The 72,089-nt window shown below is 42.1% G+C and overlaps 1 protein-coding gene across 6 annotated transcripts; it reads right to left on the reverse strand.

Annotated features, from left to right (window-relative positions):
- Window positions 1-7,496: 7,496 nt before the first annotated feature.
- Window positions 7,497-57,245, reverse strand: LOC142197609 (uncharacterized). 6 transcript variants are annotated; one of them, XR_012715325.1, is made up of 14 exons: window positions 57,000-57,245; window positions 50,998-51,106; window positions 41,230-41,402; window positions 34,113-34,166; window positions 32,346-32,470; window positions 29,291-29,354; window positions 27,402-27,451; window positions 23,159-23,231; window positions 16,617-16,741; window positions 15,005-15,136; window positions 13,275-13,323; window positions 11,428-11,500; window positions 10,740-10,844; window positions 7,988-8,122 (listed from the first exon to the last, which is right to left on the reverse strand). XR_012715325.1 is itself a non-coding variant. In XM_075268064.1 (13 exons), exons 1-13 carry the CDS (start codon window positions 57,090-57,092, stop codon window positions 7,803-7,805), a joined length of 1,395 nt encoding a protein of 464 aa, XP_075124165.1. In that variant the 5' UTR covers window positions 57,093-57,245; the 3' UTR covers window positions 7,497-7,802. The 6 variants fall into 6 exon arrangements, 5 of the variants coding, with proteins under 5 accessions (XP_075124165.1, XP_075124163.1, XP_075124167.1 ...); XM_075268064.1 differs by lacking the exon at window positions 10,740-10,844 and having other exon boundaries at window positions 7,497-8,122; window positions 41,275-41,402; XM_075268062.1 differs by lacking the exon at window positions 10,740-10,844 and having other exon boundaries at window positions 7,498-8,122.
- Between the last annotated feature and the right edge of the window lie 14,844 nt (window positions 57,246-72,089).

Consider the following 72,089-nt stretch of genomic DNA (forward strand, 5'->3'; position numbering starts at 1 on the left):
CTATGACACTTTCACTTTTCATTTACCTTGTTGTTTATATTCACAATTGTCAATTGTTGACACTTTATATATGCAGCTTTTGTGTAAAACTTCTTCACATTTATATATACAAATCACTAGTTTGCAATTTACCTCTTTGTCTAGTTCACATTTCTTTTTGCACTTTTTTCATCATTTGAACCTGAGTCTTCAACATCTCCCTGGTACATGCGCAATGCATTTGTCCGGTACCACAAATTGGCTGGGATAGCGATGTGATGAGGCATCCTTATATTCCTACATTTGGTCCGCGCTGGTAGAATGTGCATATGAGTGCGCATGCTCCTGCTGGCTGGTTGCAGTCACGTGGTGGGGATGAAAGCGAGGCTTGGTTTTCTTACCACGCCTCGCTTTCGGTCTTTCACTTGCGTGGCTGTCCCAAGCATTGAACAGTGGGCATGCGCCGCAGTCAGTGTCACATGACTACCTATACCACTCGTACGTCTCTTTTCTTATCGGCACTACTCGTACCATTTTGACATGCTAATGCTGACGACGTGAAAATGGAATCAGTGACACCAGCGGTTCCATATACTGAGATTTGTGGATGCACGGACTATTTGTGTTTTCATTTGAAAATATTATTTTATTGTATGATAGTTTTTTGCATACATTGGGGTTTTTGGGATATATATTTATATTGAGCTTTTATATTTATTTATAACTTAATAAATATTTTATAGGTTTGTTTTGATATTTTCACTTGTTCAAGGTCCCCCCCCTTTTTTTATTTATCACAGTCCAATGATGATTTAATATATTCACCATGACACTATGTCACTTTCCTTTCACTTTGTTGTCCATATTCACAATTGTCAATTGTTGACACTTTATATATGCAGCTTTTGTGTAAAATTTCTTCACATGTATATATACAAATCACTAGTTTGTAATTTACCTCTTTGTCTAGTTCACATTTCTTTTTGCACTTTTTTCATCATTTGAACCTGAGTCTTCAACATCTCCCTGGTACATGCTCAATGCATTTGTCCGGTACCACAAATTGGCTGGGATAGCGATGACTACCTATACCACTCGTACGTCTCTTTCCTTATCGGCACTACTCGTACCATTTTGAATGGTGCACAGGTGTGCATCATTGTATACACCATGTGTTGAGATCAGGAGTCTTTGATTGGTTGGGTTAATTATTTCTAGGATATTTAAACCCTCTATGTCCCACATAAACTCCACCCCCGGAAGAAGGCTTAGCGTGCCGAAACGTACGTCGGGCTGACAAACAGACACTAGGTGTTCTTGCTTTACATCACAGTGATTCTATATGGGTAAGATGGCATATTTCCTCTTGATGTAGACCTATCCTTATTGTATTTTACATTATGTGTGCATTATACCTGCGGCTCTGCCTCCCTGATGATAATATGTTGTAAACATGGGTTTATCCCTGTTCCTGCTTTGGAAATACATATTATTGGTCATTTTCTGACTTTATGTGGAATTAAGGAGAGTGTTCTTTCTGCAATCAGGATATTTATGACTATATACATGCTTAGTCAATACCAGGAGAGTAGTTTAGCTGCATTCGGGTAGTGTGATTATTTAATAAATTGTTTGTGGAGGTTGCATCAGGTGTAGTTCATCTTACACTATATATATATATATATATATATATATATATATATATATATATATGTGCAATACTATTTCACTAAGATTCATCTATGTGTACTGTTTTATACGGTGTTTTGCATCTGTCCAGTATATGTGTATTTCTCTATATTGATGTACCGTATTTTCCGGACTATAAGCCGCACATAAAAACCTACGATTTCCTCAGAAATCGTAAGTGCGGCTTATAGTCTGGTGCGGCTTATATATGGATGGAAGCGGCGGCAAAGACTGCGTGCCGCTTCCATACATACATAAAAGGCACCGTAAGGGTGCATTCACACTACCGAACGCCGGCGTGTATCACAGCCGTACACGCCGGCGTTACAGCAGGGCTGCCGGACACTTCCTATTCATTTCTATGGGAGCCGGCATGCGAGCGCTCCCTATAGAAATGAATGGAAAAAAGCAGTCCATTCATTTCTATGGGGAGCGCTCGCATGCCTGCTCCCATAGAAATGAATAGGAAGTGTCCGGCAGCCCTGCTGTGACACCGCCGTCCTGAAAGAGAACGTGAAACTTACCCAACGGTGCAGGGCGGGCGGGCGGGCATTCTGGCCTCCTCTGCCTCCGATGTTCCGTCCTTCTCCTCCGGCGCTCGCTGATAATGGCCGGGGCGCATGCGCATAATGCTTCTACTGCGCATGTGCCCTGGCCATTATCAGCTTGCGAGCGCCGGAGGAGGACGGAACATCGGAGGAAGAGGAGGCCTGAATGCCCGCCCACCCTGCACCGCTCGGTAAGTTTCACGTTCTCTTTCAGGACGGCGGTGTCACAGCAGGGCTGCCGGACACTTCCTATTCATTTCTATGGGAGCAGGCATGCGAGCGCTCCCCATAGAAATGAATGGACTGCTTTTTTCCATTCATTTCTATAGGGAGCGCTCGCATGCCGGCTCCCATAGAAATGAATAGGAAGTGTCCGGCAGCCCTGCTGTAACGGGGGGGTGGGTGTGTGTGTGGGGGGGGGTGTAGTAGTTTAACCTAACGTTTACGGTTGGGCTCTATCAGCATGATTTTGCTGATAGAGCCCCTCCTCGCCTGCCGAGCGCTTCCAATAGAAGCGGCTGGCACGCGGGGGGTTAAGCGGCCGCTGGCAAAGTCTGCCTGCCGCCGCTTTCAATAAGATATAATGCGCACCGGACTGCGGCTTATAGTCCGGTGCGCCTTATATATGAACCGAGACGGACTATAAGGCGCTCATGGGCAATGCGGCTTATAGTCCAGTGCGCCTTATAGTCCGTAAAATACGGTATATAATTTTAACATTGTGTTAATAAAGGTATATATTTTTTATATTTGAACCTGTAGTTGGATATGTTGAGTGTCGATAACCATCTGGCCTGTTCCAGTTTTGTGTTTGTATATCCATATAGCTCTGACCTAATCTCCCACTACCTGCCCACACATAGCCTCCGATCCTCCCCAGACCTCCTACTCTGCTCTTATCCACTCTTCACACAACAGTCTCTAAAGAGTTCTCTCATGAATCACCCATACTCTGAAATTCACTACCACGACATATACTTTCACTCCCGCCCACAATCATAGGCTTCAAGAAGACCCAACTATATCAGTCCTATAGTTACGGTATGCGCAGGAGGCTGTATTCCTCCTGCAACTGGGGATTAATGTATCAGTCCCAGTTACAGGGGAAATCAGCCTCCCTAACCAAACAAATTAAAAAAAAAAAAAGTGATCAGATGTCCCCAATGGTCTATTATCACCTTATGGGGACACAGTTTATATATATGGGGGGTGGGGGGGGGGAGCCAATAAACCACCCTTTATTACAAGTTCAAACCCCATCCGCCAATGACACTATAAACAAATTAAAAATTGCCGTAACACAGAGAGGAAAAACTAATTTAAAAGTCTTTTTAGTATCACTTTGTGCTTATATATACACTATGCTATCAAAAGTATCCAGACATCCCCAAAAACATTAGTTTTTCATATTAGGTGCATTGTGCTGCCACCTACTCCAGATCAGCGACCTCAGTAGACATTGTGAGAGAGCAGAATAGGGCACTCCGCGGAACTCACGGACTTCGAACGTGGTCAGGTGATTGGGTGCCAGACATCACGCAGGTCAATGCCAAACGACGCCTCACTTGGTGTAAGGAGCGTAAACATTGGACGATTGAACAGTGGAAAAATGTGTGGAGTGACGAATCACGGTACACAATATGGTGACCCGATGACAGAATGTGGGTATGGCAAATGCCAGGTGAACGTCATCTGCCAGTGGGTAGTGCCAACAGTCAAATTCAGAGGCGGTGCTGTTATGGTGTGGTCGTGTTTTTCATGGAGGGAGCTCGCACCCCTTGTTGTTTTGCGTTGCACTATCACAGCACAGGCCTACATTGATGTTTTAAACACCTTCTTGCTTCCCACTGTTGAAGAGCAATTCAGGCACCTGTTCATACTGCACGGCCTGTGGCGGAGTGGTTACACGACAATAACATCTCTGTAATAGACTGGACTGCACAGAGTCCTGACTTGAATCCTATAGAACACCTTTGGGACGTTTTGGAACGCCGACTTCATGCCAGGCCTCACTGACCTACATCGATACCTCTCCTCAGTGCAGCACTCCGTGAAGAATGGGCTGCCATTCCCCAAGAAACCTTCCAGCACTTGATTGAATGTATGCCTTCAAGAGTGGAAGCTGTCATCAAGGCTAAGGGTGGGCCAACACCATACTGAATTCCAGCATTACCGATGGAGGGCGCCACAAACTTGTAAGTCATCTTCAGCTTGGTGTCCGGATACTTTTGATCACATAGAGTGTGTGAGTGTGTGTGTGTGAGTGTGTGTGTGTGAGTGTGTGAGTGTGTGTGTGTGTGAGTGTGTGTGTGTGTGAGTGTGTGTGTGTGAGTGTGTGAGTGTGTGAGTGTGTGTGTGAGTGTGTGTGTGAGTGTGTGTGTGTGAGTGTGAGTGTGTGTGTGTGAGTGTGTGTGTGTATAATGTATTTATTTTTTTTTCTTTATTGTTTTTAAAAGAAAGTGGAAAAAGATACAATTTTCCCACCTCTTTTGTTTACTTTCCCAGCTACAAAAAAATATAAAATTTAAAAACGTGCAAAAATAAAGCCTTTTGAGTCACCGAAAAAAAAAAACAACTGAAATTAGGCAAATGATAAAAATGTTATTGCCCTCAAAACCACACATACAAAAATCTGAAAAGATGTCTGGTCCTGGAACAGAAATTCCTTCCACTGCAAACATCAGAAGCTTTTCCTGGGATAGACACACATGGAAACTAAGAACTAAGGCACACAGCAGAAGAAAAGACATCCCTGATCCATATGCCCTAACACTTACCTTTTTTTAACCATCAGATTCAGCCTATGCAGGTATTACGATGACCATTCACTTGAATGAATATGATGAAATTTTCTCTGCATAGGTGGACTGGTAAGGAATGTGTTTCAACAGTTGATTTTATCAATTCTTCAGAGAAGGTGAAGTAGGGTCCCAACCTGTCAATGTAATGATAGAGAGACTTCAAACTCCAGCTGAAAATTAAATATTGTTTCTTTATTTATCACCGATTCAGTGTAACAGTAAAGATATGTACAAATAATATATCCAAATAGAGATATGTAAATGTTTTCAGCCCAAGTGGCTTTCCTCAGGCTCTGACTCCGTTATGATAAAGAAGAAGTCAACAGACCACAAAATATATAGCGGGAGAAACATATAGCAGGAATCCGAAGTGAACGGCAGCGCTGCATACCTCTACTCTGTTTGGATATCTTGTTTGTACATATCTTTTCCGTCACTGGATTTGTGATTGAAACCTATATTTAAATTTGCAACCAGAGCTTGAATTCTCTTGATCATTACATTTTCCCTGTCTAGTTCTTGGATGATTTAATAGCATGTGTTTTGTTGTGGAATAAAAGGCCACCCATAAAAGGTTTATTACAAGTTAGTTCTTACAGACTACACAAAGTATGCACAGTATTACAGACACAAAGTGAAGCGTGCTTGACTTGTACAAGGATGATAAACATCCAATGCCTTGCTTTCCCTAAAGGTCCTTTTAGATTTTGTGCCCTTACAGAGAACCCATTGATAATACAGTTGATTGACACTTGTTAGCTGACAATTTCCATGATACCATTATTGAAGTGAATGGGCATAACCAATCGTTCAGATAGCATTTGTCTGTTGCACATTCCCTGTTACACTGGGATACATGCTTGCTGACAAATGAGCATTGTCATGACCACATAAGTGATCAGTTGAAAAACCTAAAAACTGTTAAGCTGGGAGACTATACATGTTTTAACACGGAAAAACACCCCCCCCCCCACACACACACACAAAACAACACTTCCCTGCGCTTTGAGTTCCTTGTGTGAGAAAAATCACATTACAGATGTTTGTCAGTGTGTTGGATCTCTGACCCATATACACGAACCTTAAAGGAGTTGTCCAGGATAAAATGATCTTTCTAATCTAAGCTACAACTCCCCCCCACTTCTTCCCAACTACCTTCTAAATGACTTCATTAACAAAAAAAACAAACTGTATTTACCTAGATCGGCGGGGCAGTAGTGTGACAGACCCAAGCACATTTTCCAATTTTTTCAGTGACATTCCACTTCCATTTTCAGGAAGAGATCACCACCAATACGAACCCACATCACTATACTTACCTCTCTTGTCCAGATATTCTGGACACAGGACGTCACTCATTCTGGGTGGCTGACACCTCCTCTTTTTAATGTCTGCTGACCGCACACGCCTGTGCAGTAGAGCTGGAGTGCCAGCTACTGCACACACCAGCACTATGGCTGTATTGGGCTGGCAGACATCAAGAAGAGGAGGCGTCAGCCACCCAGAACAAGTTGAAGCGCAGCACATCATGTTTTTGCAGGAAAACATAACAGAAAACTGCCCATGTAAAATACAGAAGATGGCAACAGCTCACAAAAGAAACCCAGAAAAATCACAAAAAAACCCCACACAAACACTGCTAAAAGGTATTTGGTTGCACTTATTAACGCATTGCCATTAATCCATTTGGTTGCACTTATTACCTTGACAGCATAACAGACCTTTTAAAAAATGATTTTTTTTTGCCCAGATAACCTCTTTAATAGCAGTTAAAAATTTCACAGATTTTTTTTTCTCTCGATGCAGTATTCTATGTGAGAAACAGCAGATATACTGCACAGACACTTCCTAACATATTCAATCATCAGGAAGGCTGAAAAATCAGGCTACAAATGACCAGTGTAAAAGTTACAGCCACTTCCGAAACACAAGCTTGTCATACAAAAGAAAATAAAAAATACACTAACTGGATAATAAAACACTTTTATGGATGTAATGTCCAGAAAGCAGTCACAGAACCAATAGAGCTACAGAATATGCATCACATAAGCAGTGATAAACAATAGTACCACAAAGACATATAGTCCAGTGCATACTCTTATCTATTATGCAACTAATGCGATCTTCCAAGTCTAAGCTCTGCTGCAAACCTAGAAAGTCCTGAATAAACTAAGAAATTACTAAATTAAAAACATCACTACTGTGTAGTAAAGCATCATAAAACATCCACTAGGACAGTCTGATGTGACACATGGGAATACAGTAAAACTCTGATAATCATGCAAGAACAGGACCAGACAGGATCCAGATTATCAGAACATGGACAACAGGAAAGGAGGCCTCATGGGGAGAGAACTTCAGAAGACAAGTGCAGTCCAGTTTTCAGCCTTCAGGTAGATTTTTGGCTTCTTCCTTACACTTATGGTTACTTTGCATCCTGTGGATTGGCATTTCACTAAATAATATATATATATATATATATATATATATATATATATATATATATATATATATATATATATCCAGTTTAATGTATCTCTTCTGCACTTGGCCATCCTTCCACAGTGCTGACCGTAACACTGGATGTGTATATGTATGTAATGTAAATATCAATGTTCTTTCAGTTAAAAGTAACCGCTGCCTTTCAATATGCCAAACGCTGGCTCTCTGGCAAGTTTAAAATCACTACTACTAAATACAGCTAAAAGACTTACACAGTGCCTACCATGATACACATATTGATTATGTCCAATTCATGTATAGTCACGTATGTCTATAATGGAAGCTACGAGTCATACTCTTTCTTGGTTGCATCAGAAAACAGTCCATGGTTATGCCTCTGGGAGTTATACTTGTCATTCGGATGAATCCTTGTAGTTTCCAAAGAAACTGGATGCACAGGTCTTTGGGAATTCTGTACGTTCATCATGTAGTTAGCTAAACTGGTCAATACTGTTGAGATTTCAGAAAGTTTCTGGAAAGACTGTTGCTCCACAGCTAGCACCTTCTCATTCAGTAGAGTATTGTCCCGATGAATTCGTTTAAGCATTCGTCCCATTTTGGCACATGTTATTCTGCAGGTTTTATCTGTCTTCTTTGCAGGGCCTTTAAAATAAAACATACATACCGTATGAATATGAGGTACTGTTTCACAGGCAGATCAGAACAATTCTATAGCATTAGATGTCACTATGCAAGCGTAATCAATTATTCACCAACAACTGGGACAAAATAACAGGCTCTACTTAGAATCAGTAAAGGTGGTGGAGGGGGGGGGGGGGGTAAAAAGAATCTTCAGGAAGGTCCAATGAAAGTCATTAAAAGTAAGGCCCCATGGGACGATCCGCAGCTGCAGGAAAAACTGCGGTGGTAACGCATTGCTGTTCTTCCCGCAGCGCTTTAAACAGAAAGTTTGCAGAGTTTTCCGCCGTGGACTTTGTTACCATTATATCTACGGTGAAGCTGCCGGCGTTTCCCTAGATATAATTTACATGCTGTGATTTCCAAAACCACACCTGTTTTGGAAATTGCAGCGTGTCCACGCTGTGGTTTTTACCGCAAAGTGGGCATGGAATCGAATGAATCCCAACCACTATGCAGTTATTGTAAAATGCCGCAATTTTTCCTGCGGCGTTTCCGCAATGGGCAAATCGCAGTGTTTCCAACCCGTGGGGCTCCGGGCTTAAAAGAGGTTGTATCATCTGGACAATCCCTGATTTATTCTGCAGGAGCTTGTGAATGTAATCTATGCTGCCCTCCCTACTACTAGCTACAGACAATGCTGCTTTACTGTAAGGTTTACCCCTTGATGATTGCCAATACACATTTTTGAAAGCCACTAAGTGTTTTACACTTAGCGGTATGGGGTAATTGACAAAATTACATTTTTTTCCTCTGTAAGAATGTTACTGTAAAATATAATAAAGCTAAATAATACCAGAACAATCTCCATAAAATCTCTTCATTCACATACACCCGAATTGCAAGTACCCCCAAAGAAAGCAAATATAAACCAAAACTTATCCTCCCCAAAAAACAAAAACAAAACACAAGTCCTCATACAGCTCCATTAAACAGAAATTGAAAAAAAAAAAAAAAACCCACACATTATGGGCGTTAAAATGCAGCGAAAATAAAAATACATTTTTAGTACCAACTTTTTTTTTTTTCCTAAACTGCTTGCTAACCAACCACTGACTATATAGTACATGGAGTCAACAAAAAATTGTGCAATGAAGCATTAGTACCGCACTGCAAAGTTTTCAGGTGCATGAAATGACCACTATTTTGATTTCAAGGGGGCAGAACATGTAAAGACAATACTGAAAAGAAATACGATACAAAAAAACAAACAAAACAAAACCTTTTTAATCCACATTTTTATTATCTTGTATACTAACCACTTCAGTCCAAGACCAGACATTTGTTTGTTTTTTTAATTTTTTATTATGCATTTTATTATTTATTTATTTTTTCCCCATAAGACCATAATAGACCTCTGGGGAAAACTAATCACTGCTTCTTTTGTGGGGTAGGCTGATATTCCCTGTAACTGGGGCTGGTACATTTAGTCCCAGTTTCAGCAAGAACACAGCCTCTTGCACATAACTATAGGACTGATAGAGCTGATCTGGGACTCTAAGTGCTATGTACACAGCGATCAGGAAGGCAGGGAAGGTAAAACCTTCCCTGCCTTCTCTTTGGGATCTTCAGCTGAAATTACAGCCGGTTCCTTGTTTCAGTAGCTGCACGATTCTGCGCAGCTGCTGATAACTGCTTGGTCGTACCAATACGTCCCTGCAGAACAGGGAAGCCACTATCTGGACATATATACTCTATGGGCGGTCTGGAAGTGGTTAAAAATGCAAAAATAAAAATGACATAAAAACATAGCCATACATATTTATTCATCCCTATCTATAGCTGAACAAGGTCACTTTAAAAATTGCATGTACCAAAAGACATAAAAAGGTGAATTGGCCCAATCGTGACTGATACTGCTCTAACCCATGGACCTGCAGCAGGAGTAGGGTTCAGTCAGTGACATCATGGAGAGCTGGAGTAGCTGCAGGGGATGAAGTGTGCAAAAACGTCTGCAGCCTATCAACAGCGGAATCCACAGCAAGACTGAGCAGGACGCTTACTTTTTTTTTTTTGCGTCAGCTTCGATCTCTGACTCCCTTTGAGTACAATGGGAGACACGTTTAGGATACAATGTGACCATATCCTCATCATGAATCCGAAGGGTGAACCTGACTCCTAGGAGAGATGGTGACAATTTTGTTTACCCCACCCATAGTGATGGACTGTCTTGTACAAACACTGATACTAAGAAAGATAGCAATCACTTTGGAGAGTGAGACTGAAAAGCGTTCTGGTTACCCTGCTCACGCACAGAGTCCATTCAAGATTTACTCTGCCTTTTACTCACCTGACAGGTTTAATACACAAAATAATTTGGACACCAAGAGATTAATGCTTGCATAGAAAGAAACTTAATAACTAAAGTACTGCTATTCTTTTAATAAAATGCTAGAGCTGCTAGTTAGGGACATAAACAATGTTTTGATGGATGCTTGCTTCCTTTTTACTTATGTTAATATACCAAAACATATCTGCTACTGAACGTACTTTTCAGTATGAACACAATGATGCAATTAAAAATGTCCATGATTACATTCATACAAGTGTTACACCTTTCCTTAGAGTATGAGGTGTGTACCTTGCTATTTCTTTGCATCGTGGGCTTCTGTCCGTCACACTTGGTCCTTCACTTATTCAGGTTGCCTCCGCAACCCTCTTTTTGCCACCCTATAAGAAGCTGAACCTTAGGGGATGTTAGAAGTCTTGCGGAGCACTTGTGCTTCCCTGGAACCCCTCCACAGTTCTCTACTGAATTAGTGAGTGTCAATATAAGGATAGGAAAATGTGAGCCCTAGTGAGCCCTCCCAGGTATTCAACATAAGGGGTGAGCTTAGGAAAAATGACCACTGTAGTTTTTTATTTATTGGTGACCAATCTACTTAGGCAACTCTGTTACATATCCCACTACTTGCAAATGCTACTAGGAATATGAAAAAGGTTTTCAAGACTTGATATTAATGGCCTATATCCTTAGGTTAAGTCATCAATACCTCAAGGTCAGATAACCAGGCATCTCTACAACTGACTATGTCTGTCAAATCTGTACAGTGTGCCGAAACAGACAACTCTATACGCTGTACAGATCCAGCGGCAGGTAAGTGGCAGAGAATGCCTGGTGCCGAACCCCCAACCTGTTTAATATTGATGACCTATCCTAAGAATAGGCCATCTATATGAAACCTTTAACAACCCTACAAAAAAAAAAAAAAGAAAAAAAAAAGTTTCTAGGATAACAGTTTTGTTTAATAGTATAAGATGAGATTTACCAGATTCCCCATAGTAATTCTTGTGTTCCTCTTCATCCTCAGTGTCAGTGTATTCCACTCTGCGCTTAGTCACCTGAGAATTTAAGAGTTAACATTTCAGTTTTAATTATAGTAATTTCAATAAAGTATTTGAATTGTAGTGGCATATAAAGATCTACAATTACAGGCAGTAATAATAAGGGGAGGGGGGGGGGGGGGCAACACTGCAGCCTTGCAGCACCTGGGTCAGAAGTAATACTAAAGATTACCATTTAAACATGCATAGTTGCTAAAGATTTTAACCTTGGATTTCTGTAGGTAAAATCTGCAGTACCAGACAAGTGAATGACATGTTCTATGTGAAAAAAACAAACAAACATGCTTTAGATTTTTAATTTTAATCTGGTTTAGAAGACAAAGCACCGTAAAGTCGTGAGGAAAAATGCCGATAGGGTGCGCTTCTGGACAGAACCATGGCTTTAAATTTTAGTAGACATGCCTATCTTTCCTCCAGATCTTAAGGTGGCCACTCTTCTCCTTGAACGGAGAAAGATGACAATTAGGTGGCAGGTATGCCAGATTAGGGTTGCCAACTCCTGGACACCAGCCGTCAGAATAGACCAGGAAGTAAAGAGTAGGAAAATACAGCAGAATCTGAAGATTTCCACAAAAAAAAATAATCAGGGGGCTCACTCCTTGCAGAAATAAGGACTGGAACAAAATGGTAAAAATAATTTGAATTTTATTGGATTATGAGTTTTGGGGTATTTAGAGCGCACAAAAGACGCCATCCCTTCATCAGATCTCTTCCAGTTCAGGTAGGGTCCTTACAATACAAATTAATTCTGCAAGGAGTGTGCCCCCTGTTTTTTTTTTTTTGTGTGTGGAATTCTTCAGATTCTGCTGTACTTGCCTTAAGAGACAAAGCAATGCACACTCCGTTGCAGATTTTCATGGATCTCACCGCCTTCAAATGTAGCAAGGGTGGAATCCTCAGTTATTTCACATTAAAAATAGCATGTGGTGCACTTGCAGCTAAAAACTTTCCATCATGTGTGGATTTTTCAATAGTCACTTGCCACACAACTGGTACTTCCACATCACTTGGACATTGTGTATAAAATCTGTCACATTATCTATACATAGTCCTCAAGTTTCCGTTCTCAATACCTTGATGTAGATGGACAAGAGGGAGATCTGTAGGGCCCTAGGTAGAAATGCTACTAGCGCTAGTCACAGTCAATTACACTAACCAAAATAGAATAGTACTAAACAATTTCACCGATCCGCTTTCCGGCAATATCAGAACATTGCTGTGCAGGAGTGTGATAACATTTATATATCACAATGACATTTACAGGACAAAAATTACAGGACAATTTGGCTAAAATAAAGGCGTTTTCTCCTCTTCCTGTTTTAGCAGTTTGCCTGCTGTCTCTTCTTCTCACATTCTGTATTCCCACCCCCTCCCAGCTTGCTGAATGGGACACTATGAAGCATCAAAATACTTATGCAGATCAGATAATATGCACATGCTTGTAGAGAATGGACTCAGTTGCAAACTGAAATTAGCTGAACTAACTGTCCTGCAGAGCTGTAGATAACCGTGAGAGCAGTGAGTGACGTCACTTGTCCTATCAACACAGGTCCGACATTATGGAAACACTATATGTAAAGAATTGGAGGAATACGTTCACATAGCAGGCAAACAAAGCATTCTTTCTAAAGCAATATATATAGAAAAAGTCTACCATTTACATAAGCTACCAGTATAGATAGGATCTTTGAGAAGGGAATACCCCATTAATTTCTCAGTTAACGAAAAACGGCAAATACAATAATACAAATGCTTTTCAGTTACTACTTACCACAATATGTTTTTCTGTGCCGTTTTTCATTTTTTTGCGCGATGCTTGTCTATAAGGTTTTAAGTTAGATGAAATACATTTTTAGTAAGGCAGGAGAAAAAGGGGGAAATGAGAGCAAGGAAGGCTGCTGCTGATAATGCATCAGCCTTCCCTGGTTCTCACCTCCCCCTTTACACATATCACACAAGCAGTGCTCATAGAACATCACAAAGACTTCTGGGTGCACCATGCTGAATAATTAGCATATCAATAAAAATGGGCAAATTAAAAAACGGCTGGGAGGATTAATGAATAAAAGGTATGCCTGAAATAGCCTGTCTAAAGGCTATGCAAATATATGCTTAGTTAAAAATAACTATAGCCAATGACAGACTCCCTTTAAATGCTTCCTTCATTACAAACAGCTTCAGGATTCTTTGCTAGACAAGTCATTGGGATATTTCCCTGCAGGCTATTCTTGCTAGCTTGCCAGGGTTCTGCAAGGAGTTACCACTGAAGAGACACTTCTACCCATTTCAGTCTTATTGTTGAAAGGGTTGTCCACTTTCAGACCAATATTGAGAAACATTATTTGCATAATAAGTTATAATTTTCGAACATATCTTATTCATCAGTTCCTCACAGTTTTCTAGATTTCTGCTTGCGGTCATCACTGTGCCTACTCCCACTGGATAAAAATCAGTCCATGGTCATGTGATATACGGTCCATGGTCATATGATGGACAAAGAGGTGCACAGCTCGTTACAGTCACAGCACAGTAATCAGACATCTGCCTGGTAACGAGGAGTGCACCTGTGTGTCCATCACATGACCAAGGATATTTTTATCCACTAGGAATAACAGAATGAATGACAGTGGAGATCTAGAAAACCTTGAGAAATTGGTATATAATATATATATATATATATTTTTTTTTTAATTAACTTTTTATTTTACAAACATTTGTCTCAATATTGATCTGAATGTGGACAACTCCTTTAGGGTCCATTCGCACGGAGTAACGCGAGGCGTTTTTTATGCTTATTTTGTGCTTATTTTTACGGCCGTAAAAAGACGTTTCCATTGAGTTCTATAGTAAAATACACCTGTATTTTTACATCCGTAAAATAACGTCCGTAAAATAATGGACGTAAAAATACAGGCGTATTTTACTATAGAACTCGATGGAAATGTCTTTTTACGGCCGTAAAAATAAGCACAAAAAACGCCTTGCGTTACTCCGTGTGAATGGACCCTTAGGCTGAAGCCGCACATTGCGTGAATGCTACAGTTTCACAATAGTGGAGATGCTGCGGGAAAAAAAAACGCTGCGTTTTACAGTCCCTGCAAAGTGGATGGGATGCTAGCAAAGCCTATTCTAACAAAGAAAAATACAAGCAGAAATGCTGGCAGTTTCTATATAGGTATAATTAAAGCAGTAAATCCGCAGAAGAAATCCTCTGCAGACTTTCTGTGAAAAGCTCTGTGGGTAACACCTTGATGCGTTTATGATGCAATTTTTCCCACCACACTTTTTTGGCTGCAAATCAGTACGTGGGCCCTTAGCCTCAAACAGTTTTCTCTAAAATGTTGCAGTGTTTCAAAGTAAAACATATTTATATTGACAGAGCCCATTGGGATTTTATTACTGTGGTTCAGGCAGCATGAATTTTCTGACTGAACCCTTTCTTTAAGATGTTGATGGTTCAATCACAACTGCAAGCATAAGCCCTTAAAAGTCATCACTTACTTATCAACGGTCTTTGCAAACGAGTGGCTGTGGTTGGAGGCAGATTCCTCAATAATTTCTTCACTGTCACATGAAGAGAAGTCAGAAAGATCATCAGAGTCATCTGTCTGATAGCTTTCATAGTCATGGGGTCTGTAGTTAGAAAAACGCAAATAGTTCAGGGTTTTCAGTTTATTGCTTGTGCCGTTTCACTTATGAGCGGGCAGTGCTCACGAGAAAGTCTTTGTAAAATAAACATTACTAAAGTTCTACTTCTATGACATATCATCCAAAGATGGATAGCCCATATACAACAACCTTGAATAGGACCTATCACCACCTCCATGAATAACACTTTGCATTAGAGATGAGCGAACACTATTTGAAACAGCAGTTTCGAATAGCAGCTCCCATAGAAATGAATAGACATAGCCAGCACGAGGGGGGTTAAGCGGCCGGCCACCAGTAAAGTCTGCGTGCCGACCACTTCCATTCATTTCTATGGGAGCGTGCTATTCGAAACGGCTGTTTCGAATAGTGTTTGCTCATCTCTACTTTGCATCCCTCATTAGATAATTTTAGTGACAAATACTCAAATTAGCCTCCCTACTGTCAGGTGGTTGGTCCTGGACCGAAATGAGAAATTATTGCTAGAGAAATTCCAACCGTGCTAGAAATCAGTGCTGTGCATATTAAAGCGCAACTAAAAAATTTTCTGGGTACATTTGTGTCATTATTAAGTTTTGCAATACAATTAAGAATATTTGGCTCCTTACTGTTAAATCTCGCATTTCTTTAGTCTTTTCCTTATTTATTTAATGAAAGCTCAGCTTTTTCATATGACAGCAAGATTAAGATCCAGTTCTACCTGCAAAACTTCCAGAGGAATTACCAATTGAACACAGTCAGGGTTGACATATTTATGCACCTGCTGCTACTCCCAACTGTACTTTCATCAAATGGAAATTTTCATCTCTGGAAATATAAGTAGGTAGAACTGCAAACAATCTGAACTACTGTTCTTCATTTAGAGTACCAGATATATGGCTCTTTGAAATGAACCACTACCTCAACCTTACACTATCCACAGAAAAAAAAAAAATTCCAGCACGATGAAGCAACTTCTTCATAAATTAAAACTTAGCTTTTAATAGGATAAATATATCCATTAAAAAAAACAGATACAAAAGCAAAAAATGGAAAAAAACAAAAACAAAAATATTCACAAAAACATGGTCACAATATGACACTGAAGGAAATTTTTTTTTTTTTTTTAAAAAAATCAGCTTCAGAAACTAGGAAACAGTTTGACACCTTCTCCCCCTCTCCTTAAACTATGCATTATTCAATGCGATTTTTGCAAAAACGTATCAAAAGCTGCATTGGGTAGAGGAAAAAAAAAAAACAAGACTGTTACTAACTCCCTTTGAAATGATTGAGAAGCGTTATTTGAAGCAGATTCCGCCTCAAAATCCTTTGGGGAAAAAAAAAAAAAAGACTTCACAAATCCTCAAAGCATTCTGAAAGGGTTTATGAAGGTTTTTTTTTTTTTTTTTTTTTTTAAGTGAAAAATATTTTTGTATGTGCATTTTGCAATTTATACAAAAAAAAATAAAATAAAAAATAAACTTACATAGAAATTTTTAACATTTCATTACTGGGCTCCTCTGTAGAGCTATCAAGATCTTCTCTCAAAGCTCGCTTGGTGCCCCTGCTTGACTTCCTGTCGGTGGACCATGCTGACCTGTTGTCATATGCCTAAAGATAGAAAAAAAATAAAAAAATCTCCAACAAAAGTAGACTAGACATAAGACATCTCAGAATATTTGATTATAAACCATGCAACATTTGAATAAATTGTATCGGAACAGTACATATAATATGTACAATTTAAATCAAACATTTTAAAAATATTTTATTACATACTAGTCCAAAGCAATCACAATAGGCTGATGCTTACAGTTTTCTGAAGTTCACAGATTTACTGTATAAATTGCCACACATTGCCAGAAGTATTATTAATTATTAGAAAGCCAAGATCAAAACCATGACACTATAGATAGATAATGCTCTATATGCACACTCTTTCAATCCCTGGTCAGGAGGGTATATTCGTACGCGTCAAATTGTCAGTTGCAAAATTCTGCATCCAATCAGGTTAGTCAGATGAACGATTTTAATAGCAAGCACATGGAATTACGTAAGTCCCAAATTGAGACAGGCTAAGAAATTGGTTTACAATAACAAAAAATAAAAATCACCCCATATTACATACTAGAGGGAGGACCCGGCTTCGCACGGGTATATTACATTTTATGTTTGTGTAGTGGCCCCATAAGACTTGTCCAATTTTGCACTGGTGTATTTTGTATGTGGTTTGTGTGTATGTCCATAAGCGTCATGTGATTATGTGCATCTCATTATGGATATCAGTGAAAAACCTGTGATCAGTTGTTATGGATACCTGGAGTAAAGCTGTAGTACTGTGTTTAGACACAAGTATCTAATCCTTGTTGGTGTGGTACTGTGTGCAGATGCACATATCTAATCCTCCAGCGTGTGGTACTGTGTGCAGATGTGTGTATCTAATCCTCCCCCTGTGGCATTGTGTGAAGAGGCACGTATCTAATCCTCCGGTAAGTGAAACTGTGTGCAGACGTGCATATCTAATCTTACGGCATGTGGTCCTATGTGCAGACGCGTGTATCTAATCCTCTGTCGTGTGGTACTGTGTGAAGACAGGTGTATCTAATCCTCTGGCGTGAGGTACTGTGTGCAGATGCGCGTATCTAATCCTCCCCCGTGTGGTACTGTGTGCTGAGACGCGTATCTAATTATCTGGCATGTAGTACTGTGTGCAGAGGCATGTATCTAATCCTCCAAAGTGTGGTACTGTGTTCAGACGCACGTATCTAATCCTCCCGTTTGGTATTGTGTGAAGAGGCGCGTATCTAATCCTACAGCATGTGGAACTGTGTGCATATGTGCATATCCAATCCTATGGCGTGTACAACTGTGTGAAGATGTGCGTATGTAATAGTCTGGCATGTAGAACTGTAAGCAGATGCGCGTATCTAATCCTACGGCATGTGGTACTGTGTGCAGACGTGCTTATCTAATCCTCTGGTGTATGGAACTGTGTGCAGATGCGCGTATCTAATCCTCCCCTGTTTGGTATTTTGTGAAGAGGTGTGTATCTAATCCTACGGCGTGTGGAACTGTGTATAGATGCGCGTATCTAATCTTATGGCATGTGATACTATGTGCAGATGCGTGTGTCTAATCCTCTGGCGTGTGGTACTGTGTGCAGACGCGCATATCTAATCCTCCCTGTGTGGTACTTTGTGCTTAGACGCGTATCTAATTTTCTGGCTTGTGGTACTGTGTGCAGACAGACGTATCTAATCCTCCTCTGTGTGGTATTGTGTGAAGAGGCACGTATCTAATCCTGTGGCATGTGATACTGTGTGCAGACACGTATCTAATCCTCCCCGTGTAGTACTGTGTGCTTAAACGCGTATCTAATTCTCTGGCTTGTGGTACTGTGTGCAGACACACGTATCTAATCCTCCCCTGTGTGGTATTGTGCGAAGAGGCACGTAGCTAATCCTGCGGCGTGTGGAACTGTGTGTAGACTCGCGTATCTAATTCTACGGCATGTATTACTGTGTGCAGACGCGCCTATCTAATCTTACGCCATGTGGTACTGTGTGCAGACGTGCGTTTCTAATCCTCCGGCATATGGAACTGTGTGCATATGTGCATATCCAATCCTTCCCCGTGTGATACTGTGCGTAGAAACGCGTATCTAATCCTCTGCCGGTGGTACTATGTGAAGACATGCGTATCTAATCCTCCAGCGTGTTGAACTGTGTGCATATGTGTGTATCTAATCCTCCCCCGTGTGGTACTTAGAGCAGACACACGTATCTAATCCTTCAGCATGTGTAACTGTGTGCAGACATGCACATCTAACCCTCGGTCGTGTGGTACTGTGTGCAGACGCGCATATTTAATCCTCCCCTGTGTGATATTGTGTGAAGAGGCGCGTATCTAATCCTACGGCATGTGGAACTGTGTGTAGACGCACGTATCTAATCCTACGGCATGTGGAACTGTGTGTAGACGTGGGTATCTAATCCTACGGCATGTGGTACTGTGTGCAGACGCGCGTATATAATCCTATGGAATTTGGTACTGAGTGCAGACGCGCTTATCTAATCCTCTGGCGTGTGGTACTGTGTGCAGACGCGCGTATTTAATCCTCCCGTGTGGTATTGTGTGCAGACACGCGTATCTAATCCTACGGCATGTGGTACTGTGTGTAGGCGCGCGTATCTAATCCTACGGCAAGTGGTACTGTGTGCAGACGCGTGTATCTAATCCTCCCGTGTGGTATTGTGTGAAGAGGCACGTATCTAATCCTACAGCGTGTGGTACTGTGTGCAGACACGCGTATCCAATCCTATGGCGTGTACAACTGTGTGCAGACACGCATATCTAATCCTCTGGAGTGCGGAACTGTATGTAGAGCGTGTATCTAATCCTACGGCATGTGGTACTGTGTGCAGACGCGCGTATATAATCCTATGGAATTTGGTACTGAGTGCAGACGCGCTTATCTAATCCTCTGGCGTGTGGTACTGTGTGCAGACGCGCGTATTTAATCCTCCCCTGTGTGGTATTGTGTGCAGACACGCGTATCTAATCCTACGGCATGTGGTACTGTGTGTAGGCGCGCGTATCTAATCCTACGGCAAGTGGTACTGTGTGCAGACGCGTGTATCTAATCCTCCCGTGTGGTATTGTGTGAAGAGGCACGTATCTAATCCTACAGCGTGTGGTACTGTGTGCAGACACGCGTATCCAATCCTATGGCGTGTACAACTGTGTGCAGACACGCATATCTAATCCTCTGGAGTGCGGAACTGTATGTAGACGCGTGTATCTAATCCTACGGCATGTGGTACTCTGTGCAGACGTGTGTATCTAATCCTATGGCGTGTACAAATGTGTGCAGATGTGCGTATCTAATCCTACGGCATGTGGAACTGTGTGTAGAAACGCGTATCTAATCCTACGGCATGTGGTACTGTGTGCAGACGCGCGTATCTAACCCTACAGCATGTGGTACTGTGTGCAGATGCGCGTATCTAATCCTACGGCATGTGGTACTGTGTACAGACGCGCGTATCTAATCCTCCCCCGTGTGATACTGTGTGCTGAGACGCGTATCTAATTCTCTGGCTTGTGGTAGTGTGCGCAGAGGCATGTATCTAATCCTCCAAAGTGTGGTACTTTGAGCACACACACGTATCTAATCCTCCCGTGTGGTATTGTGTGAAGAGGCGCGTATCTAATCCTTCGGCGTGTGAAACTATGTGCAGACGCGCGTATCTAATCCTACGGCATGTGGAACTGTGTGTAGATGCCTGTATCTAATCCTTCAGTGTGTGGAACTGTGTGCAGAAGTGCGTATTTAATCCACTGGTGTGTGGGACTGTGTGCAGTTTCGTGTATCTAATCCTCTGGCGTGTGATTCTGTGTGCTGATTTGTGTATCTAATCCTCTGATGCGTGTATCTCAGTTTGGATATCAGTGTTGTATTGCGCATGTGGAGTGACTGTGTGTATTGCAGTTGGAATATGAGTGAAAGTCTTGCAGGTTTGTATTGGCTAAGGGGGGGGGGGGGGGCACTGTGTTTGGAATGCTGTATCTCAGCAACGGTACATCCGAGCGAGTTGGAGTCTCGTCTTAAACCTTCCCGGATATCTGAAGCATCTCTGTACCAAATTTGGTGAAGATCGGTCCAGTCGTTTGGTTCGCATTAGAGAACAGACGGACAGACAGACAAGAATTAATTTTTATAATATAGAGAGATTACTATCTGTCTGTCTAGGGTTCATAATAAATATAAAACATTCTCAAAACTTCCAGACTATTATGAACGCCTTAGTGAAAAAAACGAAAATGACCGTTTCATGATCAAAAGCTTCATGTCTAATAAAATGGTATATATATATATATATATATATATATATATATATATATTTTTTTTTATTAAAAAAAAAAAAAGTCTTGCTCTGCAATAAAGAAAAAGGAAAGCCATTGCTAACATTTGTTTTTATTCCATAATTTTATTTATTTTTGAACAAATCAAGCAAAAAAAAAAATCAACAGTAATGGGTTTTTATACTGCAAAATAAGAATGACGCAATCTAAACCTTTCCCAAATTGTATGCATATTACATGGAATATTAAACATTGCTATCATGAAGAACACACACAAAAACAAAAAGTTATGGCTTTTGAAAGATGAGGAATTAAAAGAAAAAACTATTGAAAAATTGCTTTGGTGTGATTAGAAGAAAAACCTAAAGAATGAAAGTAAAATTTAAATTCTTAAAAAGTCACAAATGAATGATTTTACTTTGAGCCTATCACAAGTTGGATTCTGGTGCAATGTGCCCATTACTTTCAGAAACCAACCTCTCGCACCCCTAGCTCTACAGGACTCTTGTTTTGCTCGGTAACCAGGTGTCCTAGGACCTCGATAATACAATGAATATATTAAAGGGGTATTCCCATGTACATAATTATTTTTAAATTTGTAGATACCGTATTTTGGGGACTATAAGGCGCATTACCCATGAGCGCCTTATAGTCCTGCCTAGGTCCATATATAAGGCGCACCGGACTATAAGGTGCACTGGACTATAAGGCGCACCGAACTATAAGGCGCAGCGCTGTCCGGTGCGCCTTATATGTGATTGAAAGCGGCGGCCGGCAGACTTTGCCGGTGGCCGCTTAACCCCCCGCGTGCCAGCCGCTCCTATTCATTTCAATGGCACGCTTCCATTGAAATGAATGGAAGCGCTCGGCACGCGAGCAGTTAAAGGGATTCTACCATTAAAAGAACTTCTTCCTTCTTGATCACGTCGGAATAGCCTTAAAAGGCTATTCGTCTCTTACCTTTTTACCATAGCCAGCGCCGCCTTCTTCCTTAGCTCCGTCTCTGTCTTCTTTGGGCCTCATGGATGACGCATGCGCAGTCGGCTCTAACAGGCTCTTGCAGCCAGAGCCGACTGCGCATGCGTCATCCATGAGGCCCAAAGAAGACAACACAGACGGGGACACAGAAGGCGCGAACACAGCTCAGGGAGAAGGCGGCGCTGGCTATGGAAAGGGTAAGAGACGAATAGACTTTTCAAGGCTATTCCGACGTGGTCAGGGGGAAGAAGTTCTTTTAATGGTAGAATCTAGAGTTGAGCGAGTACTGTTCGGATTGGCTGATTCGAACAGTACTCGCTCATCTCTAGTAGAATCCCTTTAAGCAGCGGCCGCCGGCAAAGTCTGCATGCCGCTTCCATACATTACAATGAAAGCGCGCTATTCAAATAGTTAGAGATGAACGAATACTATTTGAATAGCGCGCTCCCATTGCAATGTATGGAAGCGGCATGGAGACTTTGCCGGCGGCCACCGCTTAACTCCTCGCGTGCCGCCGCTTCAAGCCTTATATAGGGCGCACCGGACTATAAGGCGCACTTTCGATTTCTGAGGAAATCGAAGTATTTTATGTGCGCCTTATAGTCCGGAAAATACGGTAATTAAAAGTTAAACATTTTTGCAAATATAAGTAATTAAACATTTTGTAGAGTTTTAAAGATTTTCTCTAAATATCTTGTGGTCACAGTCTGTTGTCTTGATCGGTTGCCAATGGATACGACCATGAATGCAGGACCTTTCTAAGGTCAGAAAATCAGCCATGATTTCCTTATTGTGGCCGGGATATCTTCTGATACATGTAGTGTCCCTGCATGATATCCCAGCTACAATAAGAAAATCATGGATGAGTTCCTGACAAGTCCCAGACCATAGAAAGTTTCTGCATTAGTGGTTGTAACCATTGGCAACCGATCAAGATCACAGATGTCACCACTAAGATAGTAGAGAAAATCTTTAAAACTTTGCAGAATTTTTAATTACTTATATTTGCAAAAATGTTTAACTTTTAATTATCTACAAATATAGATATGATTATGTACATGGGAATACCCCTTTAAACTAATATATTAATAATGAATAAATTAAATATACATTGTTCAACCTACCTAGCCCAACAGAATAAGGTTTTTTTTATAATAAAAAAAAAAAAAAAAAAAACAGTTTTACCTGATCAGAATTTTGTGTACTTTTGGACATTGCCAGTTGATTGTAGTTTCCAGTGCTATCAATCATGAGTGGCCTAAACCAAAGAGAATTTCATTACTCTTAGATACTAATGCGCAACAAAGCAAAACCTTACAGGTTCCAAACAAAGTATGTAGACAGCTTAAATAAAGCAAAGGTTACGACATGACCTCTGACATCCAAAGCTGCTCTCCATTTACCAGATGGTTTCCTAGTATTTGTGAGCGAACAATATGGAAACACAGCGGCGGCACTCATGTCGGTACATGGCCTGCAGTTATTAATGTTTATTTATACATCACCATTAATTCCATGGTGCTTTACATTTGAGGGTTTACTGACTGGCACAGTGGGATGGAGGGACCTGCCTGCAAGGGGTTACAATCTATAAGGGAAGAGGGATAGAGACAGAAGGTGAGGGGAGAGGATGTTCAGATGGCGGTGTGGTGACAGTAGTGTTATTGGAGGTTGTAGGCCTTCCTGAATAGGCCTTCACAGGGACTTCTTGAAGCCTGTTATTATGGGGGTCAGTCGTATAGGTCTTTGTTAATGAGTTCCAGAGTATACAGGTGCATGAGAGAAATCTTGGAGATATATGTATCAAAAGCGGATAAGAACAGAGTAAGAAGTCTTTGGAGGATCTGAGATTATGTGTAGGCAAGCAGCGGGAGATTAGGTTAGAGATATTTGGAGGGGACAGGTTGTGGATGGCTTTGGCATTAGTAACTTGAGCTCAATTCGCTGGGCAACGGGTAGCCAGTGAAGAGACTGGCAGAGGGGAGCAGCCGATGAAGATCGGGGGGTGAGGTGGATTAAGCGAGCAGCGCAGTTTAAGGTGGACTGGAGAGGGTGGGGTGGGAGAAAGGATTCGCAGGCAGGCCATGGAGAAGGGCATTACAGTAATCTAAGCGAGACATTATGAAAGCATGGACTAGCATCGATTCAGGGATGAGGAAGGATTTGATGGATGTTCTTGAGTTGGAGGCGGCAGGAAGTGAACAGGATTTGAAAGTGTGACTTGAAGGATAGGTCAGAGTCCAGGATTATTCCAAGCCAATGGACCCATGGGACAGGGGTAAGCGTGGTTCCATTAACTTTGATAGATGGGTGAGGTAGAGGGGCTGTACGAGGTGGGACGAAGATGATGAACTCTGTTTTCTCCATGTTGAGTTTGAGAAAGTGGGAGGAGAGAAAGGAGGCTATGGCTACTAGACACTTTGGAACTCTGGCCAAAAGAGAGGTAATGTTTGATCCACAGAGATATATTTGCGTGTTATCAGCATAGCAATGGTAATGAAAACCATTCTATGAATTGGCCCAGGCCGAGGGTATAGATAGAGAACAGGAGAGGTCCTAGGACAGAGCCTAGGGTGACACCTACAGAAAGATAGCGTGGCAAGGAGGTGGTATGAGAGTGGGAGACACTGGATGTGCAGTTGGTGAAGTATGAGGAAAACCAGGAAAGGGCCAGGTCTGAGATGCAAAGGGATGAGAGCGTTTCTAACAAGAGGGAATGGTGGACTGTGTCAAAGGCAGAGGAAAGGTCAAGGAGGAGGAGGATAGTGTAGTGACGCTTGGCTTTGGCAGTTAGAAGGTCTCACCCTCTGACATACAGCTGTACAGTGCAGCTTAGGTCTAAAGGAATGAAAAAGGTAGTGGCCATGTACAGACATGATTAGTGATGGAACACTGGAGGAGATTAAGTAAATCCACTCCATATCATATATAACATATAATGTACATCCAGTATAGCATTAAAAGGGGTTTTCTGAGCAAAAAAATGAATTTTCAAAAAAAGGTCTGTTAGTGCTGTTAATAAGTGCACCCATATACCTTTAGCAGAGTTTTGAGTGATTTCTGGGTTCTCAGTTTCCCCAGCTAGCCTGCTCAATACACCCTCAGCAGCCATCTTTAGACTCCTACTCACTCAGTAATCTTCACTGGCTGTAATATTGTAATCACCTTCGTATATCATTACAGTCGCACAAAGAAAGGTTCAGGAGAACAATTCATTCTTGATGCTTTTTTGGGCATTTGGCTGTATATAATTTTTTTTTTTTTTACATACACAAATCAGTCTAATGCTCCACAGTGGCCCTTGCACAGTATAACATGGTCTCCGCATGAGTGGGCTTGGGGGATGAATGTTTAGCTTAAATTTTAACTATCAATTTATCCCACACAACCACTTTAACCCCTTAGCGACCCTTGACGTAACTGTACGTCATGGGTCGCATGGGGATGTATGGAGCGAGCTCACACGCTGAGCTCGCTCCATACACGGCAGATGCCGGCTGTATAATACAGCCAGGACCTGCCACTAACAGCAGCGGTCGGTGCCCGAGCCGATCGCTGCTGTTAACCCTTTACACACTGCGGTCAAACGTGACCGCAGTGTGTAAACGGCGCCGGCGGCACGGGCGCCGCCATGTTTCGCCGATCGCCGCCCTCCTGAACGTCACAAGAGGGCGGTGATCGGTTGCTATGACAGCCGGAAGCCTATTGAAGGCTTCCAGGCTTGTCTCTGCACTAGATCTATTAGACGATGCCAGAGGCATCGTCTAATAGAAGTGCTGCGATTTTCCTATTCACTGCAATACTGTAGTATTGCAGTGAATAGTATGAGCGATCAGACTCCCTAGGTTTCAAGGTACCTAAGGGGTCTGATCATAAATGTAACAGAAGAAAAAAAAAAAAGTTTTTAAAAGTATGAAAAAAATAAAAAAGTTCAAATCACCCCCCTTTCCCTAGATCAGCTATAAAAGTAATTAAAGAACATTAAACATATTAGGTATCCCTGCGCTCCAAAATGCCTGAACTATTCGAATATTAAAACATTTATCCCGTACTGCGAACGGCGTAGCGGCAAAAAAAAATAAAAACAGCCAAAAAGCGTTTTTTTCAACACTTTGCCTCCTATAAAAAATTGAATAAAAAGTGATCAAACCATCGGATCTTTCCCCAAATGGTATCAATAGAAACGTCATCTTGTCCCGCATAAAAAGACACCACAACCAGCTCCATACATGGAAATATGAAAAAGTTACAGGTGTTAGAACATGATGACACAAATTTTTTTTTTCTATTTTGCAAAGTTTATCATTTTTTTAAAAGTATCAAAAAATTTCAAATACTATATAAATTTGGTATCACCGCGTTTGTACTGACACGTAGAACACAGGTAACATGTCATTTGTACCAAACAGTGAACGCTGTAAAAATTAAACCCATAAGAAAATGGCGCAAATGCATTTTTTCTCCAATTGCGCCTCATTCTGAATTTTTTTCCAGCTTCCCAGTACATTGCACAGCATATTGAATGGTGCCATTACAAAGTACAATTTGTCCCGCAAACAATAAGCTATCATGTGACTCTGTGAACTGAAAAATGAAAAAGTTATGGCTCTTGAAATGTGAGGAGGGAAAAACGAAAATGCGAAACCAAAAAATGGCCTGGTCCTTAAGGGGTTAAGGCCCATTCCTTTCTCGATTAGTTTGCAAAAACCACACAGAACAGAAAGCCACTTTAGAGCCCTGGTTTATCTAGCTAAAATTAAATAGGTGCTTGCCAGACCCAACTTCGCACCAAAAAAATTAAAACTGGAGAGTATGAAGCATTTCTTAATTCTTTTACCCACAATACGATAACTCATACAACACACTAGCTGCACTACTTTTCTAGTGCACACTATGCCAAATTTCTGGCAGTCTAGTTTATCTGTCCCACTGTACAATTAACAGGTTTTCAGGATACTACACAGAATAAGAGATTGTGGGGATATATACAGAACTGAGTGCACCATTCAATTCCCACTGTGCCCTTGAACTAACTTTGTTTCAATTCCATTCACCTGTTAAAAAAAGATGTGGCCCCCTGGACAACAAAAAATCATTTGCATATAACCTAGCAGGGGCCAAGTCTTTTTGAACAGGAGTCCCCAATTCATGAAACAAATCGTTATATTGTACCATCCACACGGTGGAGTTTACAGAGCAGTGACTCTACCGAGTATACATTTACCAGAGACAGTGCCCCTAATACAGAACATGCATTTCTATCAAGGCACATCTATAAGGCAGAAACAACCTATATTTCGTCTCCATCAAGGCAAATGTTAAGTACTTTGAGCTCATGGCAGAATCCAGGACATTTGTATGTCAAAGGCAGTGAATGTGGGCAGCTTATGGCATCTCTGAGTAAAAGTGACACATATGATATACTCACTGGTTTGTTTGCAACGTGGCCATTTGTTCAAAAGACTGTGAAGCTGTAACCTACAAATGGAAAAAAAAATAAAAAATAAATGAATCAGATCTATTACTTCAATATTATACACAGACAGCTCTAAACAACTTTACACAAGACCTGCTTAAAAAGTGCATCTCTTAATGAAACAAAATGTATACTGTTGAGGAGGTAGCTCAGTAGCACCAATGGTGTGGACCCAACCAGTCAAGAGACAGGGACACAAAATCTGTGGCAAACAGGTTTATTTAGAAAAACAGCAAAATAAACAGATAAACCTTTACTTCAGTCACAAAAGGTGCAAAATAAAATACAGCCTTAACTTCAGTCAAACAAAAACCCTGCTCGTCTGAACACTAAACAATAAGGTACTAAACTGTATGTGTGGCTTACTACCAACCACATGAGTAAACAACAATAATGTAATACAGTCTCACCAGACTCTCAGTGTGTCAGGACAGACCCAGGAAACCTCTCACTCCCAGGATCTGACCTGAAGTGTGCAGGCTCTGCAGCATTTTATGGCCCAGAACCCACACCTGGTCTGAGGCCTACTCAAGACCCACCCAGGACTACACATAAGTCAGAAACCTGCAGCTGATATATCAGGACTCCAGCACTCTGCTTGTCACCTTCTCACAATATTTACATACTAAATTTGCTCTTTATAACAGCTGATCAGCAGCTCCCCTTCCACTCTCACAGCATAAGCCTCATATAAAAACTGAAATCACTCAATCTTCCTCCTCAATCTTCAGTTGCTGCTCTACAGAATATAAACTTTTAATAAACTAGGAAGGTGTCTGAGCATTTACAGAGATCCTCCAGGTAGTAAAAGGGAAAGTAGGGGGTTGCTAGAAGGTGAGGAAATATAAGCCCCACCCTCCCAGTGTGATTCAAGGCCATTTGTGAATGAGCAAAATTCCGCTAAACAGAGCAATTTATTTCATTTATGTTCATATTTCAGTTTATTGAATAGTGTCATGTGGCAGAGAGAGAGAGTTAACACATACTGGGTAACAACACCTTAGGGCGCTGACATAATGATATTACATATCATATTGGTATATGATATGACATATTGGTTGTTATTAGTCGTCAATAAGCTTCTCTAGAAACAAATATTTTAAAACTATGGGAGAATAAGATTCTGTAACATCTGGTCGCAAAAAAAGCAAATCAAGTGTAGTTACACTATAAAAGATATATTCATAGAACCATTACCACATTGAAAATCAGAAAAACAAAACAAAACAAAAAAACTGTTGGATTTTGATGTTGTCTGACCATGATGAAATGAATGTCAAAGTTTTTGTATTTTTTTTTTTTGCTGAGTGGATGTATTGGTATGGCTCTCTTCTACACCATTCCATGCCATGACTAAGGATGAGGCCCCATGTTGTGGAAGCGCAGCATTTTTTTTGTTGCAGTTTTTTGAGCCAAAGCCAGGAGTGGATTAAGCAGGATGTAGAAGTATAAGACCTTCCTTCATATTTCTCATTCCTTTTCTATACAGACATTATTGACTTTAGCTCCAAAAAACCCAAAAAAACAAACCAACTGCTTTTCCACTATTTGGGCCTAAGCCTAAAAGGGATTTTCCAGGAGTGAGATATTGCAGAATCAGTCAACCATTTGACACCTGGCACCCCCCCATCATCCAGTAATTTGAAGAGGCTGTGGTGCATAGGTGAACGTTGCGTCCTGTTCAGAGGCTGTAACATCACTGTATATGGAGGTGCCATAGTGCCACTGATCTAATATTGAGGACCTTAGTCATCGATATTAAAGCGCTTCAGAAAAACAAAACACACCAAACCCCTTTAAACGTTTCCAGTTTGGCTATCCCTATAAGCTTTAATACTCACAGTCTCAAACTGCTGTTGTGTTGGTCGTAACTGTAGGACCTCCTTCCACAAGGCCTCATTCTCTCTTGGAAATAATAATTAAAAAAATGGTTACCGAGACTGAGGTGTATTATGTTGCTTATGCTGATCAGATAAGAGATACATATCAATGTAGAGTTCAGAAAGTGAATACACTAATATGTTTGCTTTCCCTAAAAAAAAAAAAAAAAAAAAAAAAATCACGCAAAAACTGCTGCTATGTGCATATTTGATGTATGAAGAGAATGGCCAGGATTCTTTTATAATGAATGCTTATGACCAAATCGGTATTAAGGTTGAGTAGTTTCACATGGTTTCTTCATTTTCCATTATATTAAAGAGGACCTTTCATCAGATCAGGCACATGCAGTTTTATATACTGCTGGAAAGCTGACAGTGGCTTTCCCGATCTGTGCCCAGTGTAAAGCGCTATCGGTCCCGGGACCGTAGCGCTTTAGTGTCAGAAGGGCGTTTCTGACAGTTAACCAGGAACGTCCTTCTGCCTCGCGGCGCCTATCGCGCTGTACAGTGTGAGAGCAGGGAGGAACACCCCCTCCCTCTGCTCACACAGCTCGTCCATAGACGAGTATTATCAGGAGGGGAGGGGGGAGTTCCTCCCCACTCCACAGTACAGCGCGATAGGCGCTGCTGGGCAGAAGGGCGTCCCTGGCTAAGTGTCAGAAACGCCCTTCTGACTGTAAAGCACTACGGTACTGGGACCGATAGTGCTTTACACCGGGCACAGATCGGGAAAGCCGATAGTGCGCTGAATTCAGGGCACTGTCAGCTTCCCAGAAGTATATAAAACCTAAAGCCCGATCTGATGAAAGGTCCTCTTTAATATAGCTATATCCATTTTCACTTTTTCTAGTACATCACTGAGGACCTAAACCATGTTCTGGTGACAAGGTAACTAGCACAATTAGATAAAGCATTGTGGCAGAACTTGTTTCCACACAATGAGCTGACTGCAGGTACAGGAGGCCAGAAGATTTATGGACGTGCATTGTTATTAAGGTCAATAACAGGAGTAACACAAAGTACAGGAACCGCCAGACACCTCACCCCCACCAACAGAACAGGGTTATCTGCTGCGTTAAAATGGAGTCCATCAGGTCCAAAATCCTACATAAAGCAATAGCAGTGATGTTTAGGAGGCCTTAATAGAAACAGAAACATACAAACAGACAAAGCAATACAGAGAATAAATCTTTTTATGGATCTGCATATCTGCCTAAAAGTGCAGTGGGGGTGGGCCTAGTTTCTCAAATTTGTCTACATGCCTGATAACTGGAATTGCTGTCCAACACCACCCCTTTAAGGACAGCTAGAGTACCTGTGGCTACCTGTAGAGAAATCGGGCCAGCTTAGCTTGAGCCGATATACCTACAGAACGGTTTCCATATTCATATGATTAAATATCTTTGCATTGCTTCATAGGTAGGTTTCTACTCCTATTAGGGGACCCCTTACACAGCATTATTAGTGTAGGAGGCAGTTTTGACCTGGAAGTCTCCCAAAACAGACTGTCTACCAATATCAACTAATGCTAGGTTCACACTAGTGCTGGGCTCTCATTGATCATAATGGGGCCGCCGTTTAAAAATTGAAAGAGACGGAGGAAAAAAAGTCCTCCGTGCAGTTTCTGATACAGAGTCTCTGGAGACCCCAGCGCAGCCTAAGCATGTAACCCATCATGAAGTCATTAATATGAAATGATGAACATGCGCCTTTCTAATATAATTTGTGTTCCTGCAACATATCTGGGCTATATTAATCACACAAACAAGAGACTTAGCATAGCTGCAGGGATTGGGGAGTTTTAGCTTTTTCCAGGGGGCAGTATAACATTATATAAGCCTCTGCTACTACACTACTGAATAAGGGGCTTCTATAGCCTGGACTGCTACCACCACATTACAGACATAATCATAGCTTTGTCATTTATGTCACTTTTATAGATTTGGAGAAAAAAAAACAAAACCTTCAAATCTGATGCAAATTAGGCAGTTGGTGCACTGGGGGTGAGACTTCAATCCTGGTACTGCTGTTGCTGCTCAAGTAGGATGGGTGATGGGGAGGATCAACTCCCACTGCATAGGGTGGCACAAGCAGGAGATGGTAGGGGTCTGATTGTAAAGAGCAGTGTTACCAGGTCTAAATGCCTGCCCAATTGTACCAGCAGCTTAATTTGCATAAGACTTCAAAGTTCTTTCTCTCCAAGTCTATAAAAGTGACATATATAACAAAAAGTATAGCAATGTAAACATGGAGGTGGCAGGTGAATATGCTTGGGGAAGATTGTAGACTCCCTTTAACCAAAAGCTGCTACTTAAAAAAAAAAAAAATAAATAAAAAAAAAAAGAAGCATATTTGGGCAAAACCAGCCTATATGGAAAGGCTGAAATTGTAATTCCAGTTTTTTGTTCTGAACAATCTTTGGCACGCTTCCATTGAAATGAATGGAAGCGCTCGGCACGCGAGGAGTTAAGCGGCGGCCGCCGGCAAAGACTGCGTGCCGCTTCCATACATTGCAATGGGAGTGTGCTATTCGAATAGTATTTGCTCATCTCTAACTTCAATTGTAAGAAGACTTTGCCGGCGGCCGCCGCTTAACTCCTCGCGTGCCGCCGCTTCCATCCATATACAAGGCGGACCGGACTATAAGGCGCACTTTCGATTTCTGAGGAAATCGTAGGATTTTTTTTTTTTTTTTTATGTAGATTGTGAGACCCCACATAGAGCTCACAATGTACATTTTTCCCTATCAGTATGTCTTTTGGAACATGGGATGGAAATCCATGCAAACACGGGGAGAACATACAAACTCCTTGCAGATGGTTTTATGCCCTTGGCGGGATTTGAACACCAGGACTCCAGCGCTGCAAGGCTGCAGTGCTAACCACTGAGCCACCGTGTGGCCCGAAATCGTAGGATTTTATGTGTGCCTTATAGTCCGGAAAAAAGGGGTACACAATCACCAAAAAAAAAAGCTTTGATTCCCTATTTTACAGTCTTACGTCTAATTCTAGAGTACCTCTTCAGAGATTCCACAGCTGTATCAAGGATATCCTGTCTTGCTTGAAGCTGATGAAGAAAGGTTAGTATTTTCTGCATGTCATCTGGTGCATTTTTCCCATCATCAATACGGGGAACAGAAATCTAGCAGAAAGGTATTGTTCAGACTTAGTGACAGATTCTTGATGAGTACATTTCACATTTTATGTAGCAAAATTGAAAGAGATTTTCTGGATCCTAGGTTTTTACATATTCACATGAATTCAAGTCACTAGTCAAGTCAATTCAAAAGTTCTTGGGACCTGTCTTTAAAGTAACTCAATGGGTTTATCCACTTTTTCAAAACTGATTGACTACCCTTAAGATAGGTGTGGAGTAAGGGCTCGTTCACATCTGCACCTGTACTCCGTTCTGCAGGTTTCAGTTTCCTGCACAAAACAGGGGCAGGAGACGAAAACCTGCTGGCATGTTTCAATGCCATTCATTTCAATGGGCTTGAAAAGTCTCCATCCGTGAGAGCTGGTGAGCGTTTTATGCGCTCCGCGGCTAAACCGTTTTTGTTTTTAAACCGGACACAGAGTCAGACATGCAGTACTCTGTGTCCGGTTTTAAAAAAAAAAACGGTTTCGCCGCGAAGCGCATAAAACGCTCACCGGTGCTCACAGCCGGACTTGGCACGACATTTTTCAGTATTCTGCATACAGAAGACGAAAACCTGAAAACGGAGTTCAGGCGCTGGTGTGAACCCAGCATCAGACTGTTGGGAACTCCACAGATCAGCCGTTTTCCTGGGCACACAGTATTTACATTGCAGGCACTGCTCACTCATTGTATTCTTGATAGTAGTGGCTGAGGGTACAGCAACAATTTCTCACTTGAATGGGCCACTGCTGCATTATCCATAATTGCTGCAGTGAAAACGCCATGTAAACAATGCTGGGAGCTCAGCTTATCCGTGGAGGTCTCATCAGTATGATCACTGCCTATCTAAGATTGATGGCCTATCTTACGCCTAAGAAACAACAAAGTGATTCTACTTATCCACAGGATGGGACTAAGTATCTGATCCCTACAAGTCTGACTAAAGAAAGCAACACTAATCAGAAAAATTGGAGCACTCAAGTACATATAAATAGACTAGCGGTATGCATGCTCAGCCACTGTACTGTTTACGTCTATGGTACAGCCTTCCAGAAGTTCTATAGAAGTGAATGGAACAGTGGTCAAGCAACCACAATACCACTTTATTCATATGCCACTTTCATCTCAGTTCTTGTAATAAATAGGTGTTTCATCGATCAAACCTCTAGCGAATCTGACTCATATCCCCTCTCTACAGAATATGGAATAAGTGTAAAGAAAACACCTTAAGGCTAAGGCCTCACGGGACGACCTGCAGCTATAAAGCGCTGCGGAAAAAAAAAAAAAAAAAACACGGCAGGAATGCATCGCAGTTCTTCCCGCAGCGCTATAAACGGTAAGTTCGCAGAGGTTTCCTCTGTGGACTTTCTGTTACAATTATTTCTACGGGGAAAGGCACCAGTGTCGGTTTTGGAAATCGCATGTGTGTCCGCGCTGCAGAGATGCAACTACTGTAAAACTCCACGATTTTTCCCACGGCGTTTCCGTCCCGTTGGGCCCCGGCCTTAGGCTAAGGCCCCACGTTGCGGAAACGCAGTGTTTTTTGTTGTTGCATATTTTGCTGCGGGTTTTTTTTTGAGCCAAAGTCAGGAGTGGATTTAACAGAAGGGACATGTCTAAGTATTTCCTTTATATTTTCCCTTACTTGTGAGGCCACTCCTGACTCTAGCAGCGTTTCTTCAACGTTTTCTTTCGATTTCTTTAAAAAAAAACAAAAAAAACACAACATCAGTTTAACCATGGTAAAGGTAGCTACTGTAGACATGAGGTTAGTATAGGAATAAACAGCTCTAAAAGATCAGAAGTTGTTAACAGAGACTTGTAGCATATAAACACAGCCTTCTAACGCTACATTTTTCTGGTTTGTCCCTATGCACAACAGATTTTCAATGCACAGAAAATTTGTTTCAGCAAATATTAGATAGAGCAAAACGGGGAGACTTGTAATTTGGTCAGCAAACACAGAACAGTTTATTTCACCTCCCAAAAAAACCCAAAGACCCCATTTTGTAATGATAAGTACTCCTTAAATTGTTAGGCTGTACAAGGAGTAAATGCCTTCCAATGATCAGGTGAACAGGAGATTGAAAGTTCTCCTAAAGGGGCTCTATCAGCAAAATCATGCTGATAGAGCCCCACATATGCGTGCATAGCCTTTAAAAAGGCTATTCAGGCACCGTAAATGTTAAATTAAACTACCCCCCCGTTTTAAAATAACTTAAAAAAGAATGTGATTTACTTACGGAACGTGCACGCTGGGCGGGCATTCAGAGTGTGTCTTCATCTTCTTCCCCGCCTCTTCTTCCTCCGATGTCTTCGGGTCCCGTCCTCCTCCGGCGCTTGCTCGCGGACACTGATAAAAAAAAAATATAGCCCGGGCGCATGCGCAGTAGCCGTAGTAGAAGCCGCGTGCTACTGCGCATGCACCCGGGCAATTTTTTTTTATCAGTGTCCGCGAGCAAGCGCCGGAGGAGGACGGGACCCGAAGACGTCAGAGGAAGAAGAGGCGGGGAAGAAGAAGACGGCGCACCCTGAATGCCCGCCCAGGGTGCACGTTCCGTAAGTAGAGAACATTCTTATATAAGTTATTATTTTAAAACGGGGGGGGGGGGGTAGTTTAATTTAACTTTTACAGTGCCTGAATAGCCTTTTTAAAGGCTATGCACGCATATGTGGGGCTCTATCAGCATGATTTTGCTGATAGAGCCCCTTAAAGTCTCATTGTGGTTCACCAGAGCCCCTGCGTGACTGGGGCTCCATTCATTACTATTAGGATGCTTGGACTGTAATCTGCTGCAGTGCCAGAAGCCCCATAGAATCGCTATTTACGCAAGTGCACTGGCAATCCATTCACAAGGAGGCTTTAGAGGAACTTTTAGTTGCCCATCCTCCCGATCGCGGAGGGATCCGAAAGTCAGGCCCCCCGAGCAATCAGACACTTATCCCCTGGTCCTGTGGTTGGGGAAAGGTGTCCATAACGACACAGCCCCTCTATGGGAATCTAGGAGTTGATTCTGCCCTACTAAACGTGCCAAGAAACTTTGCTTTCCTAGTCTCTTGATTGCAGAGAAATAAAAGTCTCAGAAATTGCACCCAGTCCTGTTTACTAACCCCAACCAACCCCCCTCCTTTGGTCTAGCCAACAGCGCTGGCTTCACCTAGCTGGCTTCACCTAACACCTGCATGTGTGGTGTAATTGATCTCAAAAGCAGCTAGTGCTGTCAATTGGAATAAATAGGGAGGTGTTGGCCAGAGATAGTGAGACCAGGAGCACGACCACAGGCCCCTGTAGTACTTGCTCTTAATGTGCATACTACTAGAAGATTCTTATTCTCTAGAAACAGCAATCTAGGAAAGCAAGTTTACAAGTACCCAGCCCAAGGTTTAACAGTGTCCTAGTACCGTAAAAGTCATCTAAGGGTCCATTCAAATCACGGTTTTTACATCAGTGTACCAGATACAAAAAAAAAAAAATCCATTTTTTTTACATTGATGTCTATGGAAACAGATGGACATCTGTTTGCATCCAAGTTTTTTTTAATTTATTTGCAACTGTTACATCGATGTAAAAGAGTGACGTGAATGGCCCCTTACAGGCTTCCTTTAAAAATAAAATACATCATAGTAGAGTAAGTAATAAAACAGAAATTTTACAGGATTTAAAAAATAAACAATGAAAGATTTTTCAAGCAAAAATATTGATGACCTATTTTTAAGGTAGCTCATCAATATTTTTTTATCCCAGAATATCCTTTTAAGAAACAACCTTTTAAAATCTCCATGAAGTTCAAAACTTCGCATCTGTTAATAGTCCACTGATCCTGGCACAGCTGGAATTTTTTCTCTAGCCCCCACCATTCCCAAGCAATCAATCATTTTGGTGCCTGACGTGCCATTTCATCTCCATAGTGTTAGAAGGGCAGTGTCAGGCAGGGGGCGTGATTTAGAGCCTCAACCAGAGGCAATCTCAGAATCACCCTTGGCCAACACCCCCCAGACAGTACAGAGCCTAAATACCATATCAGACACCAAAACTTAGAGGACAGATTGCATGGGAACAGTGGTGGCTACAGAAAAAATTCCAAATGTGCCGGAATTAGCAAAGCAGTAGCTAATAAATGACGGACTTGGCAGAGAAGGAGAAATTAACATTTGTTCCAGTTATTGACAAGGGAAGAATAATCTCATGAATTAAAGCTTTACTACCAGAAAAGACAAAAAATAATAAAAGCAATAATGGTATAAAATTAGCATTTATTCCTCTTCATAAAAGACAGAAAATTATTTTTAGCGATTAGGACTATGCCGACAGTGCCTAAAAGACTTCAAAGGCTACCAACACTTCCTACAAGACAGGAAAAAAAGCTTACCAGTTCTGTTATGCTATAGAGCTCTAGTATACATGCCACAATGTGGGTACACAACACCTTGAACTCCATGACAAAATCAAGAGTTTCACATCAGGAATTTAATGAGGATATCCTCAAGGTTGAGCACAGATTCAGCTACTGTTCACACATGCATTGGGAGATTCCTTAGCTATTTTGGACTATTTGATAGGTAGAATAGTGCTAACTGTAGCACTAGTCCTTTCAATCAAAGATTCCACAACTCTGACAGACACAGTCAAATTTAATGGACCCGTGCACACGGAGTAAACGCGTGCTCATTTTTGCATAATACACGTGTAAAAATCCCATTGACTTCAATGACATTTTTTACACTTGTAAAAAACTCGCATTTTTTTGAACGTTTTCAGGCGCATTTTTTACACGTGTAAAAAAAGTCATTGAAGTCCACGGGAGTCTAATTTTTACACGTGTATTATGCAAAAATGAGCACGCGTTTACTCCGTGTGCACGTCAAGAAGGATCCCACTGAGACTGAGTAGTCTGATTCAAGGTGCGTTTAATTAAAGGTGGAAAACACTCAATGTATGGTGTAAGCGTAAACGTTTTCGGCCTAAATCGGCCTTCCTCAGACTCAAGTATGACGTGTCTCAACCTATTTGGGTATAGACATGAATATACTCAGAGATAAGCACAGAACATGTGTTAAAGGGTTTGTGATCTCGTCCTGTGTGCTGGTAATCTGTATGTTAGTGCATGGATGCTCTGTCCGTGGGTTTATGTCGGCTCATGGGGAAGTATAAATGTAAATACTAGCTGGCAGGGGGTGCCTCAGTGGCATCCTTTGATGCTGTGGTTGCTGGGCTGGCTATGTGTACACGTTGATAGCGTGTACACATAGCCAACCCAGCAACCACGGCATCAAAGGACGCCACTGAGGCACCTCCCCTGCCAGCTAGTATTAAAGAGGTTGTCCCATCACAAGGATCCTATCTATACTGCTTGTTAATGTGGATGTAAGACTTTTCCTAAATACACTGCTTCAGCAAAACTGCTTTGTTTGTCCACTATCTTACTTTATTCAATTCATTGTTGACATAGCCCTTGACTTATCTGCTCAAAAGTCAAGTGATGTAGCTGCCTGCTCTCAGGGGGGAGGGACTAGGGGCTAAGTGCACGGGAGCGAGCCTGTGTTTCTAGCTATTCCTGCTCTCAGATAGGGGAGAGGAGCTGCTTTAATTTCTAAACTCGTCTTCTGTTCTCCCAGTTATCAGGTTAGCTAATTCAATTGTGTTCATTATGGCAGAGACAGGCAGTCTCTGTATGTAACACAGAATGGAGTTGCTCCTGCCTGTACTTCCTAGTCCAATATTGTGCATATAGTGTTGTTTGAGGACCTTTGATGACATCACAGGCCCTTCAGCCGCCCCATAGGATCACGCTATGCGTTGGGCGGAGCTACACGCTAATTTGGGGACGGAGCTAAACGGCAGGTTGCATATGAAACTCCGCCCACCAAATGACGCAAGAAACCAGGAAGAAAGAAGATTTTACAGCAGTGAAGACTGGTGAGTATGCGATGTGGGAATACCCCTTTAACATCTACACCAATGAGTATACATAGCCAGTACAGCAACCACAACATCAAAGGATGCCACTGAGGCACCCCCTTCTGCCAGCTAGTATTTACATTTATACTTCCCCTTGAGCCGACATAAACCCACGGACAGAGCATCCATGCACTAACATACAGATTACCAGCACACAGGACGAGATCACAAACCCTCTAACACATGTTCTGTGCTTATCTCTGAGTATATTCACATCTATACCTGAATAGGTTGTGAGACGACATACTTGAGTCTGAGGAAGGCCGATTTAGGCCGAAAACGTTTACACTTACACCATACATTGTGTGTTTTCCACCTTTAATTAAACGCACCTTGAATCAGACTACTCAGTCTCAGTGGGATCCTTCTTGACGTGTATTATATGGATTGGGACTCTATCCTACTGTGAGTATCCCGACACCCCCCAAAACACCAACCAGTACTCCGTGTGCATGGGCCCTAAATTAAATCTCTTGCATCACAGCATAATGACTTCTAGGGTTTGCCCAGCATTAAATAAATGATTTCTTCAAGAAATAGTGCCACTCATGGCCATAGGTTGGAAGTGGTATTGCAATTCAGCCCTAATAAAGCCCAGCTGCAATACCAGAACACATCCCATGGAAATGTGTGGTGTTGTTTCTGGACAAAAGCAGACATGTTCTTCTGATACAGGACAACTACTTTAGTGTCATCATCTGAAACCATACAGATATTGGGCCCTAAATGGGTGACTAAAATGCTCTCTACATGTCACAAGCAGACTCAGGTGAAGCTACAAATTGCTCTGTATGTACCACTCAGCTCCAACAGTTAGCAAAGAGGTGCCTTTTCCCAGTCTAGTAAAGGGAAACTTTTAGATTGCTTAAATTAATTTTCTGGAGCTGGTCCATGAGTGGCAAAAAGATGATTAGGTCATAGAAACAAACTGATAGGTGAACTATTGACATCCCAATGCTGTTGGCCATTTTTATTTTTTTTTTATAATATGTTCATGTAGTAAAAGAAGCATTTTGCTTGTTCTTCAGGTGCATTTTACTTAAAGAATATAAAATCAAAATTCAATCTCTAACGGGTCACAAACTAGATGGCAATGGCACCGGATGGACCCATTGGTTTATGATGTGGTCTACTGGGTTCCATCACTGTGTTCATCATTTACTTGGTAATAATAGCTCCGCGTGCTGAGCTACTTTTTCCAGCAAATGTGACAAAACCTGTGACCAGTGGCTTCAAACATAACTTCCAAAGCAGATGCGAATTCAGTCTAGTACTAGAGATGTAACAATATTGCATAGGCATGACAAATCATATGAAATTAACCATTTTCATTTTTCTATTATTACTCAATGTTAACTTTCAAGAATTAAAAAGTTTTCCTGGGATTTATACAGTGGAATAAAACTTGTACTTTTTGCATTATAGACTGTGGTGCTCCTGGCGCTGAGGTTCTGGCTATTAGCTAATTGGTAGGGGGTTGCTGGATATCAGACAAACACTATCCAGAATTTATGACCTAGCCAAACTAGCCAAAAGACAGCCTATCAATATCTAAATCCTGGATAACCCTTTTAATTTTATATATACTAATATAAATTTTATGTAGTGTGTGCATGTATGTATTGGCATATCAATGTGTTTCGGCTCTATAAGACTGTATTGCTCTTGAAAAGATCACATATATTAAATACTAGCAGGAGGACCCGGCTTCGCACGGGTATATTACATTTTATGTTTGTGTAGTGGCCCCATAAGAATTGTCCAATTTTGCACTGGTGTATTTTGTATGTTTGTGTGTATGTCCATAAGCATCATGTGATGTGTATCATTTTGGATATCAGTGAAAAACCTGTGATCAGTTGTTATGGATACCTGGAGCAAAGCTGTATCTAATCCTTCCCCGTGTAGTACTGTGTTTAGACGCAAGTATCTAATCCTTGTTGGTGTGGTACTGTGTGCAAATGCACATATCTAATCCTCCGGCGTGTGGTACTGTGTGCAGATACGCGTATCTAATCCTCCCCCGTGTGGTATTGTGTGAAGAGGCGCGTATCTAATCCTAAAGCATGTGGTACTGTGTGCAGACGTGCTTATCTTATGCTCTGGTGTGTGGAACTGTGAGCAGACGCGTGTATCTAATCCTTTGGCATGTGGAACCGTGTGCAGACGCACGTATCTAATCCTTTGGCATATGGAACTGTGTGCTGATCTGTGTATCTAATCCTCTGGCGTGTGATACTGTGTGCTGATCTGTGTATCTAATCCTCTGATGTGTGTATCTCAGTTTGGATATCAGTGTTGGCTCGTACATGTGGAATCACCGTGTGTATTGCAGTTGAAATATGAGTGAAAGACTTGCAGGTTTGTATTGGCTAAGGTGGAGGGCATTGTGTTTGGAATGTATTTCAGCAACGGTACGTCCGAGCGAGTTGGGGTGTCGTCTTAAACCTTCCCGGATACCTGTAGTATCTCTGTACTAAATTTGGTGAAGATTGGTACAGTTGTTTGGTTTGCAATAGAGAACAGACAGACAGAAATTCATTTTTATAATATAGAGAGAAGAGATAAAACTGAAAATGATTTCTCTCGCGTCCAGTCATTGGTCAGGTTAGACTACAGTCATGTGGTAGGGTAGATGCCTGCTTGCATGAAATATTGCACTCCTTTTTTTAAGCTATATATTTTCTAATGCAACATGATACACAAGGACATATGTGTTTTACAGTGAGGCATAATTGATGTTTTACCTGCATTTGTCAAATACTATACCTGAAATTTGTAAAGAACAAACAAGAAAACAAACCTTAGCCTTCCGGAACACCCGCTTATCTCCCGTACTTGACGTTACCTTCCGTTTTATCTTTGTCAGTAGCTCTTCGTGGCCACGCTTGAAAAAGTGGTGCTGATATCTGCCTGAACAATATTTATCATGCCTGGCTGCACCACTCTCATCCTGCATAACTTTATGAAAGCCATCTGGAATAAAAATGGACATGCATTTTAATGCAAAATTTATCTGTAGTGTAGATTACATTTCTGATAGCTATCTTAGTTCAGGTCAAACCCCAATCAGTTATGTCAGTCTGATTGCTATCTTTAGACCTGTCTCCAACATATCCTCTATTAAAGGGATTATGCCCTGAGGTCGGACCAGGGGAAGCTTTCTCCTGCTTTGCATTCAGCCCAATTGCTGCCAAACTGAAGGTGGACATGACTGTTGGTGAAAGGTGCTCCCATTCACTTCAAAGGGACTGCTGCAGATAACCAAGCGCTACAGCGGGTTTTTCCCTGTGAAAATATGCCTAATAAGCCCTCAAATAGCCAATTCAAACAACTTTGAATTTTGGAAGCGGAGAAGGAAAATATGAAAAAAAGTCACCGAGCATTAACATCCAACTGCATCCTTAACCGGTTAAGGACCGAGCCCAAAAGTATGTTAAAGACCAGGCCTTTTTTTTCAAAACTGACATGTGTCACTTTAAATGGCAATAACTTTGAGACGCTTTAACATAGACAAGTGATTCTGAGATTGTTTTTTCGTAACACCTTGTACTTCATGTCAGTAGTAAATTTTGGTCGGTATGTTATGTCTTTGATTATTAAAAAATATGAAATTTGGCGAAAATTTGGAAAAAAATGCAGTTTTCAAACTTTGAAATTGCATGTCTTTCAAATAGAAAGTCATACCACCCAAATTTTTTCATAAATATAATTAACCATGTCTTTCATTTATGTAGCAATCAAATTTTAATCACTCTTTAATTTTTTTCAGATATTATAAGGCTTACAAATCAAGCAGTAATTTTCAAAATTTTCAAGAATATTTCCAAAACACATTTTTCAAGGGACCAGTTCAGTTCAGAAGGGAACTTGAAAGGCCTCTGTAATAAAAAACCCCATAAGTCACCCCATTCTAAAAACTGCACTCCTGAAAGAATCCAAAACAGCAGGTAGAAAGTTTTTTAACCCTTTCAGCATTTCACAGCAATTAAAACAAAATGGAGGTCAAATTTACATTTTTCAATTCCTATCACTAATATATTCATTTAGCCCTAGAATTTACACATTTACTAAGAGTTAAAAGAGGAAATGCACCCCACATTTTGTTGCACAATTTCTTCCGAACACGACAATACCCCATAAGTGCTGTTACCCTAATGTACGGGCACACAATCGCTCTCAGAACGGATGGAGCGCTAATTGGATTTTGTAGGCCAGATTTTGATAAAATAGTTTGCAGGCACCATGTCCCATTTGCAGAGCTCCCAAGGTGCCAAAATAGTGGAAACCCCCCAAATGTGACCCCATTTTGGAAACTAGACCCCTCAAGGAATTTATCAAGGGGTATAGTGAGCCCTTTGACCCTACAGGTGTCTCACAGATTTATTTACCATTTAGACGTGAAAATGAAAAATTACTTTTTTTGTAATAAAATGTTACTGTAGCCCCAAATTTTTCATCTTTACAAGGGGTTAAAGGAGAAACTGCACCCCATATTTTGTTGCACAATTTCTCCCGAACACAACAATACCCCATATGTGCTGGTACCCTAATGTACGGGCACACGGTCGCTCTCAGAACGGATGGAGCGCTAATTGGATTTTGTAGGCCAGATTTTGATAAAATAGTTTGCAGGCACCATGTCCCATTTGCAGAGCTCCCAAGGTGCCAAAATAGTGGAAACCCCCCAAATGTGACCCCATTTTGGAAACTAGACCCCTCAAGGAATTTATCAAGGGGTATAGTGAGCCCTTTGACCCTACAGGTGTCTCACAGATTTATTTACCATTTAGACGTGAAAATGAAAAATTACTTTTTTTGTAATAAAATGTTACTGTAGCCCCAAATTTTTCATCTTTACAAGGGGTTAAAGGAGAAACTGCACCCCATATTTTGTTGCACAATTTCTCCCGAACACAACAATACCCCATATGTGCTGGTACCCAAATGTACGGGCACACGGTCGCTCTCAGAGCGGATGGAGCGCTAATTGGATTTTGTAGGCCAGATTTTGCTAGAATACTTTTCAGGCACCATGTCGCATTTGCAGAGCTCCCAAGGTGCCAAAATAGTGGAAACCCCCCAAATGTGACCCCATTTTGGAAACTAGACCCCTCAAGGAATTTATCAAGGGGTATAGTGAGCCCTTTGACCCTACAGATGTCTCACAGATTTATTTACCATTTAGACGTGAAAATGAAAAATTACTTTTTTTGTAATAAAATGTTACTGTAGCCCCAAATTTTTCATCTTTACAAGGGGTTAAAGGAGAAAATGCACCCCATATTTTGTTGCACAATTTCTCCCGAACACAACAATACCCCATATGTGCTGGTACCCTAATGTACGGGCACACGATCGCTCTCAGAACGTATGGAGCGCTAATTGGATTTTGTAGGCCAGATTTTGATAAAATAGTTTGCAGGCACCATGTCCCATTTGCAGAGCTCCCAAGGTGCCAAAATAGTGGAAACCCCCCAAATGTGACCCCATTTTGGAAACTAGACCCCTCAAGGAATTTATCAAGGGGTATAGTGAGCCCTTTGACCCTACAGGTGTCTCACAGATTTATTTACCATTTAGACGTGAAAATGAAAAATTACTTTTTTCATAATAAAATGTTACCCCCTTGTGGAAATGCAAAATTTGGGGTAAAGCAACATTTTATAGCAAAAAATGTCATTTTCCCATTTGCTGGGCCAATTCTGTGAAACAACTGTAGGGTCAAAGTGCTCAATATACCCCTTGATAAATTCCTTGAAGGGTCTAGTTTCCAAAATGGGGTGATATTTTGGGGGTTTCCACTGTTTTGGCACTTTGGGGGCTCTGCAAAAGGGACATGATGCCTGCAAACTATTCTAGCAAAATCTGGCCCCAAATTTTTCATCTTTACAAGGGGTTAAAGGAGAAACTACACCCCATATTTTGTTACACAATTTCTCCCGAACACGACAATACCACATATGTGCTGTTACCGTAAAGTACGGGCACATGGTCGCTCTCAGAACGGATGGAGCGCTAATTGGATTTTGTAGGCCAGATTTTGCTAGAATACTTTTCAGGCACCATGTCCCATTTGCAGAGCTCCCAAGGTGCCAAAACAGTGGAAACCCCCAAAATATGACCCCATTTTGGAAACTAGACCCTTCAAGGAATTTATCAAGGGGTATAGTGAGCACTTTGACCCTACAGGAGTTTCACAGAATTGGCCCAGCAAATTGGAAAATGACATTTTTTGCTATAAAATGTTGCTTTAACCCAAAATTTTGCATTTCCACAAGGGGTTAAAGGAGAAATTGCACCCACATTTTGTTACACAATTTCTCCCGAACGTGACAATACCCCATATGTGCTGGTAATCTAATGTACGAACGGATGGAGCGCTAATTGGATTTTGTAGGCCAGATTTTGCTAGAATAGTTTGCAGGCATCATGTCCCTTTTGCAGAGCCCCCAAAGTGCCAAAACAGTGGAAACCCCCAAAATATCACCCCATTTTGGAAACTAGACCCTTCAAGGAATTTATCAAGGGGTATATTGAGCACTTTGACCCTACAGTTGTTTCACAGAATTGGCCCAGCAAATGGGAAAATGACATTTTTTGCTATAAAATGTTGCTTTACCCCAAATTTTGCATTTCCACAAGGGGTTAAAGGAGAAATTGCACCCCACATTTTGTTACCCAATTTCTCCCGAACGTGACAATACCCCATATGTGCTGGTACCCGAATGTACGGGCACACGGTCGCTCTCAGAACGGATGGAGCGCTAATTGGATTTTGTAGGCCAGATTTTGCTAGAATAGTTTGCAGGTATTCAATAAGTGCTTTAGCATCTTCTTAGAGTATCCAGATTTTTTGTGAAATGTTGAAAAAGATGCAAAAAAATGTAATTAGTATTTTTGTTCCCCAATGTATTCATCTAGGGGTATAATTTAGGGAATTTAGAGTTTATAACAATAGGAATTTGCAGGTTTATGCAAAAGATGGGGCTTGGTGGCAATCACAAAATTAGAAATGGAATTTTCTGGGGAAGAGATCTAATAATGAAGAACAGTGTGGTATCTCTCAAAGCAAGGGACAATACACAGGCCTGGTTTTGAGGGGCATGAGGGACAATGGTAACGGGTATCTCTGCGTCGCCCATTTTTGGTGCAGACACGGCATTTTTTTTGCGCGTTAGCTCGTGTTGTTGTGGAGGGAAGTAGACTAATAAAATGCCTTTCAGTGAGTCGTTTGACATCTTCAGACTGGGGGGTCTCTATGGGGTCCTGAGGGTCAAAAAGGAGGTTGTGAATTATTTTTTCCTGGAAATCCAGATATTTGTCGGTGCCTCCCTTCTTTTTATAAAGTAAAAAGGCATTTTGGATTCCAATTTGTATTAGGTAGATGGCCACTTTTTTATACCAGGTTTTGGTTTTTCTTTTTACTAGATAGGGCTGTAAGATTTGATCACTTAAATCCACCCCCCCATGTGTTTGTTATACTCGGACACACTTATTGGCTTATGCTTGTCTGCTGTTGCCCCTCTTTCCCTCACTGCCACTGTTCCTGTGGGGTGTATTGTGCTCAACAAATAGACATCTCTCCTATCTCTGTATTTCACCGCCAACAGCTCCTCACAAGAATAAGAACAGGACTCCCCCTTTTGTATGCCCTTCCCCACTAGCTGCTGCGGAAAACCAATTCGGTTTTTGCGCATGGTTCCACATGCACCTGTGCTTGCACAATGCAAGTGTCTAAATAGGGCCACACCTGAATAGAAGTTGTCACAATACAAGTGGTACCCTTTGTGTAGCAGGGGCTGCATTATCTCCACCACTATTTTACTACTGATGGGAAAATTTGGGGGGCATCCTGGGGAATTAATTTTTTTATCTCGTCCCTCATATATTCTGAAGGCGGCGGTGTAGCCAGAACTGCTTTCGCAAAGCTTATATAGCTTTATGCCATATCTTGCCCGTTTGGAAGGGAGATATTGGCGAAAGCTCAGTCTACCGTGAAAACTAAGGAGGGATTCGTCCACACTGACGTTTTGCTCTGGGGTGTAATGTTGTAAAAAGGAGTGGTTCAAATAATTTATGAGGGGTCTCAGTTTGAATAACCGATCACGGTTTGGATCATCACTTGGGGGGGCCTGTGAATTATCACTGAAGTGAAGGAACCTCATTAGTCGCTCATAGCGAAGCCTGGACATGACTGCTGAATATATTGGGGTTGACTGTGCGGGACTTTTTGACCAATATGATCTGATTGAGGGCTTTTTTACAATACCCATATTTAGGGTGAGGCCCCAAAATTTTTTCATTTCCACCAGATCTGTGGGTGTCCAATCTTTGGCATGGGCAGAGGAAGGTTTTTGGGTTATGTATTGGGTGGCATATAAATTTGTTTGAAGGACAATGTCATTGAGGAGGTCGTCGCTTATGAATAAACTAAAATAATTCATGTGGGTAAACTGGGAATCATCCACTGTTATGCCAGGAGATGCAGTAAATGGGTGGACTCTAGGGGCAAAAGATGGAGCAGGTGCCCACTGGAGGGAACGCACATCAATTAGTGGGAAAGTGTCACTGTCTGCTGCCGCACTGCTAGTTCCGGCACCTTCACCATCTGAAGAGTCAATGTCATCAGGGAGAACGTCTCCTGAAGACACATCTGAAATGACACTTGTATTGTCATTTTCATTGTCTGCAAATGTTTCAGTGTCAGACGCATCTGATGCATCTGACCAAAGAATGGCGTATGCCTCCTCACTAGTATAAAACCTCCTCGCCATAATGTCACTGATTGCGAGCCCTCTTTGGTAGAGTGGCTGTAAAGCGCCGCAGAATATGTTAGCGCTATACAAGTCACAGATATATATATACCTATATGGCGGGTATATATATATGTATATATATATCTAAAATTTATACGGTAGATATATATATAGTGCTAGAGAGCTGATTATTGTGAGCCCTCTTTGGTAGAGTGGCTGTAAAGCGCCGCAGAATATGTTAGCGCTATACAAGTCACAGATATATATATATACCTATATGGCGGGTATATATATATATGTATATATATATCTATCTAAAATTTATACGGTAGATATATATATAGTGCTAGAGAGCTGATTATTGTGAGCCCTCTTTGGTAGAGTGGCTGTAAAGCGCCGCAGAATATGTTAGCGCTATACAAGTCACAGATATATATATATACCTATATGGCGGGTATATATATATATGTATATATATATATCTAAAATTTATACGGTAGATATATATATATATGGTGCTAGAGAGCAATTTATTGTGAGCCCTATAGGGTACGGTGACTGACACTTTCTGTAAAGCGCCACAGAATATGTTAGCGCTATACAAGTGACAGAAATATATATATATACCTATATGGTGGGTATATATATATATATATCTCCCTATCTAGCTCTGATATACACAGATATATATATATATATATATTTATTTTTTTATATATATATATATATATATATATATATGATCTATATATAGATCTGGGGATAGGGGATTAGGAATTAGGGGATCGATGGGTTTGGGGGCAGGATCGGGCAGTGGAAAGTGTGTATAGGGGTGTTTTTTAGCAAGCAATGTCTCAAGTCTCTCTCCTTCTTCTCTTCTCCTCACAAAGTAACAATGTGTAAGGAGAAGAGGAGAGGGAGGAGACTTAAGACGCTGGCTATACTGTAAATAAAAGAGATCGCTGTGACTTGCTGTCACAGCGATCACATGACCGGGGACCAATCAGATCGGTCCCCGGCATCTTCACCAAGTCCCGGGCTAGAGGTAGGGGCGGGACTGTTACCAGGGGGGGGCGCGATCTGCTCTAAAATGGCACCTAAAGACCGGACGTATTTCGACAATAGTCCGGTCTTTAGGTACCATCACATGAGGCCGTAAATTTACGTAAGGCGGTCCTCATGTGGTTAAAGAATTGAAAAAAGTACGCGGTTGGCTGTGTGCAGTATATATTTTTAACACATTAACAGACGACACTGAAAAATATACTTGGTCAGAGGACACAATAATGCTTGTACAAGGGTCAGACGAGTTTTTATACATTGAAACAGGTCTCATTGTATTAATACAGGAGACTATTCCCAGCATTTTAACATCTAAGCTCTCTCCACCAGCACTTAACCCTTGTTGACATCAGATGTACTATTACTGTGGATGTATGCCCCCTCAGTCTGGTTCCAGCCCACACCCCTCTTCTTAGTGGAATGATTGCAAAAGCCAATCAGCCACTATGACAGCCGGAAACTTTCTGAAGGCTTCCAGACTTGTCATAGGAAAATAACTATTGAGGCTTGTCTTTAGCTGGTTTCAAAAGTTACAGTGTTTTTCCTATGTCCTGGTGGTACGGGTGATATAATGATCACAGGTTCAAGCCCTCTATGAGGTCTAAAAATAAAAACATTTAAAAAAATCATTTATTTTTATTGCTGCAAACTTTGTACTCCTCAACGGCTAAAAATACTCCTCTTATCTTGGTAGTTTTTATGATTGCAGTACTTATAAGTTTCATACACCTTAGTGAGTATAACACTGAATGTGAGTTTTAGGTGCAAATATATGTTTTTCAAAACAGTTGCTTGTATTTGTCAGAAAAAATATCGACACGGTTGTCAATATATCACTGAGAAACTTATATTGTGCCGCAAAGTGGATAATCTTTTTTCAAAACAGTTTTTTTCAACCCATGAAAACACATAGGTCTCATTAGAAATAGGATATCTGTAAAAACATAGTTGCGAAGGCATATGTAACTTACATCTGATATAAAACACTTTAAAGGGATTCTACCCTTAAAACTTTTTTTTTTTGTGGATAAGACGTCAGGATAGCCTTTAGAAAGGCTATTTGTCTCTTACCTTTAGACGTGGTCTCTGCCGCGCCGTTCCTTAGAAATACCGTTTTTTAACGGTATGCAAATGAGTTCTCCCGCAGTGATGGGGGCGGGCCCCAGCGCTCAAACAGCGATGGGGGCGTCCCCACCGATGCCAGAGAAATGTCTCCAAGCAACACCTCCTTCTTCGTCCGCCGCGTCATCTTCATGTCTTCTGGCGCAGGTTCGTAACTTCTAGCAGAGCTGACTGCGCAGGCGCACAGGTCAAGGGAAAATGGCCGCTTGCACAGTATTGTTAGCGGCCATTTTCCCGTGGCCTGTGTGCCTGCTCTGCTAGGTTACGAGCCTGCGCCGGAAAAAGACATTGAACATGATGCGGCGGACGAAGAAGGAGGCGGTGCTTGGACACTTCTCTGGCAGCGGTGGGGACGCCCTCATCACTGTTTGAGCGCTGGGGCCCGCCCCCATCGCTGCGGGAGAACTCATTTGCATACAGGTAAAAACCGGTACTTCTAAGGAACGGCGCAGCGGAGACCACGTCTAAAGGTAAGAGACGAATAGCCTTTCTAAAGGCTATCCTGACGTCTTAGCCACAAAAAAAAAGTTTTAATGGTAGAATCCCTTTAAAATAGACTCCGGTATAATCTTATTAGCCCCTTCAAAACTATAGTTTAGGAGCTGCTTTAGCCATTCTGCTGAACCTAATGGCTGGAGTGATGCCACAGGATTACAAAGTTTGTTAGAGGCTCTCCTACAATCAGCATCTTATAAAGTAAAACAAGTTTTTATTTAGATCATATCATATGTATGCATAAAGAGACAAAAACATGGACATATGCTAAAAAGGTCTCCAAACTGAAGCTTACCCTTCTCACCACCTCCAACAAGTTCAGTTCTTTACATCATTTAATCGGTGCTGTTCCACTGATTCTCACACAATTGTATTTTTTTTCTTCTGGCCACTACCATTTCCTAGCAATCAATACTTGTAGTTTTGGTGTCTGATATGCTACTTAGGCTCTGTACAGTGTCAGGGAGAAGAAGGTACAGGGTGTGATTCTGATCTCTTCATACTGGCTGCCTCTCATTGGAGCTCTGAATCACCCTGTCTGACACTGCCCTTCTGACATTACAGAACTTAAATAGCACATCAGGCACCAAAACTAACTGCGCTTGTTGCTTGGGAACGGTGAAGGCTAGAGATAAAATTCCAACTGTACTGGAATCAGTGGAGCGGCACCTATAAAACAGTAAAATCTAGAATTGGTGGAGGTGCTAAAAGATTCTCTTTAACGAATCTATGGAAAATGAATGCTTACCAGCATTACTAACAGACATGACTAACACACAAATCTATACACATACAAGTCCTCCAGAGCCCTGATGGGAGACTTCCCATGCTGTCACTCCAATTCTTGGTCACTCTATAGACCTACTACATGAGTAATTTAGAATCTGTGAGATCAGAGAGCTGGAGCAGCAGCAGGGACGGCGGTACACACAACATCTGGTATCCCACCACACTCTGCAAATGTAATCAGTCAGTCTCTGGGGGACACATATATAAAAGAAATCTTATGCAATGCAGGGAATACAGTGGTAAGCTTTATTTTTCTCTGCATAACTACTTTAGACTGAATACTTATACTTGTTCTGGATATAGAATATATCTAAGCTGCCATGGCAAAATGCAATGTAACTTACACCAGTTCAGCTGCCTCACAAAACTCGCCATATTGTTATGCTTGAAATGTCTAGGCAGGATTTCTTTTGCAAATCTTTCCTCATCCAACACAATGAAGCTGTTTCCATCCTGTAACAAAACACAAATGGGGTGTTACACAGACTTCTATATTATTTTTTCTATAATACAAAGGAAAGCCACCCACATAGGATACTGAGGGGTTGCAAGTTACCAAATCTAACATTGGGCCAAGACATTTAACAGCGTTATACAGTACAAATACTAGCCTTTATGAATAAAGTCAGATTTCACCGTTTTATTGCTTTTCATTGTATGATCAATCTTTGACACACTGGTAACTCCCACATACAATGACAATAGACCACGTATCCAATCTATTGTACAACTTATTGTTTTGAGGGGCCTTTCAGATGTCTACGTGATTGATGACTCTCTGGGAGGAGATGAAGAGATGATAAGGTGGAGAATAGTGATATTTTAGAGACTTTGAAGAATGTACACAAAAACCTACACGCTCATAGACACATATAAGCAGGTCCCAGCATTGTTGTGCTGTAAAGCCTATAGAAAAAGGGTGGATATGTCAGAACGGACGCCATTAACCTAAACAGCTGCTACTAAAGGCTGCAGTGTTGAACCATCACCAAAAATAACTAATCCACAACGGGATTTTTTAGGGTAGATTATTAGCATGTAATGTACATCCATCTTTAAAAAAAATTTAATCTATGTGTTAATAATGATGAAATACCATTGATTCAAGTGACTAGCAGCATCTTTGTCACTAGATCGTATCAACTGCAGGCTGAGCAGTAGCTTTACATATCCACCAACCGCAATGCCTAAATCTATGCATTTATACTACAGTAAATTTAGATAACGAAAGACATCCATGGTGACATTGTTGAAAATGCTTATTCTTGCCTCACATAGACTTTTAAACATCTGCAATGTTCTAACCCATCAGTACTCTACTGACTGAACAGTGACAACTAAAGCCATGTTTACACTGCCAGCAAACATCTATTGTTCTGACCCTTATTGATGGATACAAATAGAGGACTTTACATCTCTAGCCACTCATCTACTTTTATGGGGAAAAAAAAAAAAGTTGCATGCTGCGGATTGAAACCAGACGGAAGGAACCTTCCATTTTATTTTTCTAACACTGAAATGAATAAGGATGAAAGTCTTTATCTGTCAATAAGAGAAACTTTAAGGTTACTTTCCCAGTGAGGAATTTGGAGTAGACTCTAAGGCTGGTGTTACACGACTGCAATGGTTTTTGCGGTCCGCTATTTGCTGAATAGCAGCAAAATGTCATTCCACAGACGTCCGTGTCCATCGGCATGTGCCCATGTGGTTCTATGGGACAGTCCGTGCCGTGCGTAACTTTGTGGGTCTGTGGTATTCAGTGCGGACCCCGGTGGTGTAATAGGCCGCACTGAATACATTGTATTTCGCAAATGGTCCCGCAATTGAGAACCTACAATTGCGGACTAAACTTACTGTCGTGTAAGACCAGACTAAGGCTGCACCTTAAGGGGCCGTTCACACGGAGTAACGCGCCACGCATTCAGGCACGTATATACGTGTCAGAGCGCGGTGCTTCAAAACAGATCCCATTGATTTCAATGTGTGCCAGCATACGCGCAATACACATTGAAATCAATGGGAGGCTTTGTAACCCATTGATTTCAATGTGTATCGCGCGCATGCCGGCAAGCATTGAAATGAATGGGATCTGTTTTGAAGCGCCGCACTCTGACACGTGTATACATGCCTGAATGCGTGGCGCGTTACTCCGTGTGAACGGCCCCTAAAATTGCCCTAAAATCTGTTCGGAATCTGCCTCCCACTGTTTTCAAGGAGAGGTAGTGGCAGTTGCTTATCTTTTTTTCCCCAGAATTCTGATAAAAGAAGCTTACTGCTTGAACTTCCCACGGATTCCATGGCGTATTCAACCACGGACAGTGGCATGAGACTACGGCTGATATGTCCCATTATATCTGAGTCTAATCCAGGAATAAACCAGCAGCAGGAAAATAAAGCTCGGCTTAGGCTTTCTTCCACAGGTAAACCCCTCAAATTCCTCATCACTTTCTATTGTGTGATAGGCCACCTAATATCCGTTGCTAAGATGGATGAGAACACCAATAAATTCCCACAACAACCAATAAAGTACCTCACCCCTAAAAAAAAAAAAAATAAAATAAAAAATCAGGCCACAGGCAGGGGATGGATTACAATAAACCGAGTTGTGTGCCAATGAGGATCCCGGGAAAAAAAAAAAAAAAAAAAAAGGACAGAAAAATCCATGTCTCCTCATTTTTGTATTCTTTATTTGAAAAAAAAAAACACACACAAAAAAAAAAAACTTGGATAAAAATAAATGTCTGTCGTCTGACCTACTGTTCTCAACAGTATAACCTGCTGTTTGTGCACGCTCAACACCCAAGGCCAGTGAGTGGCTGTAGTGGTGTCCAGAACACAGATGAGAACACTGTCACCAGTTCCATTCCAGAAGGACCCGTGAAAGGCAAGTTATTTATCTTTTAAATCAATAAATTTCAGGCCTCCATTTTCTTTTTATTTATTTTTTAATGTAGATTGTGAGCCTCACATACAACTCACAATGTACATTTTTTTTCCCTATCAGTATGTCTTTTTTGGAATATGCAAACACGGGGAGAACATACAAACTCCTTGCAGATGTTTTTTTTTGCCCTTGGTGGGATTTGAACACCAGGACCCCAGCGCTGCAAGGCTGCAGTGCTAACCACTGAGCCACTGTGTGGCCCCTTCAGGGCTCCATTTTCAGCAGGTGTCAGACCACCCACTTAGGTTCCATTCAGACATCGGAAAATGAAGAGCAATTTGAGGTGGACAATGCGATTGCTCTTCATTTTCCAAACCTTGGCCGAATGCCATTGCACAGCATCAGCAATTTATCACGGATTTCCACTATCGATTAGGCCTAAGGATCAGAGAGCACTTGAATGCCAGCCACTACACAAAGAATGGGAGCTGTCTGCTTCCTGCTCCATTTTCTGTATTAGCTGCTGAGAACAGCTGGGGGTGCTGGGTTTCAGAGACCCCACCACCAATATGATATTGATAACTTATTCTTAGTATAGATTATCTATATTTTTAGCATGGAGAATCACTTTCATATTGTACAGAAAACGCATCAATACAGGGCCTGTATGAGCAAAATGATACACTCATAGCTAAGTACTACCATGCACAAGTATGCAACATGTACATAAACCAATGCATAATTTTATAGTAATAACTGTGTGCACTACTTCCACTATCACTGGAATTTCAATAATTACTACTGTCCAGCAGACGTGCTTATATAGTAAACAGGCAGACGTCTAGAATTATCTACCGGCATCTAGACATCGATAGAATGATGTAGACGGTAGAAGTCTAGACATATGATATGCTTGTTAAATAAAATATATGATTTTAAAATATCGATGTCCTGGTACAAAAAGCAAAGTTGCTAAGTTGAAATTAGGGTTTACCGTATTTTTCGGACTATAAAAAATTTTGGGGGAAAAGAAGGGTGCGTCTTATAGTCCGAATGTGGCCGCCTGGCATCCGCTGTAATAGAGGCGGATGCCGGCAAGGGATAGACGCCGGCACAGGTGCCGGGGCCTGAGACATCGCTACGCTCCTCTGCCCTGCATGAAGCCAGCAGCGGCAGGGGCGATGCTATTCCGCTCCTCCGTCCCCCCGCCGCTGGCTTCATGCAGGGCAGAGGAGCATAGCGATGTCTCAGGCCCCGGCACCTGTGCCGGCGTCTATCCCTCGCCGGCATCCTCCTCTCTATTACAGCGGATGCCGGGTCTGTATTGGCGGCCCCTTCCCCCCCCGGGGCCGCTCCCCACCGGCCCCATACCTGTAAAGTTGCAGGTTGGCTCCTGCGCGGTGATATCGCAGGAGCCGACCTGTTCGGGTGACAGCTGGGAGCCTAATGAGGCTCCCCGGCCTGTCACTGCTGTATTAGTATTGCGGCTGGGTCTATGACCAGCCGTAATAGTAATATACAGAATGTCCCATAGACGGCAATACAGTTGTATTGCCGTCTATGGGACTTGCAATCAAGTGACTGCAGGTTCAAGCCCCCGGGGAGGGGGGGGGGGGAATAAAAATAGTTTAAAAAAAAAAAAAAAAAAAAAAAACACTTTAAAAATATACAATAAAAAAATGAAATAAAAGTTCTAAATCACCTCTTTTCCCTAGAATATATATAACAGTAGAAAATCATATGTCAAACACATACACATTAGGTATCCCTGTGTCCAAAAATGCCAGGTCTACTAAGTTTTCCTGTACGGTGAACGTCAAAATCACAAGTGCTAAACCGCCGGGTTTTTTTTTCAATACAAGGTGATCTAAGCAATAGATATTCCCCAAAATGGTATAACTAAAAAGTACATCTGGCCCCGCAAAAAAAACCCACTCTATTGCGTCCCCGTACAGCTGCAGGGTCACCTGTCATTGTGGCCTTGCAGCTGTTGCAAAACTACAACTCCCATATATTAAATATTTTACCATTTTTTGCTTCAAAATTTTTTCCCCCCTATTTTCCTCCTCTAAAACCTAGGTGCGTCTTATAGTCCAGTGCGTCTTTATAGTCCGAAAAATACAGTAATATTCTTTTCAGAGCTAAATAATCAGAAAATAACATTATTAAAACAAAAATAAAATTTTTTGTTACATAGTGTAATTTATACAGATTGTCCTATCTGTTATCTCATCACACCAGCTGTTAAGATTGACACTGATATAGTACCGCCCTGGAATATCTGGCATTATGCAATAAATTGACAACCATATACGGTAATAAAAGACTGTGCAGTGGATCTTTACTCTAGTTAATAGAGGGGGCCCTTCAAGCATAAGAGGATTTTCCATGGTGCGACATGCCTCAATAGTGGCTACAGGAAGAATCCTAGAAAGCTACACATTTAAAGGGATTGTTCCATTATGGACGCTAATCCCCCATCATGTGGATAGAGGATAAGTGTCTGATCATTGGGAGCTCCTCCAATGGGTTCTGTAGCAATGAGGAGAATGGGGGACTAAAAGTCCTGGCAGCCCTATAGCAATGAAGCACTTTATTATCTTCATATTTGGGGGACCTAGTGGTCTGACCCTCAGAAATCAGACTCTTAAAGCACTTTTAGGCTCTATTCAGAACGGACTCATCTGATTACATAGTGATCAAAGCTAAATAAAACGATCCAAAAGTATCAGTTAAATTATTGGTAAATAGGATGACAGAAATCATGATCAAACTATCAGAAGAGAAACCACTTAAAAAAAAAAAAAAAAAATAGCATAAAATTGGTCCCAGTGAGAGCCAGCGTTGCTTCCGGTAAATAATCAGATCTCTGCTTTCACTTTTAAACTTGGCTGAAGCTACCTTCTGATTGGTTAGCATAAGAAACTTTTTTTGCAGCTGCTTTTATATAGTAATCTGTTTTTCGTTGCGCTCATCTGTTTCATACACAACGCTCGCCCAGGTCACCGCCATGGCCCAATCTGCCTCACTGATGCAGGGTGTAAACAAAGACCAGAGAGGCACAGGGGGCCAGAGGCTCAGGATCTGAAAGGGGGGTACCATTTTTTTTATATATGTGAACTAATGCCCAGATAAATAAACAAAGACAGAAAATCTCTCCAATCTAATCTAATACTGACAGAAATCCCATTTTATACAGAGGTTACTGATGATGAATACGGGCCTCTAGCAGGTCGCCTCGGCATTGTGAGCGCTAAAGCGTCCTATCGTGGGCAGCTGGGATTTCACCCCTCTCACCAATGCCCACAAGCCTCTTTGGCGGGATATATTGCCTCCAGAAATGCCCATTCATCCTACAGTGGCAGCCTCACACCGGGGGCGGGCAGGAAGGCGAGAGATACAGGCCCCATTATGGAGGGTGATGTAAACACGTTACAATAGAGCGCCGGGCTCTGTCCTTACTTGGCTCCAGCAGATGTACTCGCTGTTCCTGTGGTCTTCCACCAGAGCCCAGATTTTGGTGAGGAATTTCGGGACACTGGAGCTGGCCTTCATGGTTGCAGTGCGCCAATACCTCTGATCCCTCCTCTTTCTGCCGCTGTGGAGCTTGGAAGTCTCTGCCTGCTATCCCCAATCATTTACATGCCTTCCATAGACTAACAACACACGGGGCCCCGCCTCCTCACGTGACCCCTATTCACATTACACACCGCCCCCATCACGTGACTCATAATCTGCTGCTTTACGTGCAGTCGCCGGCTTTTCCTCCTTTTTTTTTCGTATTCAAAATGCTTTATCAACAGCGGAGCACAAAGCACGTTTATACAAACAATGTACACAAGGAAATCACTGTGTGCCATACTGGCCAACCTCCGAGTTTTATAATGGACGGGATCCAATCGCGTGCATTATACAAGAAAACTTGGTGCTATGTAAAAGAATGAAGTCTATCTAGCACTATTTGTAGTGTCTGGCTACACTAACTCGCGTGTCTGCTGCTTTTTACATTTTTCTGAGTTATTGTTCCAGATTATTGACAAACTCTGTAAAGGCTTCTCTGCTAAGACAAAGTTAGGTCCTATTCACATCTGCATTTGGGTTGGGGACCCCCGAACAGAAACCTATCCGCATAAAAAAAGCGGTTACCTATCTCTGAGTTTAAAAAAAAAAAAGCGGTTACCTAAGGAAACCCACATATCCAATAGAATATAATGGGGTCCGTGTGGTTTCTGCATGAAAAATGCGGAAAGAAAAGTACCGCTTGCAGGACTTTTTCGGAATGACCCAAACACAGATGTGAACTGGGCCTTAGCCTGAGGCCCGGTTCACATCTGTGTTCCGGCCATTCCGTCCGCCTCCGCATGAAATATGCGGAGAGAAAAGTCCTGCAAGCAGCACTTTTCTCTCTGCATTTTTCATGCAGAAACCACACGGAACCCATTATAGTCTATGGGTTTCCTTAGGTAAGCGCTTTTTTATGTAGATAGGTTTCCATTCATGGGTCCCCAAGCAACTCCCCGAACGGAAATCCGAACACAGATGTGAATAGGGCCTTAGGCTGCAAGCAACTGGCATGATACCCTCGACTGACCCTCTTGTGACAACTTCAGCTGTTTTTTGTTGCAGGATGGTGTGATGAATCACAGTCTCTCGCCAAAACCACTTTGGCGCAGAAACCGCGATCACCTTCTTATCTATATCGTCCAATCTCACAGCCAGAGAGAGGACCGGGCCTTATAGGATAATACGAGAAGAGCCTTCTAAAGTTTTATTAACCCAAGATGGTCGCTACTAGGTCAACCAGAGATATATATAAAGATATACCCTGGCGGTCACAAGCTTATATGGTTACTGAGAAGGTATGGTACAGTGCAGTAAGATAAAAAGAATAAAAGATTAGAAACAGAGATATAATACCAGATTTGGTCTCCGGAATTCCACTCAGGAAATCCAGGGCACATAGCTTTAGAGTCCTTTTAGGTAGTCCACAGATGGAAAGGAGTTGACGACCCCATTAACAGAATAGTCCAGGGTGCATGGTATTTCCATAGGCATTAGTCAGTAGTCCAAGGGAACATGTTCCACAGCATCTCAGCACCTAGTGACACATGCCAGCAGACCAGGAAGAACACAGCCAAAGAACAAAAGACGCCGGGTCCTGGCATGGGTGACAATATATCTCCCCTCAGCCCCCTCCCATAATGAGGTCAGCAAGGTGGGCAACTTAGCCCCCTCACCTTATACCAGAATAACTATAAATGGCCATAACTCTTTACCAGATGAACCCACTGTTTGGCTAGGGGCATGATGGGGTTCCTCACAAAATCCCCATCAGGTAGAGACCAAGGACGATTTCCCAATTCCCTATGGGTAACGAGTTCAGTGCTGGAACCCCTCCTAGGCCTCTGATCGGATCGTGCTTGGGCTCGAAACGTGCGGCCTGGTACTGTGCACAGGAGGAAGTTATTGTCATGACTGTATCATATTTTCCTGTGACAATAACTTCATAAATCCCATAACTGATTGAAGTTTTTACGGAGTCAAGCAGTCTACTACTAGGTGTTACTAGAACCCTCAATGCACTGAGCCAAGATGGCCCACTGCTAGGATTAACGAAGATCGCACAGACATGCTAATGCAATGCCCAGGGTGAAACACAGGGATGATCAAAGCCACTTCCAGGGAGTAATCGTGGACACTATCTCTCACATCCTGCTAATCAGGTAGACGGAATCCATCTGAGGCAAATGGGGAATATATCTGAGATGGGCATGGGAAAAAATCATAACTCTGGGCCATTCATCACAGATGGCTATTTTTTAACACTAGTTTTATCCATACTTGCCAACATGAGGTCGATGATGTATTACATTTCCAAAGGAGGCCTTTCTGGTCAATACAATTGCCCCCTTTTGTGGCATGGGCACTAAATGTGCTGGCTACACACCCTTTTCAGAAGTGACCATAAAGTGACTGCTACCCCAGTCACCTAGTAGCTTTGCCTGCACGTCTAGGAGATCAGTAAGTTATCCCTTTTTTTGGGAGCCACCTGGACCTTCCAGGAGATTTAGCAAGTCTGATTTTTACTCCACAGCTTGGTTCGCTTTTTCATCCATTGCCAAAAGTGAAATCCACAGTAAGGGTGCATTCACACTGAGTAAACGCTAGCTTATTCTGAACGTAAAACACGTTCAGAATAAGCGGCGTCTAAAGCAGCTCCATTCATCTCTATGGGAGCCGGCATACAAGCGCTCCCCATAGAAATGAATGGGCTGCTTCTTTCACTCCGTGCAGTCCCATTGAAGTGAATGGGGAGTGCCGGCGTGTACGCTCTGGGATGAGCAGAGCTTACCGTATACGCCGGCACTCCCCATTCACTTCAATGGGACTGCTCGGAGTGAAAGAAGCAGCCCATTCATTTCTATGGGGAGCGCTCGTATGCCGGCTCCCATAGAGATGAATGGAGCTGCTTTAGACGCCGCTTATTCTGAACGTGTTTTACGTTCAGAATAAGCTAGCGTTTACTCAGTGTGAATGCACCCTAAGAAACAGGGCTGTGGAGACAGTTAGAGATTTCGACTTCAAAATTTAATGATTTATTATTTTCAATTATATTTTCTATTTTTCAATATTGTATTAAATTAAGTTGGATGCTATTTACTTTCACAGGAAGTCAATTGCTTTTTTTTTTTTTTCAATAACTTTGAGATTTATTGATTCTAAATGGCCATGACTGTCAACCATTTATAAAGGAATCAGAGCAGGAATCCAGCTGTGGTAAAATAGAGGAATGAGAGTTGGTGGTTTGGCCAACCAATGCCCCAGCTCTGGTAAGAAATTGACCTGCTGTTGATTCAAAACCTGCAGTAAGGGCGGGGCCCCATGTGGCGTAAACGCTACGGAAAAAGTGGGACATTTACAGTCCCTGCATTCACACACTGCGGAAAAATACACACAATGGACAGGCTGTGATTTCCAAAACCATTGCAGTTTTGGAAATCACAGCATGTCAATTATATCTACAGAAACACTCACAGCATTCCCACCATGTTTTTTCCTGCAGTGCTTTTTGCAATGGCCAGCTACATGGGGCTTTAATCTAAAAGACACTGTGCAGTGTGTGTTTTTTGTTTTTTTTTTTAGCTGTGAATCGGATTTGGATAAATCCCTTCCTCTACACTGATACTGTATATCGCAGTGGACTACCCTAGATTCACACAACCTGGTCCATGTGTGTGCCAGATTTCACGAGACCACTGAAGCCAATCAGCGGCTTCAGTGGAACTCCAGAAGAGACCCATTCAGCAGAAGAACCAGTACACGCCGAGAGAGGAATGGGGATTATGACCTTAGAAAGTTTCTGCATTGGTGGTCGTATCATGGCAACCGATCAAGATAACAGACTGTCACCACTAAGAAAGTTAGAGAAAATCTTTAAAACTCTGCAGAATTTTTAATTACTTACATTTGCAAAAAATGTTTAACTTTTAATTATCTATAAATTAAAAAATAATTATGTAGCTGGGAATACCCCTTTAAGTTCTTAGCTTTTGGAAAGGTTCATTTTATTGTTGCTGTAGAAGCTGTAGGCACTGTAGCTGTCTTTTCCAGGCACGCTGCAGACTGCGCATTACACCACACTAGTTTTGCCATGATTTCTGACCAGACCACTAAACCAGGGAACTCAGTCAGCAGCCTCAAAATATCAAATTTAATATCCCTGATGAGCTCCCAGGAAGCACACACACAAGTCATTACTCCCAGCATGCTATACCATCACATGCGGAGAGCAATTAACCCTGCTATAAAAATGAAATTCAGGAAGAACCCGACTCCAAGTCATACCGCGCACCCCGATCCAACGCACTGCAGCAACATTTCGACAGAGACCGAGCTGCTGCCCATCCGGCAGCACATCCGCCTGCAGCGCACATATAGGTCACATATAAAAGTGACCTAAAATCCAATTCAAGCAGGGACCTAAAACAAAACAAGCAAATCAGCAAAACACCAAACCAAGCATCCCCAGACCCCGCAACCCCTCATGACAACAGAAAAGGACACACATAAAGGTGGAACTGATCAGACTCCCACTGCCCAAAACGGCGCACCACATCATCCTCCAGACTCCACCAAGCAGCTTCTGTAGCAGCCCCGATATGGAAGGAATGAGACCCATACTCCAGGGGAGCCTCCCCCATATCTGCCCAGGACTTCCTAAAAACTGCCACAAACTGGAAACGCAACACCCCCTTTGTGGCACAAAAAGGAACCCAGGAGGGAGCCATGTGTCCATAAAAGAAAGAACAACAAGAACCCGTGCCCAAAGCGTGAAAAACCACCAAATGGCCCTGATTCAACTGATTCCTCTTGGAATGCCACAGACGGCACTCCATTCTGCCATCAAAGACCTCAATATCCACTAACTGCAATCCCCCTGAGGCCGAAACTGAGCCACTGATCTGAAAAGCCCCAAAAAATGCCAGAAAGAAGGCCGCCCGGAACAGCAGAACCTCATATGCTGAGAAACACAGTCCAGACAGACATTCCAGCAAATTCCCCAACAGCTCAAAGGGGATAGGATGCCACCGGTCCCTGTGCACCACACCCTATAAAAACCCTGCATCGCCTGCCACACCACTAAATCCTTTGTGATGTCCCGAAAGCTCTGCAACCGAAACAGAAACACCAAACCCGCCAGACGCTACGACATTAGCGTCACCGACTTCCCCTCAGCAAAGGAAACCCCAATCCTTGACAATACCTACAGTGCCCAGTTCTCATCCAAAGAAACACCACGAAATGTCAAATACTCCCACTCACACCAAACCTGCTATCAATGCCACGTTACCACAGATACTGAATACTGGACAAGCCCTGCCGTGGAACAGATACCAGAGACCATAAATGACCCAGACAGTCCTCATCCACATCTGCCGCCTCTGAAGCCAACACCCGAAACCTGTTGAGCTGGAACCGAGAAAGAGAATCAGCCACCGAATTCTACACCCATGGAACATGCCACGCCGAAACATACACAATCCGTTCCAAGCATCACAATATCTAATGCACTAGTAGTATGGCAGATGTCGGGAAAGGGTTAAAACCTCAATAAAATAGTTTTTGGTTGTGAGGTGTCAAAATGTGAAAAAGTTCAAGGAACATGAATACTTTTGTAAGTCACTGTATGTGGTGGAACCTTTATTGCATTCCAATATTTTTTTTTACTCCTCATCTCCCTCAAACTTTCTCAGTATGCAATACCTAGCCATATCCTATGTATCCACAATGTAAGTAGAAAGATGACAGAGCACTCACCGGATATGGTAAAAAGTATCCAATTTTATTGTAGTTCCAGATAAAAATAGTGCAGCAGGAGGAGAGAGTTACCAGCAGCTTCAATGGCAACGGTTATTTCATGCAGTGATGAGCTTCATCTGGCCCACTATACATACCTCTTACCTTGTCTGTATTATAAGGGATTCCTCCTGGGTATTTCCTCCCACAAGGCCTGCTACCATACGTTCCCAATGATGTCAGACGTCATGCTGCCATATCTACAGTGTTGGCCAAAAGTATTGGCCCCCCTGCAATTCTGTCAGATAATACTCATTTTCTTTCAGAAAATGATTGCAAGCACAATCTCTTTGGAATTATCTTCATTTATTTTGCTTGCAATGAAAAAACACAAAAGAGAATGAAAAAAAGTCAAATCATTGATCATTTTACACAAAACTCCAAAAATGGGCCAGACAAAAGTATTGGCCCCCTCAGCCTAATACTTGGTAGCACAACCTTTAGACAAAATAACTGCGAACAATGGCTTACGGTAACCATCAATGAGTTTCTTACAATGCTCTGCTGGAATTTTAGACCATTCTTCTTTGGCAAACTGCTCCAGGTCCCTGAGATTTGAAGGGTGCCTTCTCCAAACTGCCATTTTGAGATCTCTCCACAGGTGTTCTATGGGATTCAGGTCTGGACTCATTGCTGGCCACTTTAGAAGTCTCCAGTGCTTTCTCTCAAACCATTTTCTAGTGCTTTTTGAAGTGAGTTTTGGGTCATTGTCCTGCTGGAAGACCCATGACCCCTGAGGGAGACCCAGCTTTCTCACACTGGGCCCTACATTATGCTGCAAAATTTGTTGGTAGTCTTCAGACTCGGACTGCAGGACAGCTTGAACTTCTTTGGATGTTAGTCGAGGTTCTTTATCCACCATCTGCCCAATCTTGCGTTGACATCTCTCGTCAATTTTTCTTTTCCGTCCACATCTAGGGAGGTTAGCCACAATGCCATGGGCTTTAAACTTCTTGATGACACTGCACACGGTAGACACAGGAACATTCGGGTCTTTGGAGATGGACTTGTAGCCTTGAGATTGCTCATGCTTCCTCACAATTTTGCTTCTCAAGTCCTCAGACAGTTCATTGGTCTTCTTTCTTTTCTCTATGCTCAATGTGGTACACACAAGGACACAGGACAGAGGTTGAGTCAACTTTAATCCATTTCAACTGGCTGCAAGTATGATTTAGCTATTGCCACCACCTGTTAGGTGCCTCAGGTAAGTAACAGGTGCTGTTAATTACACAAATTAGAGAAACATCACATGATTTTTCAAACAGTGCCAATATTTTTGTCCACCCCCTTTTTTTATGTTTGCTGTGGAATTATATCCAATTTGGCTTTTTGACAATTCTTTTTGTGGTTTTCCATTGAAGACAAATTAAATGAAGATAATAATACCAAAGAATTTGTGATTGCAATCGTTTTCTGGAAGAAAATGAGTATTATCTGACAGAATTGCAGGGGTGCCAATACTTTTGGCCAACACTGTATGAAGTAGGTCACACCTCCAGTGTGAGTGGGTGCTGATTTAGCTCTTGGTATACGGTGCGCTCTGTCAGTCATGAAATCTAAAGTGCTATGTGATGAAAGGAGGACTTAAATAGAAAGAGAAAAAGTAGCTGTAAAAAATTTACCATTTTCTGGGATCCCTCTTACTTTAATGTTGTTACTAGGAGACCCGTCTTCAAGGTCTGTTATTTTTCCTTTGAGCCATTTCATTTCATCGTCTGCATTATGTGGTTTAGGTTTGTGCATATACTTGCCTGGAGAGACATAAGTATATTTTGTAATGTTTTGACAGTAATGGGACTATCAGTTGATGAGGCTATATCTAGGTCCCAATCATTCAGAGTAGGGACCAAAGCATGAGATGCAATGTTTTAGAGCCGTGCAGGGTTTTTTTTTTTTTTGTTAGCTGGGCCTTTAATGGAGTGGGAAGCCAAATGGAGATAGGGATAACTACGTGTTTTTGTTTTTACCTTTACTCCTTGCTTTTCTCCTTGTTTGTCATTGGTCTGGTCTTTGTGGGAACTTGGTGGGGACTGCAAACCTGTTGCTGTTGTGTTGTTTGAAGTTTGGATGCCCCTAGTGCCACGATATCTGCACAATAGGGGTGTACACAGATTTCATGTGGCCCTATAGGTCTCTCCATCCAAGTTATAAGGATAGGTTGTCAATATTAAAGTACTGGAATACCCTTTCAAAACTTAAGGGGGTTAAATGTGGTGTTGTAGATAGGATTTCAGATGGAGGCTTCTAACAGAGCCTGTTACGTTTTTTTTTTCAATAAAATAACAGACATCACAACAGAAGCAAGGCAGAGACCCCAATAAAATAGTTGGGGTTAACTGATCTTTACTGATATATGTCAAAAGACAGATTGGCACTGCAATGATTTTCATTGCTCTGGTTTCATGACAGGGCAGAACACAAAAAATAACAATGTATGTGTAAATCCAGCCTTATATGCAGGGCCGGCGTCAGCACACGGCATAGTCGGTCAAGTGCCGGGGCCCACAGAGCCTCTGGGGGCCCCCTGGCACTTGCCCTCCCCAGCACTTGCCTGTCCCAGCACAGAACGCAGGTGCAGCGTTCTGTGCTGATGCATACCTCCCAACCATCCCTATTTCCACGGGACATTCACATTCAGACGCAGATCTGAGTTGAATACATACGCAACTAAAGCAAGGAGCTGTCACAGCTCAGCTCCTTGCTTTGCCGTGGCGCTCCGGCTAGTGGCTGTGTAGACGCGATGTGATGACGTCACATCGCACCTACAACTGTGTTAGTGAGAATGCGGAGAGAGTGGCGGGGGAGCGTTGGAAGGTGAGTATAAGTGTTTTTTTTTGTGATAAACATTGAGGGGGAACATAATGAAGGTGGCCCTTGAAACTGGGGGCAGATGAAGGTGGGAGAACGGCATGACACTGGGGCAGAGATGGAGGGGACATGAATCTGGGTGCAGAGATGGGAGGGACATGATTCTGGGGGCAGAGATGGGGGGACATGATTCTGGGGGAAGAGATGGGGGACATGATTCTGGGGGAAGAGATGGGGGGACATGAAACTGTGGGCAGAGATGGGGGGATGTGATTCTGGGGACAGAGATGGGGGACATAATTCTGGGGGCAGAGATAGGGGACATGATTCTGAGGGAAGAGATGGGGGGACATGAAACTGTGGGCAGAGATGGGGGGACATGAATCTGGGGACAGAGATGGAGGGGGGACGTGAAACTGGGGGAGAGATGGAGGGGTGTCATATAATTTACTGGTGACTGTAGGAGGATTATACTGTGTGGGGGTACATGAAAAATGAATGGGAATGGGCGGAGTCAACATTAAAGTGGGTGAAGCCAAAGTGCGCAGCACATTTTGTCCCTCTTCTGATTCTTCAAAAGTTGGGAGGTATGCTGATGCCTGGCTGCCGTCAGCACCCCCGCCCCCTCCCCCCAAGTGTCTTTATTTAATTTATTTATTTTCCACATGATTTGCTCCACAAGGGGGCCCACTGAGGCTCTGTTGCGCAAGGGCCCATAAAAACCTGGAGCCGGCCCTGCTTATATGATAAAATTGAGTCTTCAGTGAGGGAGGTTACTGTTTAAAAATGTATGCACTTGCTTCAGCTCAATAATGAATTCAAATGCAGTAAGCTCCCCCTAGTGGCATTATAAAGAACTCCAGCAGTCAACTCAATAGGGGAGACTAACTAATACTGTATAAAATTCAGACACTGTAAATTTAGCCAAATTGTAAAGAAAAAAAAAACTCCTGACTTACATTTCAACTTTTTTAACGTAGTCTTCGGGGTGCACGAACTTTCACCTTCGGACTCTGAAGGCTGTATACAAATAATCAATTGATTCAATAGAAGGTCGTTCACTCTCCGGACTTCAATAAAATATAGCTTTTAATTCATCTTGTTAAAATATAGCAGAAGACAGCACACACAGTACAAAAAACATGTGCAAAATTAGGAAAAATACAGAAAAAGTGTCTAAAATCTCTGACACGTTTCAGGACTAGTATGTCCCTTAGTCAAAGCCAGATTGTCAGGTAATTCTCATGACAGCGGGAGGACCAGCTGAGCAATTCCTCAAAGCGATTAATTTAATGTAGTTTATCCTTCCAGAGCGATATAGAGGGAGAGACTCGTTGCATCCACAGAAGCAGAACAAGGGACTTTGCAGCGGCAGGAAGGTGAGTGACTAGTTTGTCCTTCGCGGGATTATAGGACTGTGATGGGCAGATGTAGGAAAATCATTTCTGGGGTCAAGGTGAAGTACAGGTAGCTCACAGATCTGATGTAGGATTGAATGTCATTCCAGAAAGGGGATATAACAGGGCAGGACCACCATAGATGTAGGTAGGAGCCAGGGCCCAACAAACATCTCCAGCATCTGTCATTCGCTAATAGTTTCCATTTCAGGGGTGTGATACCATCTCGTTAGCAGTTTATAACTGTTCTCCTGAAGGCGGATGCACTGTGACAAGCCGTGAGAGGTGCACAAGATGCTGTCGATTTCATTGGTAGTTAAGGATATATTGAGTTCCCGTTCCCAGGTGGAAATGAATGGCGGTTTAAAGGACTTGGGTGGGTCAATAAAGCAGTGCAAGAAATGGGAGACTTTGTGTAAAAGGAAGGTCTTAGACACCAAAAGCTTTTCAAATTTCGTAAGGTGGGTGCGGAGGGAAAATCGGCGTTGGAAATCGGTGAAGACTGCACGAAGGTGATGGTCATGAAGGGATGTTAAGGGAGAATCAACTAACAGGAAACAGATCTCTGAGAACAGCTGCAATCCTGTCTGAGAGCAAATATCAAACAGCGTGTGCTTTCCAAATTTATTCCATACAGCCGCATAAGTGGTGTCCTCTAGACCCAGCAAACGTGGGAGCAGAGACAAAGGTAGTAGTGGTGAAGGCTGGGGCATAAGTTCTTCGAACAATTCAGTCCAATAAGTATCCGAGAGTAAAGGTGACATAGAGTCCAGAAATTGTGAGCATTTAATCGGGAGCCACAAGGCAGCGCCTAGGGGGAACAGTCATGCTGTGCTGAAGCAAGGATGCAGGTAGACCAGAAACAAGAAGGGGAGCCAGTTCCGCCCAAAAGTTAAGGCAAATCGCAGTGTGATATTTAGAGACATCCGATAGACCCATGCCGCCCTGTTTTTTCTGTTTGGTAATTTGCGCCCTGGACACACAAGGAGGCTTACCTCTCCAAATGAATCTCGCGAACATGCATCTCATGGATTTGAAAAAGGAGTTTGGGATACCTATTGGAAGCATGGCTAACTTATATAAGATCTTTGGAAACAGGAAGGTTTTGACTGGATTTTTCCTGCCGAACCATTACTGCGGCAGAGTTTCATATCCTTGTAAAGTACGTTCCAATTCGTCTAGCAGCGGAGGGAAATTGGCAGAGTATAAAGAGTCAATGGAGGATGTCAGGCGTATCTCCAGGTATTTTAGAGACGAGTGCGACCATAGAAATGGGGTGGTCCTTTGCAGAGCAGCAGCTGTGGAGGGATCAAGGGTGATGTTTAAGACCTCTGATTTAGAAAAGTTAGCCTTATAGCTGGATAAAGATCCATAGAGATTCAGTATGTCCATCAAGGTTGGAAGGCCATCCTCCGGGTTGGACACCACAAACAGAACATCGTCAGCGTATGCTGTCACTTAGATAGAGGCGCCACCAACCTGCATACCGGAGACTCTATAGTCCTGGCGCACCACCTGCAAGAGGGATTCCAAAACCAGAACAAACAAGGTGGGCGAAAGTGGACATCCTTGTCTGGTGCCATTGGAGATGGGGAAACTCTGTGAGAGTATACCATTTACTTTCAGAGGGGCAGTCAGAGTCGCGTATAAGGTGAGTATGGCAGAACACGAAATTAGTTTTGAGGTTTGTTACAGATAATAATAATAATAATAATAATAATAATAAGCCATACTGTTGAGGCGTTTCAGGCTATATGGTCATCTTGGGACGCATACTGTATTTTGAATGGTCTCTGACTCCTTCCCCTTCCCTTGCTCCCCCACCCCCTCATTTCCACTCTCAGGTTTTTGTGATGTGTATACATTCCCAGTCTACTTGATGGTATGTGCATTGCTTCACATTCAAGTTTTTTAAGTTTTCAACTCTTTTGTTATATCGTATTTTATAAAAATCCATTCAATAAAAATTTGTTAAATTTTTTTTTTTTTATAAAAATTTATATAGCACAAACATATTCTGCAGCACTTTACAAATATGGCTGCTGATCCTTATTAGTAGCCATATCGGTACTGTAGCAAAGCACTGCCTAATTATCACTGATGGCTTGCGACCCCCCTTCCCCCCCGGCAGTCTTCACTCAACCACCTAGGGAGTTGTGACCCACAGGACTACGCAATCTAAAAATGCCATGGCAAATTTATCAAAGTATCTTATGCTGAATGAAAAATTTTATGTGTTTTTAGTCTGCATACATGGAATCTGCAAAATAAGAATCCATTATCCATTTTTGTAGGTCAGTGTGTTAACTGCATCCATGCCATATGTTTGCAAAAATGGACCGTGTTGCATACATATAATTGTTTTCATAGATCTACAAAATAAAAGAAAGGTTGGTAATTATGTTACTGGCTTGTCTTAACCACCTGAGAAGATAACATGCTCACCCAGATGCTATTTTCCAGAGGTGTAACTTAAGGGGGTGCAGTTCCACCCAGGCCCAGTAGCCTTATAGAGCCCCATAAGTTGTGTCTTCCAGTAGGAGGAGACTAGTACTGTAAATAATACATTATAGTTGGAGAGGGGGAGGGGAGCTGGTGCAAATTTTGCATTGGGAACCAGGGGCTTCATGTTACACCTTTGCCATTGTCACTTACCGTATATACTCGAGTATAAGCCTAGTTTTTCAGCACAGTTTTTGTCCTGAAAGAGCCCCCCTTGGCTTATACTCGAGTCAAGCAAAAAAAAAAAGAATTAAATGGTTGTTTTTTTTTTTTTTGGGGGGGGGTCTATGACCAGCTGCAATAGTAATATATAGGATCTTCCATAAAATAGTGAAAAAAAAAGGGGCTTTGAAAAAATATAATAAATAAATAAAAGTTCTAAATCCCTCCTTTCCCTAGAATACATATAAAAGTAGAAAATTACTGTAAACCACATACACATTAGGTATCCCTGTGTCTGAAAGTGCCCGGTCTACTGAATATAGGGGATCTGCAGTGCTCCTGTTTAGAGATGAGCGAACACTGTTCGGATCAGCCGTTCCGAACAGCACGCTCCCATAGAAATGAATGGAAGCAGCTGGCATGTACACTTTGCCGGCGGCCGGTCGCTTAACCCCCCGCGTGCCGGCTACGTCCATTCATTTCTATGGGAGCATGCTGTTCGGAACGGCTGTTCCGAACAGTGTTGGCTCATCTCTACTCCTGTTCCGTCGGGAAGGGGTTAATAGGAGCACCGCAGATACCCTATATTCAGCCAGACTGAATTCCAAGTGGGAGAAAAAAAAAAACAGTCCTCAAGTTCAGGGAAGGGGCAGACAGACAACCAAAACACCCCCTCCCCTTTCCCAGCAACTACTACACCCCAAAAAACGGGTCATTTTTAATTTTCGGCTTATACTCGAGTCAATAAGTTTTCCCAGTTTATGTGGTAAAATTAGGGGCCTCGGCTTATACTCGAGTATATACGGTACATTCTTGCACAGTTTAGACCTCGGTTGGATTCCTCTGCTGATATAGCTCTGGCTTCTCGCATTTCACATTGCAAAGGTGTAAATGTAGGCTGTGAACCACATATAGGGATCACAATGTACTTTTTTTTTTCTCCTATCAATATGTCTTTTTTTTTATAGAATGGGAAGAAATCCATGCAAATATGGTAGAACATACAAACTCCTTGCAAAAGTTGTTCACCACTGAGCCACCATGTTGCCCTTTTTTTTTAATGTAGATTGTGAGCCCCATATAGGTATCACTATGTACAGTTTTTTCTTATCAGTATGTCTTTGTAGAATGAGAGGAAATCCACGCAAACACAGGGAGAACATACAAACTCCTTGCAAATGTTTTTCCTGGCGGGATTCAAACCTAGGATTCCAGCGCTGCAAGGCTAACCACTGAGCCACCGTGTTGCACCTTAGCACATGGAAAATTTTTGTCTGAGCTGGCTTCACTCTCGGTTATTCGGCCAGAAAGCACCAATAAAGAAGACCCGAAATGCAAGAGAAGGTAGTATTAGGTACACTGCATTATCTCCCAGTGGCCCAGGAAAAGTAATTTCTGTACTTTGTATTCTGACCTGTGGCAGTACCTAGAGAAGTTCCACACCTACTACAGGATCTCCACTTTACATCAGCTGCTGTTGGACCTTCTTCCAGGACTCACTACCCTTAGGTAATAACGCCTAATATTCCTTTTGCTCATTGCCACCTTATCACCCTGGTACAGGTAACAGAACCATAAATCTCCTCTAGTGGATCTGTAAATCTTCCATTTTCCCCATTGCTGCTGTGTCACCTTGGCATGGCTAGTACAAAAACTTACATAACTTTTTATTTTTTTACCATATTCCTGGCAACTAGTTTGCATGGCTGGCATCACCTAGCAATATCTTTACAAATATATGTGGTACATGGATGTTCTCTGTGTGCTGTCTGCATTTCGTTAGTTCCCATAGACTTAATAATAATAATAAATTTTATTTATATAGCGCCAAAATATTCCGCAGCACTGTACAATTAGTAGGGTTCAAATACAGACAGAAAGATACATTACAAAAAAAGTCATTTCACACAATGGGACTGAGGGCCCTGCTCGCAAGAGCTTACAATCTATGAGGTAGAGGGGATGACACAAGAAGTAGCAGGGGCGGCATTGCTTATACAGTCGTCAGATAATTTTGTAATAGAGGTGACTGTCATTACACAAACATAAAACTTTGAGCCGTCACCAGTCGTGTCCTTTAACATGTGGATGGAGCTTGGACATATAGAGTTAGCCTGAAATGGCATCATATCAAGTCGGGTAATGTGAGAGCTGGCACAGAGGAGGGTTAGATTTTGGGAATTCTAATGACGGTACGGAAGGGTTTACATTAGGAATTGTGATAGGCCTGTCTGAAAAGATGTGTCTTTAGTTTGCGCTTGAAGCTGTAGAAATTGGGAGCTAATCTGATTGTCCGGGATAGAGCATTCCAGAGAAGTGGTGCAGC

This window comes from Leptodactylus fuscus, chromosome 3 (genome assembly GCF_031893055.1).
Source record: "Leptodactylus fuscus isolate aLepFus1 chromosome 3, aLepFus1.hap2, whole genome shotgun sequence".
NCBI classification, from domain to species: Eukaryota; Metazoa; Chordata; class Amphibia; order Anura; family Leptodactylidae; genus Leptodactylus; species Leptodactylus fuscus.

Bases quoted from the DNA above. Each gene is read 5' to 3' on its own strand.
- LOC142197609 (XM_075268062.1), bottom strand. From the start codon at position 57,092: ATGAAGGCCAGCTCCAGTGTCCCGAAATTCCTCACCAAAATCTGGGCT. The intron at 13,324-15,004 runs GTAAGTGATGAC...AAAACCTTATAG, and splicing joins TTTGCAAAGACCGTTGATAA to ACAAGCATCGCGCAAAAAAA. The intron at 8,123-11,427 runs GTAAATCTCATC...TTTATTTTAAAG, and splicing joins GAATTACTATGGGGAATCTG to GCCCTGCAAAGAAGACAGAT.